The sequence below is a fragment of the Staurois parvus genome, unplaced genomic scaffold, assembly GCF_062004578.1.
Source record: "Staurois parvus isolate SC_StPar_1 unplaced genomic scaffold, SC_StPar_1.0 ptg000730l, whole genome shotgun sequence".
In the NCBI taxonomy this organism is placed as follows: domain Eukaryota; kingdom Metazoa; phylum Chordata; class Amphibia; order Anura; family Ranidae; genus Staurois; species Staurois parvus.
This window is the reverse complement of record NW_028318526.1, coordinates 764,485-836,075: the sequence shown is the minus strand read 5'-3', so window position 1 is coordinate 836,075 and position 71,591 is coordinate 764,485. Positions and strand designations below refer to the sequence as shown.

The window sequence follows — 71,591 nt, the reverse complement described above, 5'->3', positions numbered from 1 at the left end:
TTTAGGCTTTGTTATGTAGTCAATATCACTTGCTTTATATTTGTGGAAAGACATCTATCTATATAATTATTGTGCATTATGTAGTCATTACGTCTATAGTAGAAAACTTTCCGTTTACAGAAAAACTAGAGCCAATTGACAAATTTCATTGTTATATTTGAACTCAGAATGTAAAAATCATTAAGAAATGGATTCTTTTGTTTCCAAAACTGGCAAAAAATAAAAATTTGTTGAACAGTGAATCGGTAACAGTGATTAATTGAGGACAAATATCGGTACTCGTACTTGCCAATTGAAAAAAAAGGAGTAAATCGGTGCAACCCTACTTCAGGGATGTATGCCCAGAGCACATGTACCCTGCTTTCTCGGCTTACGTCCTTGAACGTGAACACAGCTGTACTTAGTACAATGTTCAGCTCCGTACAGCTGCAGTGTATTTTAGCCTGCCATAGACTTTGACAGTTTGGAGGGCTGATGTTGCATCTATACCACCCAGGTTCAATAAAATCCTGGTTTGGACCCACATGGGCTAAATGCCTGCACTGCAAGGAGCCTTAGTTGTATGAGAGCAAATTCACACCTCAAGGCTGACTGGCAGGGTTATGTCAATCTCAGGAAATAAAAGAAATATCATTTGGCATAAAATACAACTGTCATATATGCAGGGATGTTCATCGCCCTATGCCCAGGACATGTAGGGCCGGGTATGTACTTTCTTTTAACCTTTAGTCCTGCTGCCACACAGCCCCCTACAATTCCAGTGTCCCGACGACCCCCCCTTTGTCCACAAACCGCCGTCCTGCCCGCTATGTCTCCTGGGCTCCACTTGCCCATCTGCGGCCCCAAGACCTGTTCAGGGAGTGCCAGTGGGTAGAGGGGAGGAGGACAGTGGACACTCGCTCCCCTCCCCTTCTTGTCATGACCTGAAGTGACATGACATCACTTCCGGGCCCCTGTTGAAAAATTTCCTGGCTATCAAGGCCGGGAAAGAATGTAATGCAGTGCAATGTGCACTGCATTAGATCCAGTGGAGTAAAGGGGAGACATCCAGGGTCTAAATGGCTGAGCAGTGCTCAGCCTGACTCTATTTTGCTGTATGCTGTATGTAGCTGAGGTTACACACAGTTCAGACAGCATGCCCAGCAAGCACACTTGCTAGTGCAGTAAATAGTTCATTTCGGCCAGCTTGTCCCAAGCCAACTATTTAAAGGGACATTAACCTCCCTAGCGGTAATCCCGAGTGTGACTCAGGGTTAATTTACAGTACCAAAAGTGGTAACCCCGAGCCACACTCAGGATTACACTGTAGTGCTTCTCCTGCAAACCCCCGATCCTTACCTTGTCCTGCAATCCTGCGATGTCCTCCCGCTGTGTCCTCCAGCCGATGCCGGCATCCGTCTTCCGGGTCCCGTTCCCTGCAAGCATCGTGACGCAGGGGGTTGCGGAACCGGAGGGAGATTAAAAAAAGTAAAAATATGACACATACACACAATACATTGTAATCTGTTAGGATTACATTACTCTATCAAACCATTTCACCTCAGTTTTGTCCCTAGTACTTTGTCCTGTGCCCTGCCTGCACTTTTACTGTTCTTTCTGCCTGGAAACATGAGAACGTCCATGACATCCAAAACCTGTCCCTTTAAGTCAAAAGCGGTTTTAGACCAGCTAGAAGGCAGTGATAGTGAATTAGAATCACTTGCAAAATTGAGCGATAGTGATTTGTGGGGAAATTCATCATCAGACACTGAAAACGATTCTGCGACTGAGCTCAGTGAACTTGGCGCTCGATTTTAAATAGTGAATTACAATCACTTGCAAAATTGAGCGATAGTGATTTGTGGGGAAATTCGTCATCAGACACTGAAAACGATTCTGCGACTGAGCTCAGTGAACTTGGCGCTCAATTTTAAATTTCATTGTTTTTGGTTTGATTACATTACTGAATTAAATTATCATTTATATTATTATTTTTTTATAATTATTTATTATATTATAATTTACGATTTCAGGTTTCAAACTTTATCATACCCGGGATGTTTACTAGACTCTTGTCTGGACAGAATTACCGTATTTTCCGGCGTATAAGACGACTGGTCGTATAAGACGACCCCCTACTTTTCCTGTTAAAATATAGGGTTTGAGCTATACTCGCCGTATAAGACTACCCCTCTTCCAACGCACACCAAATAAAAATGAAAAAACATCAGATTTGATTTCAATATGGTATGCTATTTCAGTATAGTATTCCAATGATGGGACACTACTCCTCCCACTGATACCAATGATGAGGCACTACTCCTCCCACTGACACCAATGATGGGGCACGATTCCTCCCACTGATACCAATGATGAGGCACTATTTCATCCACTGACACCAATGATGGGGCACTATTCCTCCCACTGACACCAATGATGGGGCACTATTCCTCCCACTGACTAATGATGGGGCACTATTCCTCCCACTGACTAATGATGGGGCACTATTCCTCCCACTGACTAATGATGGGGCACTATTCCTCCCACTGACTAATGATGGGGCACTATTCCTCCCACTGACTAATGATGGGGCACTATTCCTCCCACTGACTAATGATGGGGCACTATTCCTCCCACTGACTAATGATGGGGCACTATTCCTCCCACTGACTAATGATGGGGCACTATTCCTCCCACTGACTAATGATGGGGCACTATTCCTCCCACTGACTAATGATGGGGCACTATTCCTCCCACTGACTAATGATGGGGCACTATTCCTCCCACTGACTAATGATGGGGCACTATTCCTCCCACTGACTAATGATGGGGCACTATTCCTCCCACTGACTAATGATGGGGCACTATTCCTCCCACTGACTAATGATGGGGCACTATTCCTCCCACTGACTAATGATGGGGCACTATTCCTCCCACTGACTAATGATGGGGCACTATTCCTCCCACTGACTAATGATGGGGCACTATTCCTCCCACTGACACCAATGATGGTGCCCCATCATTAGTGTCAGTGTGTGAGGAATAGTGTCCCATCATTAGTGTCAGTGGGAGGAATAGTGCCCCATCATTAGTCAGTGGGAGGAATAGTGTCCCATCATTGGTGTCAGTGGGAGGAATAGCGCCCCATCGTTGGTGTCAGTGGGAGGAATAGCGCCCCATCGTTGGTGTCAGTGGGAGGAATAGCGCCCCATCGTTGGTGTCAGTGGGGAGGAGGAATAGCGCCCCATCGTTGGTGTCAGTGGGGAGGAGGAATAGCGCCCCATCGTTGGTGTCAGTGGGGAGGAGGAATAGCGCCCCATCGTTGGTGTCAGTGGGGAGGAGGAATAGCGCCCCATCGTTGGTGTCAGTGGGGAGGAGGAATAGCGCCCCATCGTTGGTGTCAGTGGGGAGGAGGAATAGCGCCCCATCGTTGGTGTCAGTGGGGAGGAGGAATAGCGCCCCATCGTTGGTGTCAGTGGGGAGGAGGAATAGCGCCCCATCGTTGGTGTCAGTGGGGAGGAGGAATAGCGCCCCATCGTTGGTGTCAGTGGGGAGGAGGAATAGCGCCCCATCGTTGGTGTCAGTGGGGAGGAGGAATAGCGCCCCATCGTTGGTGTCAGTGGGGAGGAGGAATAGCGCCCCATCGTTGGTGTCAGTGGGGAGGAGGAATAGCGCCCCATCGTTGGTGTCAGTGGGGAGGAGGAATAGCGCCCCATCGTTGGTGTCAGTGGGGAGGAGGAATAGCGCCCCATCGTTGGTGTCAGTGGGGAGGAGGAATAGCGCCCCATCGTTGGTGTCAGTGGGGAGGAGGAATAGCGCCCCATCGTTGGTGTCAGTGGGGAGGAGGAATAGCGCCCCATCGTTGGTGTCAGTGGGGAGGAGGAATAGCGCCCCATCGTTGGTGTCAGTGGGGAGGAGGAATAGCGCCCCATCGTTGGTGTCAGTGGGGAGGAGGAATAGCGCCCCATCGTTGGTGTCAGTGGGGAGGAGGAATAGCGCCCCATCGTTGGTGTCAGTGGGGAGGAGGAATAGCGCCCCATCGTTGGTGTCAGTGGGGAGGAGGAATAGCGCCCCATCGTTGGTGTCAGTGGGGAGGAGGAATAGCGCCCCATCGTTGGTGTCAGTGGGGAGGAGGAATAGCGCCCCATCGTTGGTGTCAGTGGGGAGGAGGAATAGCGCCCCATCGTTGGTGTCAGTGGGGAGGAGGAATAGCGCCCCATCGTTGGTGTCAGTGGGGAGGAGGAATAGCGCCCCATCGTTGGTGTCAGTGGGGAGGAGGAATAGCGCCCCATCGTTGGTGTCAGTGGGGAGGAGGAATAGCGCCCCATCGTTGGTGTCAGTGGGGAGGAGGAATAGCGCCCCATCGTTGGTGTCAGTGGGGAGGAGGAATAGCGCCCCATCGTTGGTGTCAGTGGGGAGGAGGAATAGCGCCCCATCGTTGGTGTCAGTGGAGGAGGAATAGCGCCCCATCGTTGGTGTCAGTGGGGAAGAGCAGTGGCTGCTCCTTTTTTCAGATTTTCGCGGGGCCGCTCGGCTCCGCCTCCTGGCCGGTGATTGGTCGCCTGTGTGCCTTTCCAGTGCTGGCACCCAATCACCGGTGAGGAGGCGGAGCCGAGCGGCCGCGCGACCATCGAGCGGCCGAACTGAAAGAAGGAGCAGCTGCGCTTCCTGGACCGGATCGTCGTGGGACCGGAGCCAGGTAAGGTACAGCAGCCCCTCTGCCCACCCCTGTACTTAGTGTCCATTGAAGGAGGAGGGGGGGGGGGTGCCGCGCCGCCCTGCCCCTCGAAAAAGTGCTGCCCTGACACCGCCTCGCCGTATACCGGCGTATAAGACGACCCCCGACTTTTCAGAAGTTTTTCTTGTGTTGAAAAGTCGTCTTATACGCCAGAAAATACGGTAAGTGAGTTATTCCTAAGAATTACAGGCCTACAATATAAAACAACAAATTTCCATGGAAAACAATGTACCGCTATGACATTCAAAAATATTTATCAGTTAGACCGCCAGGGAGGTTAAACTTGGATGTAGGCTTTAACCACTTTAAAACCAGGCCTTTTCTGACAATTTGTTTTTTTACATGTCATTCGGTATTTTTTGCTAAAAAATCTCTAAGAACCCCTCCCCCCAAACAATATATATATTTTTAAAGCAGGCGCCCTAAAGAATAAATTGGTGGGTATTGCAATGTTTTATGTCACACAGGATTTTTTACAGCGGTTTTTCAAATAACTTTTTTTTTTGGAAAAAATACACTTTTGAATTGTAATGCACAAAAACACAATATAATACCCAACTGTTTGGTAAAATTCAAAAGATCACTTTCATTATTATCACAGGGAATATACTGTAAAATATCCCCTGTGATAGCAATAGGCAATGACAGGTACTCTTTAAGGAAAGTTCTGGGGTCTATCAGACCCTAGATGTCTCCTCTGCCCTTAAAAGCATGTGATCACACCAAGGTATCATCCTGGTATAAATACTTGAAATATAGTGACATACCAGTACATCACTGGCCGTCAAGTGGTTAAACAAAAGGTGAGCAGGAAGCCTGTTTACGGTAGATGGGACATGGATGTCAATGTCTCTTCTGCCATTAAAAAAAAAAAAAAAGGCCCTTCCAGCAAGTTACATCATCTAATGCCTGCCTATCAAGACAGTCAAAGTCGTACATCCAGAGGAATCTGGGGAGAAGGTGGTAGTGAGGGACCTTGTCAGCATCAGACCATTGGAGCTGCGTGGATTGCAGATCCTTGTCCTGCTTTAATGTGGCAGCCAAAACTAGGAAGGTGAAGGAGATAACATGATATGACCCCGATAGTTTTTCCTCAAATCATTTATTTATTTTAATAATCCGAATGCTGTGGGAGCACCAAGCATATCTATGAATCCTACCGCTTTATGAATCGTCCCTACAGGAGGATTCCAACACCAGCACTACAGCAAAGAGCATCTCCTGGAGAGAACGTGTCAATGAGAGTACCTTTAGGGGGGATCCACCCAGATGGGGTCACTCCTGTGTGCTTTGGTGGGTCGGGCACTTGAATAGATGGGATGAGACGCTCTACGAAGCGATATTCATCATGTGACTCTACAATACCCGGGTACTGAGATGTCACAGCAGATCCGGACCCACTGCATGGGCGCTGAAAAGGAAGGAGGAGACATGGATTATAGAGGTGCTGGATTCCTCTAAAAGGAGTGTGTTCTGGATGGAGCTCACAAGGGTTATCCTCATCATTCTTCATCAACCAGCCACTGCCCAGCAACGTCTCCGACTACACGGTTCAAGGACAGTGACCAAACAAAGCCATTACCTTCAAAACAAGATGGCAGCTCCCACACATCTAAGGTCCCCTTAAAAGATAAAGCCCCCCTATAAACTAAAAAAACAATAATTAAATCTAACAGACACAGAATAACACGAAGAGCCACACACTTGTATCCTGAGAGCCGTCTTCACATCTAACACTGCCCTTCGCCACAAGGAGGCCGCCATCTTGGTTTAGCAAAAGAGGCCAGTTTCCTTTTCCACTTGGTGTACCAAAAGGGACACGGAGCTTCCGCTCCTCTAAGCGCATGCGCTTGTCTGCAGCGGTCAGGAACTTGAAGTGGGTGTAGCAATGTGGCGGAAAAAAAAAACTGGGCTGTACGTCATGTCGTAAACGCGCGCGTCCATGTGTTGGAATAAGATACGTGCGCGCTCCTGCTCCCTCCTCTTTCTTTCCTCCATTTTGAGAGACGCGGAGTGGCCGGTGAGGAGTTGTTGGGTGATAGTTTGTGGTTGGAGGGGTGCAGTGATGGAAGTCAGGCTGGTGGTAGTGGGGAAGTGTGTCAGGCAGCGGCTCCTGCGTGGTCACGTGGTGTTTGCGGGGCGCGCTGCCTCAGTCACGGGGCAGCCCTCCCATCATTCATGGCAGCACAGCTTCTCGTAATTCCCTCATGTCACACGTGATGCTGTTCACTGCCCTGGCCCGGAATTGCCCATTCCATGTCAGTGTGCAGACATGATCATGAGGCCATAGGAGTCTGAAGGGTCCATATGTACTCATCTGGATCAGGTGGGAGAAGAGCGCCTCCTATTCTGCTTCCTGCTGATAGTTTCATGGGATCTCCTGTCCGATTTCTTCTGTAAGGAACATTCAGCTGCCATTACAATCTAATGAATGAGAATCTCTGGAGTCTTCTTCAGGGGGCGCTTCTTGGGAGGAAGAAGAGATTCTCATTGGTCGGTATGGCCATGTGACCGATCAGAGATATGTGCTGATTTCATATCTGGTGCTAGCTGTGGTTGGAGGAGCCCTCGCACGCTGTCGGAAGGGGGGGCAGTTGGTTCGCCGCCTGGCACAATGTTATACCCAAAGGGCCCCGCTTGGTACAGCATTACCATCTAAGGGCCCATTCACACCACAGCAATGAGTGGCAGTTTTCCACACTGAGAATGCTGGTGAACCTCACCGTTTATTTCTATGTGCCCCATTCTCACTACAGCACAGTCCAGAGGTGAGATGTGATCATATTTAGACATGCTACATAATATTGCACCGGATGTCATTGCACTGCTGTGCGGTAACATGAACTTTGTACACTTCAAATAAAGTTCCTGAAAATATGGGAGCTGTGTGATAAAATGCACATCGCTGCAGCCCAAAAACAGATGACTATAAAATGTAGCGCTAGTCTGTGTCCTGGCAAATTCTAAAAGCCCAGAAACCTGTGGGAGCCAGGACAGTCCCGTAGGGTGGCGATCTTGTCCCTGGGATAGGAGCAGAGGAGGGATGGTGGTGCTCAGGGTTGGGATCAACCAGACGCAGCATGTGCAGCTGTCTTGGGAAACCAACCTCAGGAAAAATGAAACCAATAGCAAGGTGATGGCCGTAAAAACATTGCATTAAGAAAAAAAATAGCATCCACTTACAATGCAGAGAGTGAAAATCAGACTGGTAATGAAGCTGCATGTCAGCCAGTGATGAAAGGGTCAAGGATCCACACTTTGTCCATGCTGTGGAACCAGCAGGGATGGGAAGATGACATGTTGCCAACAATGCAAAGAGTAAGAACCAAAGCAGCTGCAGCAGGGAGGCAGCACTACGATGAAGGCAACCAGAAAACTCTTTGGGGGGGACACAAGGGAGGAAGACAGCCTGTTTGCAGGCAAATAAACCCTTTGTCAAATCCACACCATGGAAGATTTTCTAGAGCTGCCTGCTGTCTCCCTTCTGCAGTTGCTTTGGTTCTTGCTCTTTGCATTGCCGGCAACCTGTCATCTTCCTGACGCTGCTGGTTCCACAGCATTGGCAGTGTGTGGATCCTGGACCCTTCCTTCACTCCACTGATATACAGCGGTTTCTTCACTAGCTGACATGTTTCATTACCAGGCTGGTCTTTCAGTGATGTAAGTGGATGCTATATTTTTTTTTTTCTCAATACATTGGATGTTTTTTTTACTGAGCTCTGCTATTGGTTTCCAAATCAGACTACTGGCCACACACTAAACAGCTCTGTACAAGTGTGAATGGCCCCTTAAGAGAAGTATGGCCAAAGCTCTTTTGGTCCTACTTCTGTGGGTCACGAGATAGCCTCTGCTTAGGGTTTTAGTTTTGTTTTTTTTGTGTTTTTTTCATATGCCATATATTTATATCCCTTATGTGTGTAAATCTTGTAAAGGGCTGTGCTTCTCCATTTGGAATGAGCCCAGAAGTGTTCAGATCCTAGTCTGAACCTGCCTGAGCTATCCCAACAGGAAGCTATCATTGTGCACTGCCAATCAAAAGCTACTGAGGCATTCCCTGAAGCTGCCCATATCCCCCCCCCCCCCATATATGTGAAGCTGCGATGTGGAGAATTCCCTGGATGCTTATGGCTAGCGGTGTACAGTGAGTTTCCTGGCAGAATGGATTAGACAGCATGGGCCTGGGATCCAAACACTCATGAGTTCATCTGTATTCCCCCTGTTGAATCGATTTCATAACACTGTATGCAGTTTTGTCACTGTTCTAGATTAGCATATGTCACTGCAGAATAAATATGCACTACATCTCTGCCATACATGTACATTTCCCATGGTTTATCCCTTTAACCTATTTGCTGCCAGGTCCGTACATCATACAGACCTGACAGCAGGGGTTTTTATATACACTGCTCAAAAAAAAAGTAAAGGAACACTTTTTACTCCGAGTCTAGCATCAAGTCAATTAAACTCCTGGGATAGTGATCTGGTCAGTTAAGTAGCAGAGGGGGTTGTTAATCAGTTTCAGCTGCTTTGGTCTTAATGAAATTAACAGGTGCACTAGGTGGGCACAATGAGATTACCCCCAAAACAGGAATTGTTTTACAGGAGGAGGCCACTGATATTTTTTCCCTACTCTTTTCTGACTGTTTTTCACTAGTTTTGCAGTTGGCTAGGGTCAGCGTCACTACTGGTAGCATGAGGCAATACCTGGACCCTACAGAGGTAGCACAGGCAGTCCAACTCCTCCAGGATGGCACATCAATATGTGCCATTGCCAGAAGGTTTGCTATGTCTCCCAGCACAGTCTCGAGCATGGAGGAGATTCCAGGAGATAAGCCGTTACTCTAGGAGAGCTGGACAGGGCTGTAGAAGGTCTTTAACCCATCAGCAGGACTGGTATCTTCTCCTTTATGCAAGGAGAAACTGGATGAGCACTGCCAGAGCCCTACAAAATTACCTCCAGCAAGCCACTAGTGTGAATGTCAAAGCCCAATCAGAAACAGACTTCATGAGGGTGGCCTGAGGTATCAACGTCCTCTAGTGGGCCCTGGGCTTCCTTCCTTCACCGTAGAGCTTGATTGGCAGTTGCTGTTGAACACCTGAATTGGCAGTTCCGCCACTGGCACCCTGTGCTTTTCACAGATGAGAGCAGGTTCACCCTGAGCACATGCGACAGACATGAAAGGGTCTGGAGAAGCCATGGAGAATGATATGCTGCCTGTAACATCGTTCAGCATGACCGTTTTGGTGGTGGGTCAGTGATGGTTTGGGGAGGCATATCCATGGAGAGGCGCACAAACCTCTACAGGCTAGACAATGGCACCCTGACTGCCATTCGGTATCAAGATGAAATCCTTGGACCCATTGTCAGACCCTATGCTGGTGCAGTGGATTCTGGGTTCCTCCTGGTGCATGACAAAGGCCTCATGTGAGAGTATGTAGGCGGTTCCTGGAGGATGAAGGAATTGATACCATTGAATGGCCCCCACGCTCACCTGACCTAAATCCAATAGAACACATCTGGGATGTCATGTTTCGTTAAATCCGACACCGCCAGGTTGCACCTCAGACTGTCCAGGAGCTCAGTGATGTCCTGGTCCAGATCTGGAAGGAAATACCCCAGGACACAATTTGTCTCATTGGAAGCATGCTCCAGCATCAGGCATGTATACAAGCACGTGGTGGCTATACAAACTGAGTACCATTTTGAGTTGCTGCAATGAAATTGCAGCAAAATGGACTAGCCTGCTGCATCGTTTTTTCACTTTGATTTTCGGGGTGTTTTTGAATTCAGTCCTCTGTAGGTGGATAATTTTCATTTCCATCAAACGATGGGGCATTATAACGTTCCAAACACATTACCCAGTCCATATCAGTATAGATATCCAGCATGATATTTATCCCCATTGAGATCTGATGTATTTTCAAAGCATTCCTTTAATTTTTTTTGAGCAGTGTACATTTCTGGTGGTTGCAGCCACTGGTATTGTGTGTAAATCTGACAGGCAGACTCCTGCCTGCCAGGTGGAAGCATTCAGGTGGCTGTGCTGCTGCCCAAATGCTTCCACACACCCCCATAATAGTGCGTGCCCCCACCATGTATCACAAGATCTACGGGCCCAGGACTGACATAGCTGGTGCTGGCAGGTGGAGGAGACTGAGGAGAGCAGACACACATCTGCTCTCTTCCCATCCTTGTTACTGACCTGGAAAGAGATGTGTTTATCACTTCCTGGACTTCATGTCAGTTTCTCAAGCCAGTATGGCTGAGAGAATGTATTGCAGTCTGATCTGCATTGCATTCACTTAGTGAAGTACAAAGAAGACATCCAAAGTTTTTTTTTAGACCCTGAATGTCTCATTAAAGAGGACCTGTCACCAAAAAGTTATCATACAGGGGAATTTTTGTCCCCTATGTGATGGAGGGGGGGGGGGGTAGTTAAAAAGAAAAAAATGTAAATTTTAAAAAATTAATATTACACCCAAGCACATAAAATTCCCCACCCCTCGCATATAAGCACATACTAATGTAAACACATGGGTTGGGGGTACCTACGCACGGTTGCGATACACATGTTGCATATTGCTCTCACTCCGGCGTACATGGTGAGAATTCTAGCACCAGACCTTCTTAATGCTAAACTGATGATCTATAGGCGGCTTTTGAATCTTTGCCTATGGAATATATAGGGTACTAAAGCTTGTTGCCATTTCACGGGTGCACCCAAATTTAAGTTTTGATATGTTTGGTATCTATTTACTCAGTGCAACCTCATCTTTAATATTTTACCCCAAAATTGGGTAATTGCATTTGTGTACCTTAATATTAACTTTAGTGTGTATTTTACTGACATTTTGCATTTCCTAGACCTTTGTGGTAATACCGTGTTTCATAATAAAAACATTGGAACTATCACCATTTTATTCTCTAAGGTATCTGCTTTCATAAAAGTTATGTTTTGGGGGGTTTTATGCAATCTTCAGGCCTAAAATGATTTTTTTAAACGTGTGCATAAAATAACAAAATGAATCTGGCAGTGAAAAGGGTTTTCCCTCTCAAGAAAGGTGCATGCACCTTCTCAACAATGCATCCGCAGGTAAATAGCATGGTCTTTTTTTTCACCATGCGGTTCCCGTGACCGCGCTGTAGACTGAGATGTGCTATTCAGATGAATGGCAGCCCTGCGCATCTCACAAGGGCAGCAAAATTTGGCTGCAGGTGCGATTCCGGCACATACAACCAGTCTGCGGGTAAGTGTGTGTGGATTGTATACATGCACTTTAACATTATTGTAATATAAGATGTTTTGTTTTTTGCAGCAGCCATGCAGCTTTTCGTAAGAGCACAGAATCTACACACCCTTGAGGTGTCTGGCCTGGAAACTGTATCCGCTATCAAGGTAAGTGTAAATGATCAAACTGTTTAAGGCTAAGTTCACACCTATGCAGTTTGCGTTTGATCTGTTTTTGCAGTGCTTTTTGCACGTTTTTGACCTTTTTTTTCACACTTGTTGCTAGTCAAATTAAAACACTTCAGAAATGCACTACCTGCTTTTCTGTAGTGTCTCCATTGAAGTCTATAGAAACAATAATGCAATGTTTTGCATTTTAAAAAATCCCTGATCCTGTACAAAAAACCGCACCGGGTGAAAACACGGAGATGGGAACCTGTCCCATAGGAAATTATGCTAAATTGACTGTTCTGCATTTCTGCAAAATGCAACGGAAAAAAACACATAGGTGTGAATCTAGACTAAAGGATAACTGTATTAAAAAAAATGCAGGTTACAGTACGCCCTTCTGTGCTGCCAGAAGTAAATATACAGTCAGTACTATGTCTTGAATATTTGATCTTGGCTTTCTAAGTGTTTCGTGGTAGGCTCGGTATTCTCACTCTTTGGGATTGATTGCAGTACAAGTAACAGCAAGCAGAGTACATCAGAGGAAAATGGGTGCAGGGTTTGTCAGGTATTTGATTGCTGGGAATAATGACCAGTCAGGCACAGATCCTGCTTCCTTTGAGTATGTCATGCACCCCAAACACACATCAGTGTCGACATGGCACCATCATTTTTATTTATATAATTTAACTATGCTAGCAAAGCAACTCCTTCCAAGTGAATCTCTATTGATGCAACAATATTTTACACTGAATTTTGATCCAAATATATAAAGTAACCGGTTTCAATGGATCTCCAGTTTTAAATCTAGCATTCAGCTTTCTGCACCGTGTACTTCGAGTCTGATACTGATATAGAATGAATTTCAACTTGTGACCACTGTATATAATTTTGATCTTATTGGCACTTTTAAACCATAGCCATGCTTCATGTCACGTCTACAATTTGATCTTCTCTTTCAGGCTCAAATCTCCTCTCTAGAGGGAATTGCCTGTGAAGACCAAGTTATTCTTCTTGCTGGTTCCCCCTTGTCTGATGAAGACACCCTCATCCAGAGTGGAGTATGTGATCTCAGCACCTTGGATGTTGCTGCTCGTCTGTTGGGAGGTCAGTATTTCAGGGTGCAATGTAGAACTTCAGGCGTTTGAGCCTATCGCTAATTCTTTCCCTTGGGCCTAGTCCCACGTGTGTTTGGGTAACGAAGAATACATAGGTTTTTATTTCATTGGAATCCTTTTCCTACTTTGAACCAATAACCACACTTCTCTAGACAATCATTTTATGATCCCAATTATATGTTGTAAAAATCCACCTTGCTCTAATAGATTCAATTATCCATGAGCACAATTCGGCAGCCTTCAAACCCAATGAAACAGTTAATTATCTCACCTTATGTGTTAGTGTAGAGAAAATGACTAAGGTTTTTCTTTGTAGTGCCTTCATCTTTGCTAGCCTGATGAAACTGTTAAAGTAGTTAAACCCTTTAGTGCAGGATCAACATTTACCATATGCTTTTTAAGATGTGCATTTTTGGCTTGAACACTGCCTAAAACTGCATTAGACCAGTGGAATAAAGTATTAAAATATGGAAGTTGCAAGATGCCCACGATTGTACACAGGTGACAACCATATATGATGAAGCATGAAGGCTACCATTGTGACCTGGCTGTTGTGATAATGCTTTTTTTTTTCACTTTATTGAATGGTACCTCAATGCACTACTACAGAACAGGCAATGTAGCACACCACAAAACATGCCAACCCCCCACCACCATCCCTGCACAGACAGACATAGCCACATAGTGTGCTGCCAGCTTTCTCAGCATGAATGGGCTTCCTTACTAAAACATGTCTTAATGCATAGTGGCATTGGCCCCTAATGTGGCCACCCCTCTGTTCAGTGTTAGGCAGTTGATGATTTATTTGATCTGGCCATTTGTCTCCAGAAATGGATAAGGATGTTGTGTCTATGGAAGGTACATATCCTTGTTGGTTAATCATTTTTCTGGAAGAGTTGTTTATTTGCTGCATGGGGGGGGGGGGAACATCCTGGTTGCTGGTGTCCTCCAGCATCTTCCTTCATCGTTCATATCCTCCCCTCCCCTACTGTCTACTACATTGCTTAACTCAGTGTTTCCCAACCTTTTTTCAGTCAAGGCACCCTTTTAAAGATTATGGGTAGTCCCGAGGCATCCTTTAAAATTATGGACAGTCTTGAGGCATCCCATTCTAAAATAGGGTGCCTCAAGACTGTCCAAAATTTTAAAAGGGCACCCCATGCTAAAATATGAGAAACTATTCTAATAGTTTTTTATAATGCAACAATATCCACATTTGTAGGACACCCAACATTAGAAGCGATTTATTAACTAAAAGGCCTGTCCACCCACTGGCTTGTATACAAGTTTTGGGCAATTTTTAGACCTTTTGCCAAGGCACCCCAGGGTGTCTGGGCACCCTGGTTGAGAGAGGTTGGTTTAGCTGAACCAAAATAGACCCTCAGTCTATGGTGAAACATAAGATGGCAATGTTGTGCAAAGTGTTCGTCCTCTAAATTGCACCCCTTCCTCAGAGTAAAATTACATATATTTTTTTAATAATAACTGTATTAAAGGGTGTGTAAGGTCTACTTCATTAAAATGTGCATTCTGCAGAATGGTGGTCTGGTAAGCTTTTTATCTGCGAATTGAGTAATCCATTTTCAGTTTGTCATTCCATGTAAGGTTGTCACTGAACTATTCATTGTTACAAAATCCTTTCTACAAGATTATATGTGCATTTTGTAATTGTATGAAGTTTACCTGTAAATGTTCAAAAGTCTTGAGTCTGTTTAGCATCATGATCTTGGATGAGATTTGAACAGCCCTAGCAGACTGTCTGCCGCTTTGTTTCTTCTCCAGCAGCTGCATAAAAGGATTTGTGGAGGAGCTAGGCCAGCACAGCATAATTAAAGACTTCCAGGAGAAAGCTGTGATGTGCCAGCAGGGTGTTGCTAGGGAATGGATTGTTACTAAAGTCAATCTTTCAATGAAGTTCAAAGGCATTGCAAATGAATACAACATTTATGGAGAGGAAAAACACTGCAAAAAAGCATTTAAAACACTTTTTTTGCTTTACCTGCAAGTTTTAAGTTGGTGGTGTGGACTCTTTAATATTGGCTGCTCCTATTCTCATTTTGTCTTGTTTTGGTGGTTAGGTGAAACTGAGCTTGGAATTCTGGTGAGAATATCTTGCCACAGAAATCCCTGAGAGATTGGATAGATTTTCTTTTTAATGACATGGTTTTATGATATCCTTCTATAATTGTAATGCCTAATATGTAAAATGCTTTCTTTTGAACAGGTAAAGTCCATGGTTCTCTAGCTCGTGCCGGAAAAGTACGGGGCCAGACTCCAAAAGTAAGCATATTATTTCTGGCTTCAAGATAAACCAACTTAATAGTCGGGTATTTTCTCCCAATAGTAGCTGTGTGGTGCAAGACTAGAAAGCACTGTTGGTTCCTGGTTAATTGAGAGAGATTTCTACATTCTATGTTTACATGTAAACCACTCACTAGTAATGTCATTAGTCTTGTATTTTCTATATTCATTCTGCTTACTATATATTTACTGTGTTTTGCAGGTGGCCAAGCAAGAGAAGAAGAAAAAGAAGACTGGCCGGGCAAAGAGGCGCATGCAATACAACAGGCGCTTTGTCAATGTTGTGCCCACTTTTGGCAAGAAGAAGGGACCCAATGCTAACTCTTAAAATGTCACAATGGGTTAATAAACACATGTAGTACTTCAACCTGTTGTTGTGGTGTTTTTAGTTGAGGAAATGTTATAGTGTAGTGACCTTATTTATACCACCTCTTTCTATAATGTGTGCTTGTCTCAGTTCAGAGCAGTAAATGTAATTTCTGTCTGCTACCTTGTTCCTCTGTTATAAGCAAGAGTCACTTCTGACAGGATTTCCTGACACAGGTAAAAAGCTTCCCTTCTTTCTGGAAGCTCAGACAAGCTGTATAAATTCTGTACTGTGAATGGCTGTAGAGCAGAGATGGCTACAGATAAACGGGTACAATTTATGCAGGATTATTTAATCTGTATCAGTTGAGGTCACTCGCTTCACTGGGTATATTTAAGGATTTATAACTATCTTAAGCTCCAGTCTAAGACGAGTGAAATTACAGAGGGAAAAAAAACCTTCAGGCAGTAAATCATAGTAATAAGGGCGCTTAGATATACAGTATTTGTGTTTTATAGGCAAAGTTCACAGTTGTGTAATTCCCTGTAGCTAGAGAATACCTCATGGGGTCATTGGGGGGAGTGTATTTTCTGATATATGTATTGTGTAATCTGCTTCCTGTATTACCAGTTACATCTGACATTCAACATGTGTTTTTGAATCTGTTGGCTGTGAGAAATGACTTTGCACTGATACTGAGTTTCTCCTGTATTGGAGAGAGCAGCGGAGTAGTACAGGAATGATTATCCTGCATTAGAAGCAGGGTTTGACAGATCCCATTCCTACCAATAAATAGGAATAAGTTGGCCTTGTACGCTGATGTACGGAGTTGGCAGGTTGTACATTTTTAATGTATTTGGATCGCCTGAAGCACCTGGAATTCTAGATGCTTGTTACACAAGTTTGCAGAAAAGTCATACATAAATTTGGGATTTTGCTCATTTTTAATTATGGATTGTGTTAAGAATTTTTCTTTGATCGCTGGTCTACAAACTAGCATAATGGCTATAATATGCAGGTAAATGCATACAAAATGAAGTATCTATTGCCTAATGTGAGTTCTGAGAATCACAACCTTTCTGAATAAGCAAATACTAACTTTTCTTCAAGGTTTCAAGCACAGCTTTATATTCTGTATAGCTGCTTTTTGTTTGTGTGAGTGCTGGCATTGCTACACTGGCAGATTGGAAAAGATCCTGTGCACCATAAGGCCTCTGCCACCAAGGGATTAACATCAATCTGGTGACACATATACCAGGGTTTAGGTGAAGAGTTGCCTGTACTGCAAGTTTTTATGACCTAATGTGCTAGCATGCACTAATAATGTGTTCAAAAGTGTAATTGGGCTCTGCAGAAAAATCTGATCTAATGAACAGCTGATTATGATACCCTGCCCCCAAACTTGTAATCTAAGATTGTTATTGGTGCCCACCAACAGCTTATATCTTCCACTACCTAGTGCATGTGCCACCCACTCCCCTGCCTAAATTGGTAGTATCCAGGGCTCCATTTGTACAAATTCTGCCCCTTGTCATGTGACTAAATAAAAACATTTGCTTGACTGCAGTGTGTGTGGGGGGGGGGGGGGTGTATGGCTCTTTTTTTTTTTTTTTTTTTGTAGGTTCACCTTTTTGTTACACCTTTTAAGCAGACCCCCTAGCCCCCCCCTTCCTTGTGAGAGTGGATGGTGGTTGCTCACCCTTGCAGCCACTGTCACGGTTTAAAATTGTGGTGCTCCCCCACCCCAGCTGCATCAATACTTTGCAGGAATCTGTAAATGAAGAACCAAGTCCCATCTGCCTCTGCAGCAGATGGCTTGTAACTTCCAATGGACTGTGAGGGCACTGATGAGTCTGCATGAGCCTAATATTGCACCTGTGAGCCACTGTCTGGATGTGCAATGCTCTACAGACTCCTGTAAAAAAAATAATAAATGCACTTTTTTTTTTCCTTATTCAAAAATTTGTGTTTTTTTGTTTTTTTTTTTTTTGTTTCAGGAAGGGAACTTGGCTTTTAAATGCCATCGTATTAAGAGTTTTGTTTCAATCATTGGGACTCCTCTCTGCGTCCCTTCCACCACTCTCTTCCTGCAGTTGATGAATTTGGAAGGAGGGGGAAAGGGGTTATTTCTGTGTATGTGCTGAGGCTGGGGTACCCCCTCCAACTCTGCTGTTTTGGGTCCTCACCTCCAAGGTCATTATGATAAGCTCTGATAGTATACTGTGTGTGCAGGGGACAGGACAACTGCACCGCATCAAAGGAAAAATGGACGGGGCAATGTACCGTCAAATTGGGTGAGAACCTTCTTCCCTCAGCCAGGGCATTGAAAATGGGTCGTGGATGGGTGTTCCAGCATGACAATGACCCAAAACACACGGCCAAGGCAACAAAGGAGTGGCTCAAGAAAAAGCACATTAAGGTCCTGGAGTGGCTTAGCCAGTCTCCAGACCTTAATCCGATTGAGAATCTGTGGAGGGAGCTGAAAGTTCGAGTTGCCAAACGTCGGCCACCAAACCTTAATGACTTGGAGAGGGTCTGCCAAGAGAAATGGGCCAAAATCCCTCCTGAGATGTGTGCAATCCTGGTGGCTAATTACAGGAAACGTCTAACCTCTGTAATTGCCAACAACGGATTTGCCACCAAATACTAAGTCATGTTTTATGAAGGGGATCAAATACTTATTTCCCTCATGAACATGCAAATCACTGCATCATTTGTTAGACATGCATTTATTTTGCATTTTTTTGTTGCTATTCTGTCTCTATGTTACAACACACCTACCGTTCGATTTTTAGACTGATCATTTCTTTGTGAGTGGGCAAACATTCAAAATCAAGGTGAAAAAAAATGATGCAGCAGGGTAGTCCATTTTGCTGAAATTTCATTGCAGCAACTCAAAATGGTACTCTGGTTTGTATAGCCCCCACGTGCTTATTTGCATGACTGACAGCGTCGGGGCATGTTCTTAATGAGTGTCCTGGGGTATTTCCTTCCACATCTAGACCAGGGCCTCACTGAGCTCCTGGACAGGGACATGCAAGCTGATTGCATCGGATGGACCGAAACATGATATCCTAGAGGTTTTTCTATTGGATTTAGGTCAGGCAAGCGTGGGGGCCATTCAATGGTATCAATCCCTTCATCCTCCAGGGACTGCCTGCATACTCTCCACATGAGACTGGCATTGTCATGCACCAAGAGGAACCCAGGTCCCACTGCACCAGCGTAGGGTCTGACAATGGGTCCAAAGATTTCATCCCCGATACCTAATGGCAGTCGGTGCCATTGCCTAGCCTGTAGAGGTCTGTGCGTCCCTCCATGGATATTTCTGCCCAGACTATCACTGACCCACCACCAAGACGGTCATGCTGAACAATGTTACAGGCAGCATAACGTTCTCTACGGTTTCTCCAGACCCTTTCACGTCTGTCACATGTGCTCAGGGTGAACCTGCTCTCATCTGTGAAAAGCACATTGTGCCATTGGTGGACCTGTCAATCCTGGTGTTCAATGGCAAATGCCAATCAAGCTCTATGGTGCTGGGCAGTGAATTACAGGGCCCACTAGAGGACGTCGGGCCCTTAGGCCCCCCTCATGAAGTCTGTTTCTGATTGGTTGGAGACATTCACACCAGTGCCCTGCTGGATATCATTTTGTAGGGCTCTGGCAGTGCTCATCCTCTTCCTCCTTGCACAAAGGAGCAGATCCCAGTCTTGCTGATGAGTTAAGGACCTTCTACGGCCCTGTCCAGCTCTCCTAGAGTAACTGCCTGTCTCCTGGAATCTCCTCCATGCTCTTGAGACTGTGCTGGGAGACACAGCAAACCTTCTGGCAATGGTACGTATTGATGAGTCATCCTGGAGGAGTTGGACTGCCCGTGCAACCTCTGTAGGGTCCAGGTATCCCCTCATGCTACCAGTAGTGACACTGACCCTCGCCAAATGCATAACTTGTGAAAAACAAAAGATGAGTAGGGAAAAAAATGTCAGTGGCTTCCACCTGTAAAACCATTCCCGTTTTGGGGGTTGTCTCATTGTTGCCTGTCTAGTGCACCTGTTGTTAATTTCATTAACACCAAAGCAGCTGCAACTGATTAACAACCCCCTCTGCTACTTAACTGACCAGATCCATATCCCAGGAGTTTAATTGACTTGATGATATACTCTGATTAAAGTGTTTCTTTCATTTTTTGAGCAGTGTGTGTACAATGTATGGTCACTATGTAGCACTGATAGAACTGTGTATCATAAAGTACATATTTAGAGTGAGCCATCTGCTGCCATCATTTTAAACCTGAAGATAGCAGCTTTCAGCGGTCCTCCTGGGTAACGCCTGTTAAACATATAAGAGTCCTCCATCTGCGGTCACAGAATGTGCCAAAAGGCCAAACTATTAGAAGCTCTTGAATGGGAATCCAACTGAAAACACGTGCAGAGAAACTTCCCGTTCTGCGCGTCCCCGAGCGCCCACTACACATACACAACGTGCAGCGTAGAGCTACAAGCCGGCAGCCGGGTCAGATGACAGACATCTTTCGCACATGCGCAGTAGGAAATGCAGCCAGAACGAGCACGTAAGTAGAAGATTCTTGCGTGCCTACGGTGAAGCAACACCGTGTTTCGTCTCGCAGCATCGGATAACCTCATTGGTTGAGAATTATTGAAGCAGGTACGTCATCTGGGGGAGACGTACAACGTAATGGGCCAATGCTGCCTTGTGATTGGTCCGCGGCCTTACAGCACCCCGTCTCAGGTAACCACGACAACATAATGGAAGCTCCGGAGGCTGAGATTATTTTACCTAACCGCGGCAGCTCCCCCACCCCATTGATAACACCAGCACGGGAGGATGGCGGGGCAAGCCCCGGGGTGTGTTCGCTGTGCCTCTCCGGGCTCGGGAAGTACACGTGTCCGCGCTGTAATGCCCCTTACTGCAGCCTGGCCTGTTACAAGGGACCCCGACACACGGCCTGCTCCGAGCTCTTCTACAGGGAGTGTGTGCTGCAGGCTCTGGGGGAGGACGAGGCCGGGGGGCGGGGGAGGCGGGAGATGGAACAGGTGCTGCTGAGACTGAGAGAGGAGGAGGCGGCGGCTGGAGGGGTGATGGATGGAGAGGAGTCTGGATTGTGGAAGAGCCTCAGTGCCCAGGAGAAGGCTGAGTTCAGCAGACTCCTACAGAGCGGGGACATCGGAGCCATAGTCCCTCAGTGGAAGCCCTGGTGGCATCAGGAGGGGATCAGACACAAGAGGATCCTGGAGCTCCCAGAGGGGGGCGATGGCAGTGACAAGTCCAGGGATGAAATGTCCAATGAAGACACAGATGCTGGGTCGCTCCCTACAAATACAAAGGATCCGGAGGGCTTGGGGGGCCATGAGCAGACCTCCAATGTGCCCCCAGTACTGAGCTCCATCCCACCCCTGAGCTCTCTCAGCCGTAACCCCTCCCCACTAGTGAAATACACCACGGTCAACGTCATTTACGGTTATGCCTTTTCCCTTCTCCGGCATAATGGCGACCTGAGTGACCCGGACATCCTATTACATTTCACAGAGACCCTGTTTTCCGTTTCTTCTGCCCTCAGTACCAATGCCATCTACAACTCCACGGTTCATGCCTTGAAGAGTGCGGTCCGTGCCGCCTCTGACCCACTGCTAGGAGGGGGTAGAAGTCTAGCCTGTTCTGCCATGGAGGCCACATCTCAGATTCTGCATGGCGATGAAACCAAAACGTACTCCCTGGCTGCCCTCTCCCACTTGATCCGCTTGCTGGGAAGAGTACGTAAACAGACATCTGGTGATAAAGACATTCAGAAGAGATCCTTCAATGCCAAGAAAAAATGCCTGTTCCTGGCTGCATGGGTGAAGGAGAATGAGAACTGTTTGGTGGTGTTGTCTAAGGAGATCAGGGTGGAGTACAGACAGTATCTGGATGAACTCAGTGGGGTGGAAGAGATCTCTAGAGGTCTGCAGAAAGTCTGGGGTGGGAAAAGGCCACAGAAGAAGAAGAAACTCATACAAGAAGTTGATCCACCAACAGATTAACTCTGAGGTTTCACAAATGAAACCTGAATGATGACTTGTAAGGATAGAACTGCCATTGATGAATCCTTTACAGAGGTGGAAGCTGTGGAGCCATCTTCTTTGCCTCACTACTTTGTGGCACGACATTGATCTTGAACAACCATTACACTCTGGAATTCTGACAGCATAGGAGTTTGCACTTTAAAGGAAACCATTCAAGAGATGTGTTTTATGTCCTGAAAATGCTATTTCCCTGGTTTACGTTCTTTTTGAGTCACTCACCTGGAACATGCATACAGATCAGTATACAGATTTCACTTTGATTTCAACCTTCTGCATTCTTGTACCATCCAATTGACTGAGTGCTGAAGCTAGAGAAATTCATGCTGTCTGAGACTAGTAATGACATGTCCTGGATTTATCTCATATTAAAGAGGAGCTCCAGTCATATCTGAAGGCAACCGCTATAAAAACTGTTGCTGCTGACTTTTAATAAACAGACACTTACCTGTCCAGGGATCTAGCGATGTGCTTACCTGAGCCGTTTGTTCCATCTGGCCCCAGCACCGGCTTCCCAACTCTGGGCATCTGGCTGTGACAGCTTGAGGCTTCACAGCCAGGTTTCCACTGGGCATGTGTGAGCAGCACTGCACATTTGAAATAGTCCTGCATTCTTCTGGATCCTATGATGTGTCCCATATACTGTGGGGAGGGAGGGAAGAGAACTCCCGCTCGGATCCCCTAGGAGATCTAAGTGGGAGCGGGTACCTGTCAAAACCAGGTATCCCTTCCCCCTTGGAAAAAAGTTCCATTTCCTGAGGGGGGGGGGGGGGGGGGCCTTAAAGTGGAATGTTCTCTTTTGGGCAGAGCTCTGCTTTAAGTTTGATTTTAAATTTGAACTCTGAGAAAAGTTAAAAAGCTCCCTTGCAGTGGAGCTGTGCCCACACTACAAGGGTTAAAAGCTTCATGTCTAGGGGACAGAAAAACACAGTTACTTACCTGATCCTTCACTCCGGCAGTCTCCTTTGCAATGCTAGACCAGCCCCAGCAGCCTTTTCTCCCCTATGCTGCAGCAGTCAAATGCCCTCTGATGTCGTCAAATGCCCTCTGATGTCATCAAAACCAAGGGCCTATAGCTCTGCATTGGATATGAGGATGCTGGGGAACAGTCCACTGCTGAAGCATGGAGCAGTGCCGTCTGCGTGGTAAGCAGAGGATCAGGTTAGTAAAAGTACTTTTTGGTCCCATAATCCAGCATTTAACTATTGCAGGACTGTGAGAGAAGGTTTTTACTGATAGGCCCCTTTCACACAGGCGTTCTGTTTTTTTAATCAGTTCAGTCACGTTTTCTCCAAGAAAAAACGGATCAATTCACATCCGCTTTTCATCAGTTTTTGTCCGTTTACATCCCTTTTTTGGATTTTCTATATTTAAAAAAAAAAACAGATGTTAACGGATGTGGACATTGACAGATGTAAACAGATGATCATCCTTTTCACATCCGCTAGTGCATAAAAATACAGGGGTTGTCCATTTTTTATTTGTAAACGGACAGATGAAAAACAGACATACGGAACACCCGTGTAAAAGGAGCCTTATTGGAGTGTGGATATAAAAATAGCAATAACTGCTTATTATTACTATACAGGATTTATATAGCGCCAACAGTTTGTGTAGCGCTTTACAAAAGGAAGGTAGACATTACAATTACAATACAATTTGGTACAAGAGGAAACAGAGGGCCCTGCTCGTTAGAGCTTACAATCTAGGAACACATTTTCTATGACTGGTTTAAATAGTGTGGTCATCCTACCTTACATTTAAAGAACAATGGCTCCTATGGATAGCCTCCCTTTTTTCTCTAGCAGTAATATTGTCTGTCTCTTTTCAAGTTAACACTGAAATGAAAGTGCTGGCAGGACTTCAACTGTAAGACAAACTCTTAAGTGAAGAATTTCAACGATTTCTTGCAATTTGCAGTGCGATTTTCTTTATGTTCTATGTATGTGAAATCACAACAAAACTGCAAAAAAAGTAATGCAAGAACTACTTTAGAAATCGCATTGCAGCAAATCGCAAATGTTAAGACCCTGACATTCACATTCATTAGATGCGATTTTCAATTCAAAAATCGCACCTGAAATCGTGGTATGACCGAGCACCTACATGACTATTTGAATTCCAAATGTTTTCAAAATATATTTTTATACATAAAATAAATATGTACATGATTAAGTAATTAAAAGGTGTAGGCCTTGTCTATGAAAGTATCTTACGATAAAAGTTCTTGTTGCCAGTCAGATTTTCCATTTAATTCTGTCATATTTTATCGGATAAAATGAAAATGTTGAGCGGTTGCTTTCTGCAACAAGAAATGTTTGCATTCATGAGCTCCAGTAGGACATGTGTACAACTCTGCAAACAGATTGACACAAATACATTTATTTGCATCAAGTAGCCTACTTTTGAGTTTGGTCCTAATGCTCTTGGTGAGGCTGTAGAACTTTCAGTATTCCTTCTATGCAGGCAACCAGCTTCTTCCTTTTCTTTTCCTAAGACTCAAAAGTATCTGTGGCCCTGTGAAGAGCATGAGTAAGTAATGTAGCTGAAAAATTCCTGCTCTCTCTCTCTTTTCTCTCTCTCGTTGGCCGATTTATTGTTTCAATTTGTTTTAATTATCTATTTTAAATGTTTGCATTGCAGAAACACAACCATATATCATTTTACATCTAAAATACAAATAATTCTCCTAAATTTCTCGTCCCCTCCCTCCACACAACCCATCCCAGTCCATATCCCTCCAACAATCCCCATTCCGTTCTAATTTTTTTTAATTTTACCTCCATCTATATGGTATAACTCCTCCATCTTGTTTATATGGTCGACCTTCTGTAACCAGTTCCTCATAGTTGGAGGCTCCTGTACCTGCTAAAATTTGGGGATAAGCCCTTTAGCCACGCTAATTAGATGGTACAATACACTATTTTTATACTGCTTCACCGGTACATCTGACCTATAAAATGAATACGCCCACGGATCCTTCTGTATGGTTATTGCCATTATCTCTTGTATAAATTGGATTATATTTTGCCAAAACCCCTGTATTTTTGGACAATCACACCATATATGAGCCATTGTTCCCTTAGCTCCGCATCCCCTCAAACAGAGCGGTGAGACTTTTGCTCATCTATGTGCAACATTCGGTGTCAAATACCATCTCACTAAACATTTGTAATTCATTTCAACTGTGTTCATATTCGTCACCCCATGTGTTCATTTTAACATTTTATTCTTCTGTGCTTCGTTTTTGTTCCCAGTTCCCTTTCCCAATCCTCTAACAATGGAGGAGGACCCGCCCCTCTAAATTCTGTGAGAATCTTATAAATCTAAGAAGTGACATGTTTTGGAGCCATCCTCAGGTTGGGGCAACTTCGAAACAAAATGTCTTAATTGATAATATCTCAATTCATCTAATACTACAAATCTTTTTTTTTTTTCTTTTTTTTTTTTATACTCTTTAAATCTTGAAAAGTGCACAACTCCCCCTTAACTACTATATCCCCCAACCATGCATCTATATCCTTAAACCATTTCCCTGAGATTTTATCCTTCCCCAGCGGGAAATAATCTGTACCAACCAGGAGAATCAACAGTGAATTATACTTCCAATCCATTTGTTTATGTAATCCATCCCATACTCTTAAAACCTCCTGTGTCAGTGTACTACTAGTCTCATCCATATTACGAAACTTCCGTGGTATCCAAATAATCCTCTCTAATTGTGTGTTACTTAAAGTGCCTTCTATTTTAACCCAACTCTTCCCCTGTGAATTATGTGTCCAATCTACAATTTGTGACAGTATCACTGCAATGTAATAATTCTTAATATCGGGCAAATTTAATCCTCCTTTTTCTTTCTTATTACACAGAAGTTCATACCTAATTCTCGGCTTCTTATTAGCCCATATATATTTAGATATTAATTTTTTTTTTTATTATCACAAAGAAGGATTTTGGAATATGGACTGGGAGCGTATGAAATTTATATAGGATTTTTGGAACTATCACCATCTTAACCAAAGTTATACACCCAATCCAAGAGATCCTTCCACTTGAAAGTCTTCTCAACTCCTCCTTTATTTCATTTATAAATGGGATATAGTTTACTCAGTATATATTTTTTTTATAGAAGGGGTCAATTTTACTCCTAGATAGCCCAATTCCTTTATCCTCCATGAAAATGGGAAGTCCTTTTGTAGAGTCTGCATCTCCTTCTGGAAATATTAATATTCAAGATCTCTGATTTTATGGAGTTTACTTTGAAATTTGAAAGCTCTTTTAATAATCTCATTAGGTTAGGTAACGTTAACAATATAAAACAATATATCATCAGCATACGTCGCTACCTTATGCTCTATCTCGCCTGTCTTAATTCCTTTAATATCTGCACTATTTCTTACCGTCACCAACAAAGGTTCCAAGGATATAACAAATAATAACAGGGATAAGGGGCATCCCTGTCCTGTATTGTACATCCTAAAAGACTCCAAGGGAGAACCATTTACCTTAACCGCCGCTGTCGGACTGTTATAGAGCTCTTTTATCCAACCTATCACCTTAGTACCTATTCCCCAGACCTCTATGGTGCCTATCATAAACCCCCAGTCCACCCAATCAAAAGCTTTTTCAGCGTAGATCGACAATATAATTGTTGGTAATTTTTCTCTTTTTGCCTTCTGTAAGAGAAGCAATGTTCTTAGACAATTATTCCTCCCTTCCCTTCCTGGGACAAAGCCCACTTGATCTAAGTGTATACATTCAGGCATCAGCTCTTTTAACCTCATAGCAAACACCTTCGCAAACAGTTTTGTATCTGTGTTTAGAAGTGATATGGGTCTATAACTAGCACATTGTGAACTATCCTTTCCTTCTTTTAAAATAATTGTTATATACGCTTGCAACTATTCTGCTCCTATTCCCATTCCCTCTCCTAAGGTGTATGTGTATATGTGTGTGTGTGTGTGTGTATATTTATTTATATATAAATCTTTTGGGGACCAATAGTTCTCTAAATTTCTTATAATACCCAACCGTATACCCATCGGGTCCTGGGCTTCCCCCCCCCCCCCCTGCTGTATTCTTCATGGCCCTATTAATTTCCTCCAGAGTGATAGCTTGTTCTAAAGACATTAATTTTTCTTTGCTATTTTTGGAAGGTCCGCTGCCTTTAAATATTCCAGTTGTTTCCCCCTCTTTTCTCCCTCTGCAACTTTCAGGTTCTTATATGCCTCCCAAATAGGCATAAAAAAATTGCTTTATTTTCTTCCTTCCCTTAGTCTCATCTCTATTTCAGGGTCCTATATAAGCGTCTCATTTAGTCTCCACATTGCCCTTTTGTTCCATTCTCTTCCTACCTTTAATCTCGCCAAACCAGGAGCATGATCCGAGATAGACAGACATAATTTCAATATTAGATTTAACCAATGAATCCAATTGTCTATGAACGATCATTATATAATCCAACCTTGAGTACGATCTATGCACCAAAGAGAAGAAGGTATAATCTCTTTCTCTGGGGTATTTTGCCCTCCATGTATCCATTAACTGACTTTGTTGTAAACTCTTTTTTTTAACATTCTTAGTTTTTTACCTCCTCCTCTCTGCGCATTCAATGACATATCCATTTTCCCCAACATTCCATACAAAAACACCTCTGGATTTTGATTCGAGCCATATATATTACAAAGGAATATGTTTGTCCCCCTATCTTCCCTCTTAAACATAGGAACTGGCTCTCTGGGTCCACCAATCTCTCCTCCACAACAAAACCCACATTTTTTTTTTTTTTTTTTTTTTGAGAACCCAATCGCTATTCCTTTTAGCTCTCTTTATTGGTGAGTCTGCATAATACCATATTGGATAGTACCTCGAGTGTAGTTTAATATTAGTCATGTATTCAATGTTTCTCTTGTAAGAACACATCTGCGGAGAGTTGATGAACTTCTCTTAGCAGTTTGTCTTTTTAGTAGGAGAGTTTAACCCTTTCACGTTATGTCATAAAATTAATCAGACTCATAGCCATCTAGTATTTCTATTCTCTTTCTTGTTTGGAGGGAAATGGTATAGACTATCCATCTCATGGACCTTCCTCCCTTCCCTCCCCCACTCCCTTTCCATCCCTCGACACCCCCCCCCCCCCCCCAACCTTTACCTAAATTACTAAGAACCCCATGGCCTATACATTGCTGTGGAATCTGACGTGGTATTCCCCCACAAATGATTCCTAATTTGGGGTAACACTCTGAACATGGACGCCAACTCCTGCCCCCAGCTCTCAACATGGGGTTTAAGTATTTAATATCCCATTTGGCCTCCCGACGCCCTGCCATCTCTACCTATCTTCCTTGAAGACCTACTGGGGAACACGAGGGGGGGTGAGAAGGTGAAAGAAGAGACCATAGTTCATCCTCCAGAGCCCCCTGTCGTTCTATCCTTCTCGCACGGACACCCAACCCTCCCCCCAATTCTATCTATCTTCTCTTTTTTACTTACTGACTGCCACTTATTTTTTCTTTTTTTCACCTTACACTTTCATTTGACCCCTCCAAGCACCCCACAATTCCCATATTCTGCAGTTCTAATTTTTCACAAAAGTCACTATGTTCTTCTGGGAATCTTAGCTTTGCTGATTTTCGATCTTTCCACCTGATCAGACATACCGGGAATCCCCAATTATAACGAATTCCTTTTCCCTCATCTGGTCCAACAAGGGTCTCATTCTTCTGGCTATAGTCTCCATGGCAATATCTGCAAAGACTTGTAATTTCGTTTGTCTGAATTCTATTTCTGGAGTCTCACGCAGTTTTTTTTTAATATTCTTTCTCTGTACTCATAATGATGGAATCAAACAATTATGTCTCTAGGGGTGTCGGATGTTACTCCTGGCGGGCGTCTTATTCTGTACATTCTCTCAATCTTCAGAGGGTCTGTGGCTGATCTACCTGTCAATGGGTTAAACACCTATTTTTCACTGTAGATCCTCCTCATGTGAATCCTCTGGGAGGCCCCTAATCCTTAAGTTATTCCTTCTCTCTCTATTTTCTCGGTCCTCCAATTTATGACCATTTCCTCTGTTCCCTTCGCATCTCCTCCAACTGCATTTCCAGATTATATATCTGCTGACCTTGTCTCCATTCTGTCCTCCACTTCTATCCTTGTTAACACTCATCCAAGATCTTTATGAATCACTGCCATTTAATTTTTCATAGAAAGTTCCAGCTTTGCAAACATTTCTACCATCTCTATTTTTGTAGGGATTTGTGATATTACTCCCTGTTGTTCAGAGACATTTTGATCATCCACACTATTATTGTTTACCAATTCATTACTCTGATTCTCTTCCCGTTTTCCAAACGACAGTCTGGACTGCTCTCCATCAAACTTTAATTATTTCCTGATGTTTCCCCGGACTTTGTCTCTCTGGGCATTTTTCCCGTGATGGCAAGTATTTCTTTATTGTGCTAGCAGTTAAATTAGACTGCAGGATTCCCCCCCCACCCCCCCTTTAGTGGATCTGTTCTTCATATTCGCTACACTTAGCTGCAGATTTTTCACTCAATGTTCAAAATACAATGTTCCCACACCCCGTGAGGACCTGACCTCCTTGTTCTTCTGAAATGACTTTACAGTCCCAAGTAGCGTTTAAAGCACACACGTTATTATCCTGAGAAACCCTGGCTCCTTTGTCTTCTAACCATCCAGCCCTACAGCTCAGGTATACAATTACAACAGAAGAAATAACGACTTAAATCTCCTGCCGTTGCCCACGGAAACTCACCCTCTGATGCTGGGCTTCTGGCTCCATCTGTCTTTATACGTTCCTCTATCCCAGTCTAGGTCTTGTGCTCCAATTTTCAGGAGCACTTGAGTGGGGGTCTGGGCGGGAGCCCAGGAAGTTCTGTATCCTGGAGACCTGACCTGGGGTTGCTCCTGGCCTCTGGGTCTCTTGTGGTGTGTCCCTCTTCTTCTTTGGCTGCTGGAGTGTCCAGCCAGCTTAATGCTTCCACTCATGGACTGTCCCTCCTGGGGACCTTCCTTGTTCAGGCACCTCCTCTGCCTTCCTCTCTCAATGCCGCCCGCATCCAGGAAGCACCTCCACCGGCTGGTGGCGATTCCTTCGGAGCTCTGGGATCCCAGCCTCAGACTGCTGGTCCCTTGACTAGAGCCCACCGCCCTCCTTGCAAACTACACCGCAACACTGACCGGCACCATACACAGGATCAGGTAGGATACAGGGTGAAATGAAGGCAGATCAGGCCCCAGGTTATCTCCTCATGGCAGACATCGGGAGTTCCTGTGTTTTAGCAGTCTCTCAGTGCCATGTTCAGGCCACTCCCCCTAATGTTTCAGTTCTGCGTGTTGAGGCCTCTTTCCCGATTATTGTTTAGATTAATCGAATAAAAACCTCAAGAAAGACTGGCGTATAATTTAGTTAACCACTTTGACTGCCGACTAGTTTTACTGCAGCAGGGTGGCCCCACTGTGACTTGACATTTCCAGGTAAGGGTGTGGATGCTCGCCACCTGACCTGTGCTGTCATTCGCTACAGCACAAGTCGCTCAGCAGGTCCCGACCAATGATTTATGGCTGGGACCTGCTAATTGGCTTGGCAAATTACAGTACAGAGCCCTGCGTTGACAAACACAACGCTCTGTACAGACAGCAGTTGTGGCTGTTTTTTTTTTTTTTTCTTCCTGCAAAGCAGGGAGATAAAACAGTCAGGTGGCTTAGCAAAAGCAGCATATAATCACATACATTACACATTGTTAGGCACACATTTAACCATTTGTTTGCCACTAGATGTTAACACCTTCCCAGGCAGAGTCATTATGTACAGTGACAGTATCAGTACTGGGCACTGTATTAGTGTCACTGGTGATGTGTCAGCGTCAGATTGTCTTCCGCGCTATCACAGTTCCACTATGTCACTGATCACTGCCATTACTAGTATTAAAAAAATAAATCAATAAAAATTCCAGTATATATACTATTTGTAGACACTATATCTTTTACACAAACCAATCAATATACACTTATTGGGATTTTTTTTTTTACCAAAGATATGTAGCAGAATCCATTTTCTTTTCATTCTTTACTGGGTATGTTTTATAACAAAGTAGAAAATACTGGGGGTTTTTTTTCTAAAATGTTTTTTTTTGTTTATATAATAAAATATGGAAAAAACTGTGGTTATCAAATGACATAAAAAAAAAAAATCTCTATTTGTGTGTGGGGGAAACTTAATTTGCGTACAGCGTTGTATAATTGCACAATTGTCAGTTAAAATTGCACAGTGCCGAATAGCAGCAAATGGCCTGGTCATGAAGGTGGTGAACCCTTTTGGAGCTTAAGTGGTTAAAGTGATTAAAAATAAAAAAAAATCCAATGTTAAACTTGTCATACTTACCTGCTCCGTGTATTGAACAGAGCGGACCCGATTCTCCTCTTCTGGGGTCCCTCACTGGCTTTTGCCTTCAGAGTGCCCCCATACCAGCTGCAAAGTATAGTATGGAGTGCTCCTATAGCTAGTAACAAAAAAAAAACTTCTGCCTTTGGAATAACTCATTTCCTTCTCCTGCCCAGGACTACATGTCCCATGAGGCGTTTCTCCTCACATATTCACAAGTTCTCAGGCAATTACTGACATGTATGGACGGTGTACTAAGCTGTATGTGTGCTGCACTGTATTTTCTGATATGTAAACAAATAATGCATTCTGGATGCAGGCCAACAAATTGGCTGCCCAAGTAATTTTCATAATCGATTCTGTTGATTAGCTGTTTCAGCCCTATCTCCAAGACCGCATCCAGCTATCACTAGCATCGCTCATCTTAACCATAAATTCCCGAAGAGGTGGTATGGGTATTATATGCACAGTAAAAAAAAGAAAAAAATATGAGTGTCAAATTCCATACTTTTTAAAAATAAAAGCCCAAGCAGTTAGAGGACAGTTAGCACACCTCTTACTCTGTCCTGAGCAATAACAGTGCACACAGTGGGTCTTGTGACTCCCAGCCACAGTATAGCAGCCAGAAGCCACAAGTGTTCATCCCAGATGTGCAGTTTAAAGTTCCTGCACCAACAGTGATGTGAACTCTCAACTACAGTTGTCCATAAGTGTGTACTGCCATAACCTTTCTACACCTCCCCTGTACATAGTGACTGCTGTCCTATTTGCCACGCCACTGTCCTGCACATACTGTCTCCATATCATTCTGTCACATTTCTTTCCTGCATGCTGTCTTGTCCTACCCAATGCATTGCTCTTCTTTCCATACTGCCTGCCTTTAACACTTGTTGCATTTCCCTCCTGCACATATTGCCCATTGTCATATCATTCCCCCATTACTGCACATACTACACCACCCTACCTGCTGCAATCCTCTCCAGTGCTCACTGCCATACCCTTGACACTCCTCTCTTGCATGTTGGCTGCTGTTATACGCTCTGCACCCCTGTCCTCTACATACATCATAACTCCCAGTGCTTAACCATTTGAGTCACTGTATCGAAAAGACCCCACATTGGTTACTTATAGTGAATACAAGGTCCTGGGTTAAGTAACACTTTATCTGGTCTCCCACAGTACACAGAACTGAAATTGTTTTTAGTAAATATAAACTGCTAAATACCTTTTCTCATCAGCCTTATGACTCCTATTAGTGTCCAGCAGAGCACTGGTTACAGCTTGTAGGAGTTTTCATTCTGCTATAGGAGGATGCAGGACCCCTGACCCTATGTCTGGACCGTGCCGATTGGCCCTGTGCTGATCACATGCACTCTCCCAAGAAGAAAAAAAAACCTCTAGCAATATACACCAAACTGAGCATGTGCAGAGTGACTCAAAACCTATGTTCTAGCAGGAGATATTTAGGGGAAAATGGAAGGAGAGGATCAGAGAAGGCAAGATCTAACAGCCTTTTTACACAATGCAGAGAATTAACCCCTTAGGTTCCACAGTGAGTATAACAAGCATGCTTTACTGCATATACAGACTGATTTTATTGTTGTGGGTTTAGTAACACTTTAAACTAAAATTCAAGGATGTGCTGCAACAGAGTTAAAAGCATATAGGTAGAGAACCTGTAGGAACAATGAAATACCATGGCTTTCTGATTGTGCTCCCAAATTCTAGGCTTCTTATTGGCCACCTGTAGTGTTTGGAGGCTAATCAGAGGCTATGAATAGGTAACCCAGATGTATGTTAGGAAACTGTCCTTCAATCCCAGAACACACAGACACAAACCATTATCACACAGTGTAGAACATCTAATGCTAGTATTCCTTTTGAAGGTCCCTACTATAAGGATCAGGAACTGCTTCAAGTGTTCCAACATCACACATAACACAGTTTGCTTAAAAAAAGATTTATTTCAGTGTATATATACTGGTTTTTATACAAATCATGTGTCAGTAAAATGTTCAAATAAAAATTACGATTCTGGGGTATCCATAAAACCACATACATTAATGCAAGCTTATGCACTGCCTGTTTTAGGTGTTGCTGACTAGGTTATAAAAACATAACTCTACCAGTCATCGACACTATGTAAAGATGATGTAAAAGCGGTTTCATATTCAGTGACATTTTAGCAGCACACAGAGTTCCAGATCTATGGTGACATCTATGAGAGGCAGCAAATTCCCAATAAAGTCCATAGTGGGGTAGAGAGGTGGATCTATTCTGCAATTTACATCTGAAATGTCATTATTTTAGGAGATCAAAGCTTTAAAAAGGTCAAAACTCAAGCCCTTGTCTGTATAAATTGCAATCCTCCATACAATGTGTCAGACACTGATCTGTTCACATTTAATGAGCACTAAAATGTAAAATGGATAGAACACTTCTGGGAAAAAACACCTGTTTGCTTTTAGTTACACACCAAAATATACAGCTTATATTACACTAGGAGATCAAAGCACTTTTTCAGACCTTCTCTTCAGACAATTGTTGATGAGCTTCTCTAGCAATAATTTATAATTTGTTTTTCCCCCTAAAAAAAATTATCATACATTGGCTTATTACAGCTTCCTACTGGAAGTCAGTTTATTTTTGGAATACTTTAAGGTTGACTCCAAATTAATATATATATGGAAATATCCTGTAGGGGACCCTTTTGCAATATTCTTGCCAGGCCAGTCCATATTTCTTCACGCACTGGTGTTCGTCCCTTGCCTCACGGTGAATTAAAAGGCCAGTGAAATAAATTACGTAGAAGTACGGTAGGATGTGAGAGACACCTGAGACAGCAATTTTTACAATGTTAAATAATTACAAACATAAATGAACAATTATAAATAAAAAACCTGCGCCAAAAAAAAAATAATTATACCCTTATTCAATGCTGCTGCTCTTTGTTGATAAACCATCAAACAATAATTGTGAAATATAAAACACAGCGCAAAAAATATAGACAATATAAACAAATAAGAAAAATTAAAAAAAATAGAAAAATTTTATAAAAAAAAGTCCAAATGAATATATGTGCCAAAATGAAAAGTAAAGTCCCAATCCAAAGAATGAAGAGCTGTTCAAATCCAATGTGCTCCAAACACAACAGAACGTTGCTGTATACAGAAATTTCAGTGTGCTAACACCATCCGTGACATTCAACATATACTTCACTCACCAGATATATTGAACTCTCTAAAATTAGGAGTCAAACAAGCTTTGTGGATATTACATATTCTCCATAATAGGGATTCTCAGTGCTTCAGAACAAACTCCAACAGAGGGATCTCCCACACAGATCAATAGGTGTAAAAAAAGAAAAGACATACTGTAATACTGCCAAAAATTTGAATTAATAAAATCAAATGCATCATATGCACTCACATGGTTAACATGAAAAAACACCTTTATGTCACTTCCCAAGACACAGAAATTGCTATCCACCATTGAAGAGCTCCTATAGCGTGTACACTGGCAGCAATTCACATCAGACCCAGCAAAAATGGCTCTGGATGGCAGCATCCAGCATGTGCTCCACTCACTGGATGTGACATCACGGCATAGCAAAGGGAACCGGAAGTTACGCTGACATGTTTTGCCCCTCCTCCAGGGCGTTATCTAAAACCTTATGCCCTGAAGAAGGGCAGTCAAATTTTTGGCAGTATTACAGTATGTCTTTTCTTTTTTTAAACCTATTGATCTGTGTGGGAGATCCCTCTGTTGGGAGTTTGTTCTGAAGCAGTGAGAATCCCTATTATGGAGAATATGTAATATCCACAAAGCTTGTTTGACTCCTAATTTTAGAAAGTTCAATATATCTAGTGAAAGCAGTATATGTTGAATGACACAGATGGTGTTAACACACTGAAATTTCTGAATACAGCACCGTTCTATTGAGTTTGGAGCACATTGGATTTGAACATCTCTTCATTCTTTGGATTGGGACTTTTTACTTTTCATTTTGGCACATATTTATTTTTACACTTTTTATATAATTTTTTCTAATATTTTTATTATTTGTTTATATTGTCAATATTTTTTTTGAGCTGTGTTTTGTATTTCATAAATGAACAATGTTTTCATAAAAATGTGGCATTTTCAGTACTGGGTCTTGTCTTTGGAGAATATAATTTTCATATATCTGGACTTAAAGCTCTAAAAAAAGCATGCTACATGCCCCCTAAGCAGATCAAGACTAAGCCCACCCATTTTGTAATTCACAAAATAAAAAATCCTAGACTCAGTCACAAGTAGGTAGATGGCATTCTAGATGTGGATATGAGAACTATAACAGTTAGTCAACACCTCCCAAGTGTACATAATAAATGGAAAAATATCACTAGCCTCCAGTCTTCCACAATTGCAGACTGGAGTAGGGGGGTCTATAAAGTGTCAATTGCAACCAAAACGTAAAACTCAAAGCAACCTTACAATAACGTTTTTCCCCTCCCTTTCCTCTGGTGGCTTTCCTTCCTGTAATGGAATATAATAAATGTAATGTTATATTAGGTTATTTTGTCTTATGTAACTTTTTAATTTTAGATATTGTATTATGTACCATCTCCATATAAACCAAGAGCATGTGAATCCTGATGAAGCACTAGGTATACAGCGAGGAACAGAAGTATTTGAACACCCTGCGATTTTACAAGTTCTCCCACTTAGAAATCATGGAGGCGTCTGAAATTCACATTGTAGGTGCATTCCCACTCTGGGATACAGAATTTGAAAAAACAAATTTAGGAAATCACATTGTATGATTTTTAAAGCATTTATTTGTCTTGCACTGCTGAACATAAGTATTTGAACACCTAAGAAACTGCAAGATTTCTGGGACTCAAAGACCTGTTACTGTGCCTTTAAAAAGTCCACCTCTACTCCACTCATTAATCTAACTTAGTAGCACCTGTCTGAGCTCTTTAAAGACACCTGTCCACCCCACAGTCAGCCAGACTACTACCATGGGCAAGACCAAAGAGGCTGTCAAAAGACACCAGAGACAAAATTGTGGACCTCCACAAGGCTGAAAAGGGCTACTGGGCAATTGCCAAGCAACTTGGTGAAAATAGATCAACTGTTGGAGCAATTGTTAGAAAATGGAAGAGGCTAAAGACGACTGTCAGTCTCCCTCGGACTGGGGCTCCATGCAAGATCGCACCTCGTGGGGTATCACTGATGATAGGAAAGGTGAGGAATCAGCCCAGAACTACAAGGGAGGAGCTGGTCAAAGACATGAAGAGAGCTGGGACCACAGTTTCAAAGGTCACTGTCGGTAGAACACTACGCCGTCATGGTTTCAAATCATGCATTGCATGGAAGGTTCCCCTGCTCAAGTCATCACATGTTCAGGCCCGTCTGAAGTTTGCCAATGACCATCTGGATGATCCAAAGGAGGCATGGGAGAAAGTCATGTGGTCAGATGAGACCAAAGTAGAACTTTTTGATCTAAACTTCACTCGTCGTGTTTGAAGGAAAAAGAATGAGTTGCATCCCAAAAACAAGGTGGCAACATCATGCTTTGGGGGTGCTTTTCTGCGAAGGGGAGAGTACGACGGCACTGTATTAAGGAGAGGATGAATGGGACCATTTATTGTGAGATTTTGAGCAACAACCTCCTTCCCTCAGTCAGAGCATTGAAGATGGGTCGTGGCTGGGTCTTCCAACATGACAACGACCCAAAGCACACAGCCAGGATAACCAAGGAGTGGCTCCGTAAGAAGCATATCAAGGTTCTGGAGTGGCCTAGCCAGTCTCTAGACCTAAATCCAATAGAACATCTTTGGAGGGAGCTGAAACTCCGTGTCAGCCCCGAAAGCTGACAGATCTAGAGATCTGTGTGGAGGAGTGGGCCAAAATCCCTGTTGCAGTGTGTGCAAACCTGGTCAAGAACTACAGGAAATGTTTGACCTCTGTAATTGCAAACAAAGGCTTCTGTACCAAATGTTAACACTGATTTTCTCAGGTGTTCAAATAATTATGTTCAGCAGTGCAAGACAAATAAATTCTTTAAAAATCATACAATGTGATTACCTTAATTTTTTTTTTTTTAATTCGGTCTCTCAGAGTGGGAATGCACCTACAATGTGAATTTCAGACCCCTCCATGATTTCTAAGTGGGAGAACTTGCAAAATCACAGGGTGTTCAAATACTTCTGTTCCTCACTGTATGTGAAATGAGTTCATTCACTAAGCTCTACAGCTTTATTGAATGTTTGGGATATGGATTACTTTTTAACAAAATTATGTGTTTTATTGTAACTAATAAAGTTGCTTTGAGTTTTACATTTTGGTTGTGACTGACACTTTACATCTCCCTACTCCACTCTCCAGTTGTGGAAGACTGGAGGCTAGTGATACTTTTCCAAAAGTAGATAGATGCTTCCTTTAAATACACATCATTACAGATACTCACCACAAGGCAAGGACCAGGCTAGAGCCATAATTAGGTCTCCTAAGTAATTGGGATGGCGAACAAGACCCCACCAACCAGAAACCAGCAGCCGTTTTCCAGTCGCTGTTGGGATGGTTTCAAGCCCTAAAGTAAGGAAATATACCAGTAGATGTAAAACAGGCATAGTGACATCAATTAGTGTATTGCGTGCCAATCCTTTTCTTCATTGCTGGGGTCTAAACATTCTCCCACTCAATCCAAAAACTAATGATAGGAGAATCCTATATATCAGTGGTCTCCAAACTGAGGCCTGAGGCTTTTATCCGGCCCTTCGAGCACCATTTCTTCCAATGATAAAAAACAATGGGTCATAATTCCCTCCTACTGACAGCAATGAAGAAGCATTGTTTTTTTTCTCACTGGCATGTGAACCTTTTCTATTTCCAATGGTCACAGTATGGCCCCCCTAAAATCTGAAGGACAGTAAACTGGCTCTTTGTTTTTAAAGTTTGGATACCCCTGCTATATACTGTAGGATTTTCATAGCCAAAGAGGAAAGAATAGTGTAATGATTGTATTACATCTGAGTAGATTGCAGTAAACCAGGGTTAGGCAAGCTTGGTACTCCAGCTGTTGTGGAACTAAAAGTCCCATGAGGCATTGCAAAACTGACAGCCACAGGCATACCTCCTAAAGACAGAGGCTTGATAGGATTTATTTAATCACAGCTGGAGTGCGGAGGTTACCTACTCCTACACTAAACCATCAAAATATTTAGCAGCCTGTCAAATGTGGAGCATATCTGCATGGTGATCTGTCTTTTGACAGATGGTTTCTCTCACAGGGTGAACAGAACCTTCATTCCTCAGAGTGATCAGGAGTGGTTGTTAGGATGAGATATGCTAAAATGTCCTGAGATACACGTTTTAGAAGCCTCCAGTATAGATGGATTTTGCATACCAAACAGACAATAAGTGCTCTTGTATACATGGAAACTTTTTTTTTTTTTACATTCTGTGCTCTCAGATCTCAAATTGTTTACGCCTTCTGCCGTTCAGATTAAAATATTCCAGGTAAAATAATACAAATGTTGATCCCATTTACGGTCATTTCCATTGTCGGTTATACAGTATATAACACCAAGTTAAAGTGGACCAAAATGAAAAGTCATCAAATCAAAAATGCTATTAAGCCCAAAGGCAAACATTTATTATGGCTGCATTAGTTTTCCTTTTTAGGCTTCTTTCTTCTACTTTTATCTGGTGATCCAGCCCGCAAGTTTGTTGTTTTTCAAAAGAACAAGCTATCCAGCAGAATGTATCAGTTACAGAGGGGAGACAAACCATTTACCACTAGCAGGCATGCTTACAATGATCAGCTTTTATTTATGTAAACCTTTTGTCCCAAAAGGAAAGAAAAACTGCTGTAACTGCCTATAAAGTATTAGCCAGGGTTTGGCTTCAATTTGTTAGTGTATTTAAATCTTTTAGTACTTCTAACATTCCCCTCCCCACAGACTGACAATGCTGCTGACAAAGCTGCCCCCTGTGCTCATTCATCCAGAGTGGAGGAACTCCAATACAGGAGGTGTGTTACTGGCCAGATCACTAAGTGAAAACAAAGGGGGAAAGAAAAAGCCAAAAAAAAAAAAAACGACACAGCCACCACATCTAAGGATTAGTAAACTGCAATATATTACATTTTTGGTTTTGGGTTTGAACCATTTTAAAGAGGAACTTCACTTGGCCATGGCAAAGTTTCTGTATAATACTGTACTTGCTATTTTTTAATAAACATATTTCCTATCCCTCGAAGTCTACTGATGTTTTCCCCACAGCCAATTCTTATCTGGCGCCATCATCTTGGATTTGGGAGCTGGTTATGACTTCCTGAAGAATCACAGCCAGCTACCCACTGCGCAAGATTGAGCAATGCAGTTAAAATGGTCCTGCAGCTCCTGGGATGTGTGACATTATCCCAAGTGAGGAATGAGCAGATGGGAAAACAAAGTACTTGTTCCTCCCGAAAAAAATCTTCAATTGACATAGAAGCAAAAACAATATAAACAGCAGTTTTTTGCTAAAATATAATGGGTGAGGCTGTGTCAAATAGATACCAAATATGTCAAGCCTCAAAATTGCATGCACTTCTAACCCTAAATCTTTCTATTATCGGCGCTTTAAAAGCTTTTACAGGCCGTCCATTTAGAGTAATATAGTTGTAGAAGTTTTCAGGTAGCTCTACAGCCCCCCCATATTACTTCTATAAATATCTGACAACTAAATGTAGCAATGTAAAAAAACTTACGACTGTTGCGAGTTGAATTACATGCTAGTACTACCGCTGCCATAATGGTTAAGGTGGCAGCGAAAGTCTTAAAACTGTTCAGTACCAGTTTGGGAATGTCAACCCCTTTCTGCCACCACCTCCTGATCCTTCAACAGTTTCTAAATACCAGGAGGCGGAGGTGGGCATTCAGATCATATGACCTCTGTGCATCAGGAGCTTTCTGTTACCTACTCATTACTGCACAGGGAGTACAGCCAACCCTCTTTTGGCTGTACTTCTGTGAATCAAAGGAGTGCAGTTTGTTCTGCACTCCTATGACCCATTTTAAGCTGACAGGGCTGAAGCCTGCTGTCGGCTGACATCATTCTGCCGATCCAGGCTGGGGAAAGATCCTGACTTTAAAGTCGGGATCCACCCCAGAATCTGAAGCGGCACCTGGCTCAGCCTCTCAGTGATCCGCTTAGAGCCAGCTGCTCCCTCCCCCTTCACAGCCCAGTGTTCCAGTGACTGCGGGGGGGGGGGGGGGGGGCAGAGCAGACAGTGGTGACTGACAGTCACCGCTCTCTGCTCAGAGTGGCAGCGATCAGTGGTCATGTGATTGCTGAGTAATCACTCTTAGAGCCAGCGAGGGAAAGATGTAGAATCCGACTGATGCTGCATCCACCTAGGCAAGTATGATTTAAAAAAAAAAAAAAAAAGATCCCATACTTCTCTTTTAACTGAATTCCCAATTGACATAAGTGATCTAATGCAGGGCTTGAAAAAGCTGCTCGTCCGCTCGCCAAATGCGAGGAGAAATTCCTCTGTGGCGAGCAGCTGCGAACGGTGAGCACAGATGAAGCTTGGAGCGACTGTACCTGCGCTCCAAGCCTCATTGTGAAGCCGATTTCCGGTTTACAACTTCTGGTTTCCGGCTTCTGCTGCACCGTCGCTGAGGGGACAAGTGCAGGAGAGGTCCGCTCTCCTCCGCTGAGAGGAGACACCCTCTCCACCGCTGCGGGGGACTCGGGGGGACAGTAAGTACTGTATACAACATGTCATATCACTATAATGGAGTACAGGGGAGCTGGGATATACATACTGTATACATGTCATATCACTATAATGGAGTACAGGGGAGCTGGGATATACATACTGTATACATGTCATCACTATAATGGAGTTCAGGGGAGCTGGGATATACATTACTGTATACATGTCATCACTATAATGGAGTTCAGGGGAGCTGGGATATACATTACTGTATACATGTCATATCACTATAATGGAGTACAGGGGAGCTGGGATATACATTACTATGATTACTGTATACATGTCATATCACTATAATGGAGTACAGGGGAGCTGGGATATACATACTGTATACATGTCATCACTATAATGGAGTTCAGGGGAGCTGGGATATACATTACTGTATACATGTCATCACTATAATGGAGTTCAGGGGAGCTGGGATATACATTACTGTATACATGTCATATCACTATAATGGAGTACAGGGGAGCTGGGATATACATTACTATGATTACTGTATACATGTCATATCACTATAATGGAGTACAGGGGAGCTGGGATATACATACTGTATACATGTCATCACTATAATGGAGTTCAGGGGAGCTGGGATATACATTACTGTATACATGTCATATCACTATAATGGAGTACAGGGGAGCTGGGATATATATACTGTATACATGTCATCACTATAATGGAGTTCAGGGGAGCTGGGATATACATTACTGTGTACAGTTTTATATTTCAGACTATTTATTCTAAAGAAAATGTAATTTCATAAGCTTTAAGGGGGCGTGGTTGGGGGTGGGGTGGAACCTGGGCAAGGTTGGGTGGGGCAACTGGTGGTGAGTAAGTTTTTTGTGACTGGCTAGCTAGTAGGTCTGGACTTAAAATTTTAACCCCTGATCTAATGCATTGCCTTCACTGCTTCAAACCACATGACAATTACTCTTTAATGGATCTGGCAGACCTCTATTTCTTACCAGATACACTTGGGTCTGAGGGATTTCTTCGGAAAGCATTTTTCTGTGAATTTGAGCCTCTGAAAATAATGTATCCTACAGCTGGTAGAAAAGAAATAAAAAATAAATCTTAGAAATGTTATGTATATGTTCAATAGTTCAATTATATATCATATAAGCAAAAAAGTAGCCTACATATTTGAGAATCCTGCAACTACTACAGTGGGCGGTAACAGTAGTAGCAGCATTTCACAGAGGTGATTCTAAACAGTAAATCAGTAAATTAAATATTCTTTTATTTTCTAATATCTAATTTGTATAATTTGCCCTAATAGACTTCGGCCAGCACATAATGGGCCTGATAAAATATTGTTTTTCTGACATTTTTTTGGCTCAAGTGTGATGCATACTTGACACGCACTTGCTAAACCACGACACACCTATAAGATAAAAGGAAATGAGAAGCCGCACCCCGATGAAGTCACTCTGCTAGGTCAATCTTCATTCATCCATTAATGCAATACAAAGTGGATAATGTCAGAGGGAAAACTATGTAACAAACTGCGCTCACCCCAGAAATGTCACCTGTAGTTGAAATAGCTGTGATGAGCCCAATACGGCTCTCCACTAGCTGAGTGATTGTCAGAGACTAATTAGGATTTTGTGAGTGTGGAAAAACCAACACGATGAAATCCTACCAATGAGGCTGAGAATAAATCAATCAATCCAAGAGTACAACATACATCTAATAAAAGATAAAATTATGCACACAGTGAAAAATCAATATGGATACGATAATATCTAAAAGCGGGTAGCCCAGATGAAGAAAAAAAACAGTCCTTAAGCTGCCATAGCTAAGAGGGTGCAGCTGCTGAGCTGCGTGGGCTAAAACTGCAAACCTGTATAAAACAAGAAAAGGAGAGAAGAGCGTACACCCCATAGTGTAGCATGCATAAGGAAGTTTAATAGACAAAATAAAATCTAAAGTTGGACTCACAAACAACTACAGGGTGTAGAGGCTTGTCAGGTGGCTTGGAGGATAAGTCCAGAGTCAGTGTATGAGTTATCCCAGACGCCTGCTTTGGCCACTGGCTGGAGAAAGCATGGGCTGAAGTTGAAATGACACTGCTCACAGAGATGGATGGAGCTGCTGCAAGGTTCGGAGTCTAAGAGCTGAAAGCCTCCTGTTTTCACCGCCGTGTACCCCAAAATTCATGGACGTGTTTCGAAGCAATCCTGCTTCTTTATCAACCACTTGGTTTGATAAAGAGGACTTATACTCCAAGCCACCTGACAAGCTTCCTGTAAGTGCAACCATTGATTTTATTTTGTCCATTAACCTTCCTTATTCATGCTACATTGTGAGGTGTGCGCTCCTCTCTCTCCTATCTTATTAAAGCAACAGACCTTATACCCACCAGGTGCCCACCCCCATCTAACATTGTGCACTCAGCACACATCTTTTGGTTCTGTCCACAGATTACGATTATGGGACTATGTTTACAATGGTCTTGGAGCAAGTACTCAATGTTAACCTTCCCCTAGACCAGTGTTTCTCAACTCCAGTCCTCATGGACCCCCAACAGGTCATGTTTTCAGGATTTCCATTATTTTGCACAGGTGATTTGATCAGTTTCACTGCCTTAGTAATTACCACAGCTGTTTCATCTGAGGGAAATCCTGAAAACATGACCTGTTGGGGGTCCATGAGGACTGGAGTTGAGAAACACTGCCCTAGACCCACTATATTATCTTTTGGGGCTACCCTTTAGGGGTATTTCTAAGCAATCCAAGAGGTTGGGAATACATATTCTGACGGCTGCTAGACGGGTGATACCACGACTCTGGAAATCAGTCAATGCCCCCACACTAACCCATCTTTTAAGAGCAATCTCTGAAATCAGAGAAATTGAATATTTTACAGCCCTACTGGGTGACTATTCAGGTCATTTTCAATCTATTTGAGAACCATGGGATCACTCTCTCTTTGGTAGAACTCCTTCCTCTCCCCCCCTTATATAGCTCAGATACCTCTTTACTTATCAAACCTCTGACAATTATTGCAACCAAACAATGTGCAGGCTTATGTTGTCTTGTGTTTTTGTAATGTACAGTTTACCATGCTGTCTAAATAAGTTCATATTTCTTTTGTTTCTGTTCTCTTTTATATTGTTTGTGGATTTCTTTCACTGCAACGTTCACACCTAAAGTGTTGTTGTAACCTGTTCTGAAAAAATGGGCTTTGGCCTTCAATAAAAATTTACAATAACATGGTGCACTCTTAAACTGGCTATACACGTATAGATTTTCGTACGGGAATTTTAATTTCAAGAATATTCATTTGATTTTCTAACCATTAATGGAATCAAATCAATATTTGTTTTAGACCGCAGTGACAAGGAAAATTCAAAGGGGCAGGAAGGAAAACTTTTCTCGATCAAACAAATTTTTGGCCAGTATATGTGTTATCATTCAGAAATTACATTTATTTCAAACTTGAATGTTAAAAGCAAAAGACAATTTTCGAACGACATTCATCCCTTCACAGAATGTTCAAAGAATTTTCATACGACTTTTCATATGAATATTCTTGTCCAAAAATCTACACGTGTATAGCCAGCTTTACAGACTTAATCATGAATTCCATATCATAGCCAAAAACTCACCAGAAGGAGCAGGCAGCTCTGTCTTGCTCAGCTGTTTGCACTTCTCTCTCCCCTCAGCGAGGAAGGAGGAAGCGATAGCGAGCTGCATTGCTTCCTGCAAAGTGAGACAGTGATGGGTGTGTACTGTCACTGTGCAAAACGATCCTAATAAACAGAGGTCCCTGAAGAACCTCTGTTTATTACAGACACTGTTTGCACATTTATGTGCACAGATATACATAGTGCAGGGCATGTATAGTTTACCTGGCCAAATTAATCATAGCACGTGAAGGTCTTAATGCTTACAGTGCTTTTTTAATTCACTTTATCTACAGTAAACACAAGTCCAGAAACTGAGTGTTTTGAAAGAGAAATTATGATGATAGAAATATGAGAGATGTCATTTCTGAATTATTTTAAAAGTTACAGGATCCAAGACCTTCATGGTGTTCTTTTATTGGAAATGTCACTGGCGGCATAATTGTTCCTGATCAGTGACTTGTTGAGCAGTGAAGCCAAGATCAGCATTGACAACCCAGCAAGTGCAATTCCAAGATTTCCTTTATCACGTCTATTTCAGTCTTAAAATATGTAGCCTATACATTAACAAAGCTGACAAGGTTGATTAGGTAATCTACCATTTATGAGGATTATAACTGCTGCGGCTGCAGTGCTCAGCTCCTGTGGGTGACTGACAAGGAAATACGCCTGCAGAGAATAGGTGAATGGAACCCAGCACAAATCACCAAAAGCCAACATGAAACCAAATCCATCATGCACAATATCCATTGTAGTAAGGATCGCTTCCTGCAGAGGAAAAATGAAAGTGTGTTAGGGTACCCAGTAAAAAAACTGTTGCAAATGATGACCCAAAGACTAGGTAGCAATCTCTAAAGGAACTGTAGGTTATTGAAGTTAAAAATGAACAAAGAGCTGAAAAAGGAAGTTGGGCTATATTAGAATTTTTGGCCCAGAAAGAATGGCCATATAAAGAGGTTAAAATAACTGCTGCACTCCAACATCTGATAAACAATATTTGGATGTCTAATGGTTGGGATGTGCAGTCCAGAGACAATGATACATGTGGTCGTCACATACTGTAAGTAGTTACTGAACTATTTCTGTTTTCCTGTGTAAGAAGAGTATTTGTCCAAATCTTATAAAGATCAGGTGGACCTAAGACATGGTCCACTGGTTCTGGTATGCTTAAGGAGAGAATACCAAATTTTGCTGGGCACTGGTGCATCATTTTTCTTGAATTCTCCATTACAAACACTGAATGGATCAGCTTCACTTGTATATAAAAATGTCTGAAAGGAGTCAGTGTTGCCCTGACCTATCAGTTTTTTTTTCAGATGCTTTTTTACATGTGTACACTTTTTTTTCCCATAGTCAGAAATTACTTTACACACATGTTAAATCAGAACTCCAACTAAAATAAACAGTTAAAAGATTAAATAAAAAAGGCAATACCCACCTGCAATACAGGGCTGTCCCCTGTATTAATTCTTTTCTTTCACTAGATGTTCTCAGTATTCCAGACAATGACAGTCAATATCATTCGACTCATGTCTTCTGAGCTAAGAGTGTCATGGACCAGCTCTCTGGGACATTATTATTACCCAGCCTGGGCTCAGAATGCTGATGTACTGAATGGCGCTCAAAATGTAAAATAACATGAGCACTGTTCTATGTAAAAGCAAGAGCAACTCCCCACTCGAGGAGAAAGTTGTCAGAGCAGACAGGAGTATGTAAGTATGGTTTTTAATATTAAGTGTATGGGGGGGGGGGGGGGCTTTAAAAACAAATACGATGTGATTAAAATAGTTGGATAACCCAAGATAGCACAGACAAAAAGAAATTGTTGCTCTAACAATCATATTTAGAAAACCAGACCACACTAGGCATAAGAGCACAACATGGTCAGTTCTCTAGCTATGGTGGGAGCTCAGCCTGTTCTCCTCCAATGACCAGGCCTGTGCTAACATGCCCTCCTGCATAGCCATTCGCAGCAAAGATCAATGTGTTGCTGCTTCTTCTCCCCCAGCTCCTTATGCAGCTGAGAACAGAGGGTATGTCATTCCTTTAAAAAAGTGAAAAAAAGGCATTTATAATGTTTTCTGTGCGTATGCACAAATGTTCCATCTTTAATTTCTATTTTAACCCCTTTGTGCTGACCGCCGCCTGGCCCTTTAAGAGTTCTGGAAGCAGGGAGGCAGGCATTTGGGTCATTTGATCACTGTGATTGGCTGGCACAGTGGTCACGATTGAAAAGCTCCGATCACATGTATGCGTCGGTAGCTTACTGATCCCCGCCTGCTACTGTGCTGGGAGTGTGCAGGGAGCACGCTCTCAGTACAGTAAGTTGTTTTAACAGGGCCGCATATATGTGGCCTCTCGGTGTTAAGGCCCACCCACCGAGCAGCCACAAATTTGTGTACGGCCAGCGTCGAGGTTAAACTGAATGGCTTGTTTTACAAGGTGAGGGTTTACATATACTTTAAAAAAGGGAATACAGAATACAGACTAACCTCATGCCAAAGGGCATCCGTGACATAAAGTGCTTGAAATCCACACACCAAGATCATAGAAAGGGAAGGGGAGCCTCGGAGCTCAATCTCTTTCATCAGGAAGCACAGGTTGATCAAACACTGGAGAGTAATATTTCATATGTCAGAAAGTGTGCACAGAGAATAGAAGCAAAGCTTTTCACAGTCATTAGCTCCAGCCTTGAATCAATCATGTTCAGTGCGTTATTCTATTTTAATCTTTGAGAACAAAATTTAGGCTTGGATACAGAAAAAATTAAATCTGTAATGCTCACCCAACCAATGAGTCCTGGACGAAGTTCACAGAAATACTTCAGATCAAAGGAGCCAATACGAGGGTTCAACTCATGTCCAATGAAAAAGTCATACACAGGATTACCTTAATCAAAAGGACAAAAAAAATGGGCATATAGAAAAACAAGTGAAAATGTACAGTGGCTAAATGGTGAGCACTTCCACCTGGCTGTACTATGGTCGTTGGTTCAAATCCCAACCACGGCACCACCTGCCTGGAGTCTGCATGTTCTCCCTGCGCCTGTGTGGGTTTCATCTGGGTACTCTGGTTTCCTCCCACACTCCAGAGACATGCTGGTAGGTTCATTGGCTCATGTCTAAATTGGCCCTGATATGTGTATGTATGAATGTGAGTTAGGGACCTTAGATTGTATGCCCCTTGAGGGTCAGGGACTGATGTGAATGTACAATACTGTATATATGTAATGTGCTGCGTAAAATTGACGGCACTATATAAGTACCTCTAATAAATAAATAAAATGCTAGATAGTTAGTTGGTAGTTAGTTCATCTTTTTTTCTTAATTTGCTCTAGAAATTGACAGCTGGATGTTAGAAGCAGATGCTAGAAGAACACAATCTATACATGCATCCTGACAAGTATACTACTGCCATATACTACTGACAAAAATATACTCTGATTGACAGACATGGTATCACCATACTTTCCATGGCTAGAGAATAGAATGAATAGTATTCATAAAACAACTAAGATTCAGCCATTTGATCTCTGTGCAAAGGGCAGGAAAGCTGTGTTGTACCTGAGTTTCCACCTGGTGCCAGTGCAGATTCTGGTGCAGTCAATGATTTAATGTAGAGGAAAATGCTTAGAGCCAGAGACAAGAGTGCCGAGGCGACTGCAAACTGACGGAAGTGATCATACACATAAGAGAGGGGAAGACGGAGCACCACTGCTGCTCCTGCTATGATGGCAGTCACCAAGAAGGCTTGAAATGCTGTAGACAGAAAAGTAACAGCAAAGGATCATTAAAAAATCAAAACGGATACACACTATACTGACTGAAGGAACTCCAGAGGGCACTAATTGCATCTAAACAATTAGGAACCATGTTACCACTTTTTCTCAGAATATTTGTAAGAAGTACAGTCAGGTCCATAAATATTGGGACATCGACACAATTCTAACATTTTTGGCTCTATACACCACCACAATGGATTTGAAATGAAACAAACAAGATGTGCTTTAACTGCAGACTGTCAGCTTTAATTTGAGGGCATTTACATCCAAATCAGGTGAACGGTGTAGGAATTACAACAGTTTGCATATGTGCCTCCCACTTGTTAAGGGACCAAAAGTAATGGGACAGAATAATAATCATAAATCAAACTTTCACTTTTTAATACTTGGTTGCAAATCCTTTGCAGTCAATTACAGCCTGAAGTCTGGAACGCATAGACATCACCAGACGCTGGGTTTCATCCCTGGTGATGCTCTGCCAGGCCTCTACTGCAACTGTCTTCAGTTCCTGCTTGTTCTTGGGGCATTTTCCCTTCAGTTTTGTCTTCAGCAAGTGAAATGCATGCTCAATCGGATTCAGGTCAGGTGATTGACTTGGCAATTGCATAACACTCCACTTCTTTCCCTTAAAAAACTCTTTGGTTGCTTTTACAGTATGCTTTGGGTCATTGTCCATCTGCACTGTGAAGTGGCGTCCAATGAGTTCTGAAGCATTTGGCTGAATATGAGCAGATAATATTGCCTGAAACACTTCAGAATTCATCCTGCTGCTTTTGTCAGCAGTCACATCATCAATAAATACAAGAGAACCAGTTCCATTGGCAGCCATACATGCCCACGCCATGACACTACCACCACCATGCTTCACTGATGAGGTGGTATGCTTAGGATCATGAACAGTTTCTTTCCTTCTCCATACTCTTCTCTTCCCATCACTCTGGTACAAGTTGATCTTGGTCTCATCTGTCCATAGGATGTTGTTCCAGAACTGTGAAGGCTTTTTTAGATGTCGTTTGGCAAACTCTAATCTGGCCTTCCTGTTTTTGAGGCTCACCAATGGTTTACATCTTGTGGTGAACCCTCTGTATTCACTCTGGTGAAGTCTTCTCTTGATTGTTGACTTTGACACACATACACCTACCTCCTGGAGAGTGTTCTTGATCTGGCCAACTGTTGTGAAGGGTGTTTTCTTCACCAGGGAAAGAATTCTTCGGTCATCCACCACAGTTGTTTTCCGTGGTCTTCCGGGTCTTTTGGTGTTGCTGAGCTCACCGATGCGTTCCTTCTTTTTAAGAATGTTCCAAACAGTTGTTTTGGCCACGCCTAATGTTTTTGCTATTTCTCTGATGGGTTTGTTTTGTTTTTTCAGCCTAATGATGGCTTGCTTCACTGATAGTGACAGCTCTTTGTTGCTGTCAACTCTCAAGATGAGATCCAGATTCCAAATGCAAATAGCACACTTGAAATTAACTCTGGACCTTTTATCTGCTCATTGTAACTGGGGTAATGAGGGAATAACACACACCTGGCCATGGAACAGCTGAGAAGCCAATTGTCCCATTACTTTTGGTCCCTTAACAAGTGGGAGGCACATATGCAAACTGTTGTAATTCCTACACAGTTCACCTGATTTGGATGTAAATACCCTCAAATTAAATTTCATTTCAAATCCATTGTAGTGATGTATAGAGCCAAAAATGTTAGAATTGTGTCGATGTCCCAATATTTATGGACCTGACTGTATGTCTGAACCAACAAATCCCACACAGAAGATATAAAATATAACCCTGTTACAGGACACAATTTTGGTGTCACTTTTTTGCAGAGTACTCCTACAGCATTAGAAGTGCTTAAGCAGGTGTCAGCACTGGCATGCCCCATGGATGGAAGTTATTCTGGTAAGAGACCCATTGCCTACGTCCTTACCGTCTATAATTATTAAAAAATTAGAGGTTTCCTTTCAGTCACAAACACGTTTCAATTAGGCTTAAGGCCCACGATACCAATTTTTCTACAAATCCCCTTTGTTTAAAAGAAAGGTATGGAATTTTTTCTTTTTTAAAAATCATACTTACCTAGGGAGGATACAGCATCAATCCGATGCTGCACCTGTCCCCTGCTGCCTCTAACGCTGAGAAATGAGCGATCAGACACCGCTGATCGCCCAATTCTCCCCAGTGCTCTGAGCAGAGAGTAGTGACTGTCAAGTTTCCGGCTCTCCACTTTGCCCCCACCAGCGCTCACTGGAGCACTGGGCTGTGGACTCAGGCTCTCAGCAAGCCGAGAGGCTGGGCCAGGTGCCAGTCCAGGCTCCTGGATGGATTTGGTCATGATCTTTGCCCATCCTTGACCGGCTCTGTGATGCTTTAGCCCACTTTCAGCTGAGAACGGGTCACTGGAGTGCATAACAAACTGCACTCCTGTGATCTACAGAAGTACAGCCATGCAAGCTTTGGCTGTGCTTCTCCTTTCAGTAGAACTCCAGCCATATCCTTTTTTTTAACAGTGAAGAGTTTGAGACTCTCCATCAGGTTTTTATTGTGTTCTGTCACACTGTTGGAAAGATCAGCCCTCACTATTTGTCAGAAAGTGAGAGGAAGTCTACAATTTTACAGCTGTAACCAGACCACCAAAGAAAAAAAGTCAGCAATTCAAACCCATTGAAGAAATGGCCGGCACACCAAAAATGAACCTTAAAATTGAAAAGGCTTATTGAGGTACACATACATAAAGTGCTCTTAGATAAAGTGCAAAAAGAAGCATATTCATTGACATTTCAGGGCCATGATGGACCCTTTTCTTAATGGGACAGAAATGGCATTAATGTTGGTTACCTTAAAAAAAAGGAGTCCAGTGTAGCCCTTAAACATTGCTTTATTTTTGCACTTTATCCATTATTGTTGGTATATTGGCCATTTTTTGAATGAGCTATAATACAGTATCATAGTTTGCCGTACACTTCTTTTGAAAGCGGAGGAGAGCCTGGTGCTGAATGGATTGGACTGCAGCAATTAAAACCAGACAGAAGTTCTAACTCTTTCCGAGGGTAAATGAAGTAGAGTTTTCATATTAAATACATTATAGGCAACCTTTAGGTTTATTATGATTACCTTACCATTTATTTTGTATTTTAGGCGAGTGTTGTCCCTCAAAGTAATTCCCTCAGCAATCTGTTTACAAAGCAATAAATGAACACATTTTCAATATAAGGCAATGTACACACAACATTACAAAAAGAACATCTTCTTAACAGACAAAAATGATAACAATAAACTTTATGTAGGAAGTATGATCATGGGTTGCATACATAGGGGTCTCTTGCCCATAGCATCCATTACATAGTTACATAGTTAGTCTGGCTGAAAAAAGACAAAAGTCCATCCAGTTCACTCATAGAAAAAAAAAAGTTATAATCCTATACCAACAGTTGATCCAGAGGAAGGCAAAAAAAACCCAGCAAAGCATGATCCATTTTGCTCCTGCTGGGAAAAAAATTCCTTCTTGAACCCCATGCGGCTTCTAACAATACAAACAGAGGGAAGATGAAGGATTGACTAAGACATACAGAGTTTTCTTCTTTTTTTTTGCAGCACAATCCTTGTACACTGTCAAAGCTACTGTTTACCATTGGAAATAGAGAAAGTAGCAGTCAGCTCCATATATTCACTGTAGAAGTGAATTTTGTTGCTGTGCAATTCAGTGCTATGTCTTCAACACCAGTATTTCCCAACCTCATTCCTCACAACCCCCCAAAAGGCAATGTTTTAGGAATTTCCCTTAGATAAAGTAGCTTCCAAGTCATTGACATTGATTTAAAGCATCCGTGGAAGGTGAAGGAAATCCTGAAAACATGACCTGTGGTACTTGAGGACTGAGGTTGGGAACCCCTGTTCTAGAGACATAAGAGATCTTTAACTGCCCTATTTTTGGATATCTCATGAATTCATGTACCTTTGAGAGTTGTAAATGGTATCTGTGCAAATGTCTTCTGCTTTATGGAATATATATGTTTTAATAAAATGACTGTTATTTAATTTAATACATTTTGTTAGTGGTGAGAATGGTGATAAATAGTTGAAGTACCTTTCCCATAGGCAGCATGTATAGTAGGGCTTGTAAAGCCACCCAGCCCAGTAAAACCATCAGAGCAAATGGATTCCATAACGATTCCAGCGAAGGCAGAGGGCCGGGCAAACGCAACACACTGGCATCATCGGTGTTACACGTCAATAGAAGGTACAGCACAGTTCCAGGCAACAGAATAATAAGTGCTAGGGCACCTAGACATAGAAAGAACTCAACTGTAAGAATGCAAACTGTAAAATCTTCCTAATACCTCTTTGTAGCCATAAAGCCACATCTTACCCAGAAACCCTCCAAATTCCAGTTCTTTCGTCCTTGGAGTTTTAATCTTGTCTGCCATGTTTATCTATGTCACGATGTTTCCAATGATAGAGACAATCTAGAATTTAGAAAAACACACATATATATTACTAACAATTGCTATACAATCAGCCCCCAAGTTATATAAGGGTTATGCTATTTAAAGTGGTTGTAGACCCTTACATATAGCCAGTGAAGTGGCTGACCTCAGGTGATACACAGAGATGAAACAAATCCTCCTATACAAGGTGTACCTGTTTATCTGTAGTATTCTTTTCTCTGCATCCATGCAAAGTCCTGAATTTATAAAACTTGTCTTAGCTTTCAGGAAACAGGGGGCGGGAAGCTGCAGTTTAACTTTGGAGGGAAGGGACGGACACACACACACACACCTGAGGCTGTCAATCTTCCGGAGGTTCCTCCCCTGTCACCATGTTTCTCTTTCTGTCAGGAAAACTTGCCAGAAATGATTCCAGCAGATAACAAAGGAATGAAGCAGCAGACAGAAATGACACTTGAAGGGATATGCTTTCTTCATACTTCATATGTGAGGTTTACAACCACTTTAACTATTTGATATTGTATATGTTATAGTTAACTGTTTAAAAAAAAAAAAAAAAAACCTCCACAACAAATAACTCAATTGAATGGGTTATTCTGTTATTGCCCACTAACTGTAACATTTGGAGACTGTGGTGGGAAATTTTCTAACAAGGAACCTGGCTTGGCAGTAGCCTCACATCTGACCCATAGTCAGGACCTGACTACAGATCTAGGGAAGGGTACAGAAAAATTTCTGCAGCATTGAAGGTCCCAATGAGCACAGTGGCCTCCATCATCCATGAATGGAAGAAGTTTGGAACCACCAGGAATCTTCCTAGAGCGGGCCGCCTAGCCAAAATGATCGATCGAGGGACAAGGGCCTTAGCCAGGGAGGTAACCAAGCACCCGATGGTCACTCTGAAAGAGCTCCAGTGTTTCTCTGTGGAGAGAGAAGAACCTTCCAGAAGAACAACCATCTCTGCACCACTCCACCAATCTGGCCTGTATGGTAGCGTGGCCAGACGGAAGCCACTTCTCAGTAAAAGGCAAATGGAGGTCCACCTGGACTTTGCCAAAAGGCACCTGAGGAACTCTCAGACCATGAGAAACAAAACTCTCTGATAAAACAAAGATTGAACTCTTTGGCCTGAATGCCAAGCATCATGTCTGGAGGAAACTAGGCACCGCTCACCTCCTGGCCAATACCATCCCTACAGTGAAGCATGGCGGTGGCACCATCAAGCTGTGGGGATGTTTTTCAGTGGCAAGAACTGGGAGACTAGTCAGGATTGAAGGAAAGATAAATGCAGCAATGTACAGAGACATCCTTGATGAAAACCTGTTCCAGAGCGTTCTGGACCTTAGACTGGGGGCGATGGTTCATCTTTCAACAGGACAACGACCCTAAGCATACAGCCCACATAGCAAAGGAGTGGCTACGGGCCAACTCTGAATGTCCTGGAGTGGCCCAGCCGGAGCTCATACTTGAACCCAATTGAACATCTCTGGAGAGATCTGAAAATGGCTGTGCACTGACGCTCCCCATCCAACCTGATGGAGCTTGAGAGGTGCTGCAAAAAAGAAAGGGAGAAATTGCCCAAAAATAGGGGCGCCAAGCTTGTAGCATCATACTCCAAACGACTTGAGGCTGTAATTGGTGCTAAAGGTGCTTCACCAAAGTACTGAGCAAAGGCTGTGAATACTTGTGTACATGTGTTTTTTTTGTTTTTTGTTTAATAAATTGCAAAGATTTCAAAATGAATTTCTTTCATACTGTCATTGTGGGGTATTGTTTGTAGAATGTTGAGGAAAAAAAATTAATTTATTTCATTTTGGAATAAGGCTGTAACATAACAAAATGTGAGCTGCGAATACTTTCTGGATGCACTGTATAGACAGAGAAAGGGTAGAAAGTTACCAGCTTTGTGGAACATGGGCGTACTTGCTGTGAGGCAAAAAAGGAGTTTGCCTAAGGTGTCATTTTTCAGGGGGGCGGCGCCGCCCCCAGGCAAAAGTGACACAGTGGCAGTGGGTGACTGAGGAGCAGTGCAGGCAGAGGAACAGCAGGAGCTGGGATCTACGAGAGGCAGCTGGATGGTGTCAGACTCTCCTTCCTGGTCCTCATGACTTTGGCAGTGCCCGGCAGATGTCATTCTGCAAGCTGTGCCAGTGAGGAGGACGGTGTAGAACAGAGGAGTCATCCGTGACAGTCTGAAGGCTTCTGGAGGGTTGCCGATTGTCCAGGGGGGGGGGGGGGGATGCTGGAGTTTGGGTGGGCGGCCTAGGGCTGCACAAAAACTAAATACACCACTGGTCCCAGGAGGTCTCTCTGAGTCCCTACTAGGTGGGATATTAGAACAGTAGCATTTCATGGCTAAATGGTTAGCAGTCAAATCCCAACCATGGCACCACCTGCCTGGAGTTTGCCTCTGTATTTGTTCTGTTTACCATTATCACTGAATGTAAAAGAAAATCCCAAATTTTACATTGTCCCCAGAAAAGTAATAGCAGGGGAAATCTTCCAATGGGGACACTGGTTCTGGTGACCTGGGTGTCCCTAAGGCATTCCCTTAATTTGCAGAGATTTCCTTTCATTTTGTTTGGCTATGGGACAGGAAGTGATGGGAAATATCTGCAATGGGACACAGATGGCAAGAAAAATCTGATGGGTTATAACCGTACCTTGCTCTATCCAAAGTTTAACAAAAAATTACTTTTAACTGAAAAACAAGTACAGTTTTTTTTTTTTTAAATGGGCAAACCTATTCCCCTTCTTTCCTGTGTGGCTACCAATACAGGAAGTGAATGTCCCTGGAACAAACACATGACAGGGACAAGAAGAAGAGAGGAGGGTTTTCCTTAATCCCTGTGCCCAATTTTAGGAGATATTTGCTCTTCTTTTCTTAATTACCAACACGTACATTTGAAACTTTATTGGCTTGGGACCTAGGCTGCAGTGAACAGATAACAAGAAGTCCACTTTCAGTTCCACTGATGGGCCCCCAGACCAGCGGGGTCAGAGCAGCTACTCTGTCTTTATTGGTAATGGTACTATGAAGCTATTATTTCAGCATAACCCATCAACTCCAGTTCCCAGAAGAGGTCAGCAATGGAAGCCTACATATTTTCCCAGTACATGGTTCTTTTCATTAAATGCGGCACAAATTCCCCACGTCACCATTAGATACCTACGCAGACTGCTCTGTGTAATAATACTGTATATTCTGTGTATATTACTATCAGTAGAACACTTTGCCCTACACCGTGTGTCTACTAGAGGTACAAAGTACACTTAACCTTTGGCTTGTATGTTTACTGAGTAGACTGAAGTTCAGAGTTATGGCTACTAAAGACGACTAAAGGCAAACTTTTTGAGAGAGTGGAGAGGGATTAGAACACAGTCAGGATTTTATTGCTGTTTGTGTCCCCATTAGGGAGATTCACGGTCTCTGTTTTTCCTGTTTTCACTTAAAGTGAAAGAAAATCCCACATTTTTGGTTGTCACCAGAGCAGGAATCAATAAATCTTCCAATGTGGACACTAGTTCTGGTGACCATAGTGACAACCAGGCATTCCCTCATTTTTCACTCACTTCCTGTTTTCCACAATGGTACATAAAAAAAAAAAAAACTCCCTTACACTAGTCAAAAGAAAAAAGAAAGTTTTGCCTTTAGCTGTACTTTGAGCAGTCATGCTTCCTCATGGCCAACCACACACAATGCATCCAGCACAACCTCCAAGACTTGACCACAAAATACTGTGGAAAAGCATAGTAAAGATCATTATGAAGACACCTCTGTGTAGGCATAAGGACTACATCATGGAGACATTCACTGTATCTGCTGATAAAACCAATCTGTTACGATAACACTGGCTTTCAGGGTTTTAGGCCCAAAGGTCCAATGAAAAACGTGGTTGCGCCCGGGCCGTCATGGACACATCTCCTGAGGTTGCACCCAGGTCGTCATAGACACATTCCCTGAGGTGACACCCAGGCTGTCATGGACACACATTCTGAGGGTGAGCCTAGGCCGTCATGGACATACCTTCAAAGGTTGAGCCTAGGCCAACATGGACACATTTCAGCACCCAGGCTGTTATGGACACACCTCCTGAGGTTTCTCCCAGGCCGTCGTGGACACAGCTCCTGAGGTTGCGCCCAGGCCGTCGTGGGCACAGCTCCTGAGGTTGCGCCCAGGCCGTCGTGGGCACAGCTCCTGAGGTTGCGCCCAGGCCGTCGTGGGCACAGCTCCTGAGGGTGCGCCCAGGCCGTCGTGGGCACAGCTCCTGAGGGTGCGCCCAGGCCGTCGTGGGCACAGGCCCTGAGGGTGCGCCCAGGCCGTCGTGGGCACAGGCCCTGAGGGTGCGCCCAGGCCGTCGTGGGCACAGGCCCTGAGGGTGCGCCCAGGCCGTCGTGGGCACAGGCCCTGAGGGTGCGCCCAGGCCGTCGTGGACACAGGCCCTGAGGGTGCGCCCAGGCCGTCGTGGACACAGGCCCTGAGGGTGCGCCCAGGCCGTCGTGGACACAGGCCCTGAGGGTGCGCCCAGGCCGTCGTGGACACAGGCCCTGAGGGTGCGCCCAGGCCGTCGTGGACACAGGCCCTGAGGGTGCGCCCAGGCCGTCGTGGACACAGCCCCTGAGGGTGCGCCCAGGCCGCCGTGGACACAGCCCCTGAGGGTGCGCCCAGGCCGTCACGGACATAGCTCAAGAGGTTGCACCAGAGCCATCATGGACACAGCTTCTTAGATTGTTCCCAGGCCGCCATGGGCACAGCTCATGAGGTTGTGCCCAGGCTGCCATGGGCACAGCTCCTGAGGTTGTGCCCAGGCCGCCATGGGCACACCTTCACAGGTTCAGCCCAGGCCATTATTAACGCATCTCCCATGGTTGCATCATACGGTAACATACCAAATGACTGCAGGATTTAGAGTAGAACTAAAGTACTGAAAGCATGTGTCATGGACACACCTCCTGAGGTTATTCCCAGGCCGTCATGGACACTGCTCCTGAGGGTGCGCCCAGGCCGCCATGGACACAGCTCCTGAGGTTGCGCCCAGGCCGCCATGGACACAGCTCCTGAGGTTGCGCCCAGGCCGCCATGGACACAGCTCCTGAGGTTGCGCCCAGGCCGCCATGGACACAGCTCCTGAGGTTGCGCCCAGGCCGCCATGGACACAGCTCCTGAGGTTGCGCCCAGGCCGCCATGGACACAGCTGCTGAGGTTGCGCCCAGGCCGCCATGGACACAGCTCCTGTGGTTGCGCCCAGGCCGCCATGGACACAGCTCCTGAGGTTGCGCCCAGGCCGCCATGGACACAGTTCCTGAGGTTGCGCCCAGGCCGCCATGGACACAGCTCCTGAGGTTGCGCCCAGGCCGCCAATGGACACAGCTCCTGAGGTTGCGCCCAGGCCGCCATGGACACAGCTCCTGAGGTTGCGCCCAGGCCCCAATGGACACAGCTCCTGTGGTTGCGCCCAGGCCGCCATGGACACAGCTCCTGAGGTTGCGCCCAGGCCGCCATGGACACAGCTCCTGAGGTTGCGCCCAGGCCGCCATGGACACAGCTCCTGAGGTTGCGCCCAGGCCGCCATGGACACAGCTCCTGTGGTTGCGCCCAGGCCGCCATGGACACAGCTCCTGAGGTTGCGCCCAGGCCGCCATGGACACAGCTCCTGAGGTTGCGCCCAGGCCGCCATGGACACAGCTCCTGAGGTTGCGCCAAGGCCGCCATGGACACAGCTCCTGAGGTTGCGCCCAGGCCGCCATGGACACAGCTCCTGAGGTTGCGCCCAGGCCGCCATGGACACAGCTCCTGAGGTTGCGCCCAGGCCGCCATGGACACAGCTCCTGAGGTTGCGCCCAGGTCGCCATGGACACAGCTCCTGAGGTTGCGCCCAGGCCGCCATGGACACAGCTCCTGAGGTTGCGCCCAGGCCGCCATGGACACAGCTCCCATGGTTGCATCATCCAGTGACACACCAAATGACTGCAGGATCTAAAGTAGAACTAAAGTATTGAAAGCATGTGCCTTTTTATATTTTGGATAGAATGAGGGAGGGTTATAATCCCTGTCAGTTTTTTCTGGCCATTTGTGTCTCATTGGGAAGATTTTCCTTCACTGCCTGTCCCATTGCCAAAACAGGAAGTGAGAGGAAATCCCTCCAAAGTGCAGGAATCCCTGGTTGTCACCAGAACTAGTGTCCCTTTTGGAAAATATTGGTAAATAGGACAAATAGAGAGGGTGACTCTCCTTAATGGGGCACAGGTAGCAGTAAAAATCTAACAGTTGTTTTAATCCCTCTCAACTCACCAATATTATAAAAAAAATTGCCTTTGGTTTTATATATATATATATATAGTATGTGTCTTATTTATTTATTAAAGTATGGTGTTGGGTGGGGGAGGACATTTTGTGTTCATTGTTGGAGCTCTGCTTTGAATTACACCTGTCATGAGAGAATTGTATAGGCTGCCATTGCTGACCTCTTCTTTTGAGAATATTATTTGCTTGGCTGCCATGCTGATGCTTTGCTTCAATATTTTCATTGACCCAAAACAAGAAAAGAGATTAGGAATTCCTGCACAGCATGCCTTCACCAGATCTGTAACAACATATTAAAGTTGAATTCCAGGCAGATGTAAAATACACACATAAATGCAGATCTGTGTTTATTCATACAACAGTGAGTTGTGATGAAGAGCATGCTGATTGGCGGAGAGAGCAGAGTATCAGAGAGAGGAGCTCACCAGTTTGCTGCTTTTACTGTCAGTTTTAAAGTGTTAGTTCACTTTTCAGAAAAAAACTGACACCATATACCCTCCCTACCCCCTGGTCCCCTTTGTACTTACTGAGGGAATGCTGAGCTGTCAGTGCCCATGCAGCCGGTCCAGTGGTCTGGGGTTTGAAATCCCAGCTCTTCTTCTCTGTGCAGCTCTTTCAAGACAGATCACAGCAATCCTGACCGGTCTGTGCCTGCACAGTGAATCGCTCTGGTCTGTTCCAGAAGAGCTGCACAGAGAAGAGGGAGAAGAACGAGGATTTCAAACATGATGTGCTGGAGGCATATCTTTTACTGCTTCCCCTAAGCTGCAGAGGCAGCCATACACAGGTATTCCCATAGCCATACACGGGTATTCGCCATACACGGGTAGTCGCATCGCCGTACACGGGTAGTCGCATCGCCGTACACGGGTAGTCGCATCGCCGTACACGGGTAGTCCCATCGCCGTACACGGGTAGTCGCATCGCCGTACACGGGTATTCACATGCCTCAACCTCGCAGTGCAGCACAAAGGATCCCTGTTGTCAGGTTTGGCAGAATATACTGCAACAGCAGGGATCATTTTTTTTAGGTAAATGGGGCTGTGCGCCATGCAGCATGGTGTTGTGGGCTTTTAGGAGGAAAAAAGGAAGTGAAGAGGCAACATAATGTCTCTTTGCCACCTGTCAAATGACCTCTGAAAAGCCAGCTATAGCAGATCACTCTTCAGAGGGCGATATTAGCATAAAATAGCCCTTAAAGTCAATGAGCCTCTTTCAGAAGGAGGCTGGCAGTACAGCCGTGACAGGGTCACTTATCCTTCCACATTTCAGTGTCATCGTAAGCAACATCACCCAGCTCTGCTAGATTCGGAGGACACTGCTCTCCTGCACCTTGTATAGCATAATATATGAAGTCTTCTGCACTCAGTGCATATAGTACATGGGGGTCACCAGTGATACATGGAGCCACCAGGACAATACTCAGCCTTCCCTCCTACAAAGCCCTGTAATCTGCAGTCCCAGCCTGCTCCCTCTACACATACCTGCATGGGGGGCTCTGAACTGTCACTTCGCTGTCTCTTTAAATCTAGATCGGCTCATATCAGCTCTTCCCATAGTGTTATAACCTATGTAGCCAATAAGGGGACAGATTGTAAGGCCACGCCTCCAGTCAGCCAATAGGAAGCTGGTGACTCTCGGGCCATGCGTGGGCACACAGGAGGATTGGCTGTAGTAGTAGCTATAGCAACTACAGCTTCCGCCCATTGGATTCCGTCGTGTCGCCCATTGTACTGACAAGCAATAAGGAACACGTGCTGGGGGCGGTGCTGAGGGCGGAGCTGGGGGTGGTTCGGCTTCTAGTCAGCGAGTCAGGGATTTAGAATAACATACCACAAGGGTTATACTAGGGAAGAGCGCCCTCCTGTGGGATCTGCAAGGTAGAACTCCGCGAGTGATCTGTATCGCTAAGGCTCCATGTACACAGGACGTTTGGAAGCTCTTCTGAACGATAGAAACTGCTGGAAAAAAACATCAGTTTATCCACATTGACATACTGCATCTATGTGTGTTTATGTACGCTTGCATTTAGAAGCGTTTTTAAAGATAACCTCAGGAGATCTTCCCAAATGCCCAGAATGCACTGAAAAATAGTAAACAATTAACTATTTCAGACATTTTGAGAGGAATAGAGAAGCAGAAGCCGAGAGATCAGTATGTGTTGAGATGTCTTTTCTGGTTGTATTCACTATGGATCCCATCATGAGCATAATGCGGCACGTTCTATAATTTTTTCTTGGAACCTGGAACTGACTGCGCTGGTGTACCGGGTCCATTTGAATACAGGGAAAACGCTTTGCATGCATTTCTGATGATGAAAAAAGGCTCTGGACAGCATCTGGACACGGAACAGTTAAAAAACGCCTCTAAACACAAACGCTTATAAATGCGGTTAACCACGTTTACAAGTGATTGGTGTTTGAAACGCTGATAAAATCTCCTGAACGCCAGTTTGGTGCATTCAAAAGAACGACTGTAAACTCAACTGCCTGTAAATGACTGTGAACGACGATGCATACATGGACACATAGGATATCATTAGGGAGAGTTCAGGGGCTGCTGAAAAAAACACAGAACAGCTCCTGAATGTCAGTTTATCAGCTGCAGTGTACATGGAGCCTAAGGTTTGTTGGTCCAGCTTGGTACCATGTACAGTGCTAGTTCACTCGGTGTGTTCATTCTACTATAATAAAGCCTACCTGTATGTAAATGGAATATCTCCTAAATGTGCACCGTTTAGGAGATATTCTCTCTTCATTTAATCTGGCGCTTGTGTTCTGAAGGATCGGCATACCGGTGCCATTCCGTCAGAGCTGTGTGCCATGGCCCGGGACTCCGGTGTGCATGCGCTAGAGTGATGTCATCGTCTCCCAGCCTGTCAGATGGCTGGAGATCGCAAACCTGGAAGAAGTGATGATGGAAGCCTCTCCAGCGGTGACAGCATGCTGCTGGAGGGCTTCATTTTAACCGCTTTACCACCACCCTATAGCAGAAATACTGCTACAGGGCAGCACGGGTGCACAAAATCACCTTTATATACATGATTTTGCATTTCCAGGTAGGGGGCACTGACATTCGCGGCCTCAGCTGTCAATCACCGGGTCACAGCTGAAGATTACTCGCCATCACCCGAGGATCACCAATCACTGAGTAATACCAACGGGGGAGGGGGGGGAGAGAGAACTGTATGGAAACAACACAGATCTCTCCCCTCCAGGGGCGGACTGACCATTTGGAAACTCGGGCACTGCCCGAGGGCCCGGGGTCAGTAGGGGGCCCCATGAGATGCCCCTGGTACCTTTTTCATAGGCTTTTTTGAGTTTGGGCAAGGACACAGGGGCCCCATGATCCCCTATTGCCTGGGGGCCCCATGAGTTGTCAGTCCGCCCCTGCTCCCCTCTCAGCTCCTGCACACTGCTTTGCATATAAAGCAATGTGTTTACAGTGGAAAGCACACACACAGCCTCATAGTAAAACAGCACACAGTTAACACTTTGATTGCCCCCTGATATTAACCCCTTCCAATGTCATTAGTACAGTGTCAGTGTTTTTTATTACCACTGATCACTGTATTGGGGATGTCAGTGACACCAAGTCAGTTCCCCCCAGTGTCAGAATGTCAGCCGCAGTCCCACTATAAGTAGCTGGTCGCCGCCATTGCTAGAAAAGAGGAAAAAAAATATTCCAGTATCTATACTGCCATTTGTAGACACTATAACTTTCATGTAAACTAATTAATTTACACGTATTGAGATTTTCTTTAGCCAAGACATGTCGCAGAATACATTTTGCCCTAAATTTATGATGAAATTTGATTTTTAAAATTTTTTTATTGGATATGTTTTATAGCAAAAAGTTAAAAATATTGTTTTTTCCACAAGACTGTCATGTTTTTGTTTATATCGCAAAAAATAAAAAAACACACAGGCGATCAAATGACCCCATAAGAAAGCTCTATTTGTGGGAAAAAAAGGACATAAATTTAATTTGGGTGCAGCGTTGTATGACCGCTCAATTGTCAGTTAAAGTAACACAGCGCTGTATTGCAAAAAATGGCCTGGTCAGGAAGGGGGGGGGGGAAATACTCTGGAGGGCAAGTGGTAAGTTTACATAATGTGCTAGTACGTGATGCATACTAGCACATTATGACATCACCTTGCAGGGGACTGTTTTGCTGTTTTCTTTTTAATTTCTTGCGGTTTACTACCACTTCAAAAGGGAACTAAATCTAATTTTTTTTTTTTTTTTTTTTAGAAGAGTGCAAGCTCTTTATTGCAGGAGAGATTTTCATGAAAACAAGGCATTATCTCATTGGATGAGGAAGGGTGTTGATATCACAATCTCCATCTTGCCCAATCAGGTAGTTCTTTATATTTATTAAGAAAATATAGGAAATTCTGTGAATGGGTGTGGTGCCGAGCAAGCAACCCCCTGTGGTCAGTGTCAGCTTCTTAGCATAGGACAATCACAGCGATCACTATAGCACTACCGACTACCAAAGAGATTGTCAGCTTCCCAGGAATCCGTCAGGTATGAGATATGTATGCTTAAATTGGCCATACATTAAGCAATGCTCCATTCAGGGAATCCCTCCTGCAGAGCTTTTGTATTCTGATAGCAGTAGGTTCCCCAGCCATCAGAATACAATTGTCACTATAGCCAGCAGCAGTGATCAAATGAAAAAAACCTGACAGGCTGGTGATACTGAAGTCGATCGAGCAATAATCTTCATTACAATCAGCCTATGCAAACCTGAATCAAAATTCAGCTAGTTCCTGCTGAACCAGCCAAATTTCAATCCACGTACGGCCAAATTTACAAGCCAAGCTGGACCAATGAAATTACTCTATGCATATCATACCTGGAGTTCAGCTTTAACCACCTCCCGCCTGTCAAATTATAATAAAAAGGATGGTCGGGAGCATTGTTATCCTGGGTGGATGTCTTATGAAGTCCTCCAGGCTCACGCCTTATGTGCACCTTAGGGGCTGTGCAGCTGTGCAATCTGTTACCCCACTGTGTCCACTGGACACAGTGGAAGAGAGTTTGTTGTACCGGTATAACGCACCTGTACTATGGGATAGCTGTGGCCAATCACAGCTATCACATTTGTACACAATGAATGGATGCAATTCATAAAACGGATTGCTTAAAAGAGTGATCATCACTGTAAAAAACAATCACAGTGTACAAAGAAATTCCTGTTTACCTTTACAGAGCAGTATGTTAAAGAAAAAAAAAGTTAAAAAAAAGTCTTCAAAAATTTTATATATATATATATATATAATTATTTTTTTTTATGTATTTTTTTTACATACTGTCACCAGTCAGTGTCTCAGTGTCATTTGATGATGATGTATTGCTCTGGTGACAGTATGTAAAAAAATAAAAACATTTAATACCTTCATTTTCCAAAAAATTGTGACTAGAAATTACAACTTCAGTCAGTACAACAGGATTGATCAATTATACAGAGGTTAAAAAGAAAAATGAAAACACTACATGATTTGCAGGTGTAAAAGTGACAAAATCTTTCAAGTTGAAAGTGATGTAACACTCTTTTGCTTCCGCTGTGTGATGAGACACCTAGCTAACAGCTAGGAAGCCTCACTTTCGTCATTCTCTGCGTGCGCTGCTAGTAATACTGTCAAATCAGAGCTTACTGAGCTTCAAAGAGGGGAGATTGTTGGTGCCTGCTTAGCTGGCGCCTCTGTGACTGAAGTTGCCAATTTATTTTACGAGGTACAGTATCAAAGGTTATGACGGCATATACAGTTTCTGGGAAAACGTCGTCTGATAAGCACAGTCGGCATGGTCAACTGACAGAGACAAACGGACACTGAGCAGGATTGTGACCCTGAATAAGAAAACAACAGCTGCAAAAGTGACTGCAGAGCTCAATCTCAGTCCCCTGACAAGGGATAACATTTGGTCCTTGAGCTTCTTTATTGCAACAAACGTGCATAGGTGCGAAACGCAGAAACTTTTGTAAATCACACAAAAGAAACCATGAGCAGAAACACACATTCCCACTCTGTGAAATATGAATGGGGCCTTAATCCTTGCTTATGTTCTAGTTTGATCCAGTGCCATGATCTCGGCCCCAGGTTTCCTGTTTTAGGGTGGCTCCTTTCTCTTACAGCATCCTGTGGAGCCACTGAGGTGGGGCTAAGGCTAAACATACACGTTAGAATCTGACTGTGCAGTCTCTCTTAGAACAATCCGCTTTATGGTGGCCATACATGTTTTGATACATTATAGATTTATTTTCCGATCAATCTCTTCCAATAGGAATAATCAATCTATAATCAACATCCAAATCAATCTATATGTACGAGTAAGTACAGATATAACCATTTCCTCCATGTATTCTCATAATCACACTGAAATATGATTGTATTCATGAACAAAGTACTGTATCTCAATGCTGCCAACTGACGCCAAAAGATCGATAATATTCCACCCTAGCTGATCAACTCAATTTGATTAAATTCAATTAAAATTGAGTGTAAACTGATCAGAGGGAAGTTATGGCTATTAGATTGTTTGTGGATTCAATCATTTTGATCGTCACACACGAATCAGACAATAAAACAGAAGTATGTATGACCACTTTTAGATTTACTATGATCCTAGATTGTAAGCTCCCAGGATCAGGGCCCTCCTAACCCTCTTGTATTGAACTGTATTGTTGCTGTATTTTCTCCCGTTATATTGTAAAGCGCTGAGCAAACTGTTGGCACTATATAAATCCTGTATAATAATATAAGGCTGCAGTCTACCTAAAGAATGCATTCAATTTCTATATATTCAGGCCTTACACACGTTGATTAGATATATACATATAGCAAATACACTAATGAAGAGTTTTAAAAAAAGTAATATAATTGTGTCTTGGGTTGTGGAATGTAAATATTTTCCCCCAATCCCTATAATGATTCTATGTAACAAAGGTAAGAACAGAGACATTACTGGATGTTGGAGGGTTTTCTCAGTTAGATTCTGCCTCCTAGTGGATGCATTGCATTCTGCAATATATTTCACTCATATAACAAATATTTACTGTACAAGGATCAGACAATTTACGTAGGACTTTATTGTGCATTCACATCAATCCCTGCTTACTGCTGAATTCTTAACAAAAGATAGCTCCCCAAAGAAAGTTACCAACTCAAAGGACACCCAAGACTACCCACACAGGTAGCCATCATAGCCTTACCTCCAACCATCTCTCCAGGGCAGGCCACTCTTGAACCTGGGTAGCAGTGACCATAACATGATTTCATTTACTCTTAGCTGTACACATCAAGCACATACAGGAAAAATAAAAGCGCTCAACTTTAAAAGAGCTAATTTTCCAAGGCTGAGAGCTGCTTTCCAAGATTTAGATTTAGTTCTTAAAAAAAATGTATGTGAGCACACTGCAAAATATATTCCCATGGGCAAAAAGTTTAAAAGGCTAAAAATCAAACCTAAGCGGCTTACGGACAAAGTTAAAAAAAAGCTTAGATAATAAGAACAGAGCTTTTATTAAATCTAAAAATGAAGGAACGCTATCATCATTTACACATCACAAAGAATATAACAGAATCTGCAAAAAGGAAATCAAGGCAGCAAAAATTGAAAATGAGCAACATATTGCAAAAGATAGCTGGACAAACCCCCAAAAAATTCTTCTCATATATATTAATAGTAAAAAAGTACTGTCCAAAATAATCTAGAATGGGTGATTGGGGACAAAGAAGGCAAATTTATTAAATACCTTCTTCAGCTCTTTGTATACAAAGGAGCATGGGGGAGCTCTTCTCCATAATGGGCATGGTACTGACACAGCCCCAGATGATCCACATTGGCTCACAACTGATATGATCCAGAAATAGACAGAATAAAGGTGAATAAAGCACCTGGACTGGATGGCATACACCCACGGGTCCTTAAAGAATTGAGCTCTGTCATTTCAAAGCCATTGTTTCTAATTTTTAGGGACTCTTTAATGACTGGCATAGTACCACTGGATTGGCATAAGGCCAATGTGGTGCCTATATTTAAAAAGGGGTCAAATTTTTACCAAGTGATTATAGACCTGTTAGTTTAACTTCTATAGTTGGGAAGATACTGGAGAGTTTAATAAAAGACAACATAGATGAGTCCTTGCTGGAAAAAAATATTTTAAGCAACAGACAGCATGGATTCATGAAAGACAGACGTTGTCAAACAAATCTGATTTCTTTTTATGAGGAAGTGAGCAAAACCTGGGACAGAGGGGTGGCGGTGGACGTGGTGTACTTGGACAGAGGGGTGGCGGTGGACGTGGTGTACTTGGACAGAGGGGTGGCGGTGGATGTGGTGTACTTGGACAGAGGGGTGGCGGTGGACGTGGTGTACTTGGATTTTGCAAAAGTGTTTGACACAGTTCCCCACACACCGCTAATGTGTAAGGTAAAGTCTATGGGCTTGGAAAAATCTGCATGTAAATGGATATAAAACTGGCTAAAAGATCGTATTCAAAGACTAGTGGTTAATGATTCATACTCTGAATGGTCTAGGGTTGTCAGTGGTGTACCCCAAGGTTCAGTGTTGGGACCCTTACTATTTAATATATTTATAAACAATATAGGGTCTGGGATTAAAAATCCCATTTCAGTCTTTGCAGATGACACCAAGCTGTGCGGTGGAATAACGTCCTTAAAGGACATCTCCAAATTCCAAGCTGACCTCAATGCACTGTTTAATTGGGCAACTATGTGGCAAATGAGGTTTAACCTCTTCCATACAGGGCACTTTTACCCCCTTCCTGCCCAGGCCAATTTTCAGGTTTCAGCGCTCTCACATTTTGAATGACAATTGCGCGGTCATACAACACTGTACCCAAACTAAAATTTTATCATTTTCTTCACAGAACTAGAGCTTTCTTTTGGTGGTATTTAATCACCACTGGAGTTTTTATTTTTTGCTAAATTAACAAAAAAGACCGAAAATGTTGAAAAAAAACATGTTTTTCTTTGTTTCTGTTATAAAAGTTTGCAAATAAATAATTGTTTTTCAAAAATTTAGGCCGAGATGTATTCTGCTACATGTCTTTGGTGAAAATAACCCAAATTAGGATGTATTTTTTAGTTTGTAGGAAAGTTATAGAGTTCACAAACTATGGTATAGATCTGAATATTGATCAATCCTGAAGTACTGACAGCCAATCTAATTTCTTGAGGTCCAAGAATGTCAGAACAGTACAGATATCCCCCAAATGACCCCTTTTTGCAGAGTAGACAGTCCGACGTATTTCATACGAGGCATGGCGAATTTTTTGAAGTTGTATTTTTTTTGTCATAATTTTTTCGGACAATTAAAAAATGTAAAAAAATATTTTCACTATTTTTTTTTTACATACTGTCACCAGTGCAGTACAGCGTCATCATATAACTGGTATGGCAGTGATCAGGGACACTAACTGGTGACAGTATGAAAAAAAAAAATTATAATTTTTTTTCAATGTTTTTATTATTTTTAATTTTTTATTACATTTTTTTTAAGATTTTTTTTTTTTCATATTTCACTATGACCAAAGTAGTACAATGGGATGGATCCAGAGAAAAGCTTGATTCCTTTATGGAATATATTAATATGAACCGCTATGGATTGAGATTCACTGTTATGAGTGATTTTGAGCAAATTAATTTTTTGGATCTGGTCCTATACAAAGATAATGGCCAAATTTGTACCAAAACTTACTTCAAGGAAGTGGACAAAAACAGCTATATACCTATTTCTAGTGGACATCATCCAAATTGGTTATATAGCACTCCAAAAAGTCAGTTTACCAGATTAAAAAGAAATTGTAGCGCTAACAAAGATTTTTTCGACCAATCTGAGGTGTTAATTGAAAGATTTATAGAGAAAGGGTATGATAAGACCTTTTTGATTAAAGAGAGAAATTCGATTGGTATTAAAGATAGGGAGACGTTTCTTGGAAATAGAAAGGCTCATTTGGGATTTGAAAATAATGTACCCTTTATTACTAACTATAATATGCAATACAAAAATATTGAACGAATTTTTAAAAAATATTGGCCCATTTTGTTAAAAGATGATATACTAAATAAATTCTTATCTAAAACTCCTAAATTCATTTATAAGAAAAATAAGTCTCTTAGGATGAAACTGGCTCGCAATGTCATCGAACCCCCAAAAAAGTTCGATCTGTTTCCAAATTTAAATGGTTTTTTTCCTTGTAGGAAGTGTAAAGTTTGTAGGACTGTAAAAGTTGGTAATAATAAAAAAAGAAAGTCATTCTGCTCTTCATTTTCCAAAAAAGAATATGATATTAAATCCCTGATTACATGCAATTCTACACATGTGATTTATGTTTTAGAATGTCCATGTCATTTGAGATATATTGGGAGAACTGGGAGATGTTTAAAAACAAGAATAGGCGAACATATAAGAAACATAGTAAAAGGATTTGATAAACATAGTGTATCCAAACATTTCAAATTGGTACATAATTGTGATCCGAGCTTACTTACCTTTTATGGGATCGAGATGGTAAAACCCCATTGGAGGGGCTCGGATTTGGTTAATGAGATTTCCAAAAAAGAGACGTTTTGGATTTATGAACTAAATTCCTTGCAACCATTTGGGTTAAATGTCGATATAGATTTGAATTGTTTTCTCACAAATTTTTAATTTTTAATTTTTATGCTATTTTAAGTATATTTTTATATAGGTAACTGTTTAAAGATGATATATGGGAGATTGTATGTTTTTTGTACAATTTTTGCATTATTTTTGTATTATTACTAGAGTTCCTCTTTATTTGTGTTGAAAGTGTTACTGGCCCTTTAAGTTCCCTTTTTGTAACACAGTCTTAGAGGGTGCTGGCCCGTTAATGTATTTACTTATTTAATTTATTTATCATTAGTGTTTTATTCAAATTTCTTTTTATTCTATTTTTGTTCTCTTGTTTTAAAGTTTTTTTGCTTGTGATGGCAAATATATTGGATACATTGTATATCCTTTGTGGACTCCTGTCATCTGTGGGGCGGCTTGCTTTGCTTGATTCCCCATTGATGTCAGCTGTTCGTTTCCTGTGAGTGAATATTTAAGGAGGTTGAGACGTCTCACATCTATCCGCTCCGTGAGGACGTCGATGACGAAACGCGTAGGGCGGAGCTTGATTGATGTGACGTCATTACGTTTTTGGCTGCCAGCTACTGCGCATGTGCTGAGTAGCCAGGCTCGTTTATGTGATTGCTGTTATGCTGTTGATGCTGGTGTCGGCTGGGACACCTCTTGAGTAAGTGCAATGAGTACCTAATAAAGGAATTGGTTTTTATAATATTGCACCATGAAGTCTTTCTGTTTCTCTCGAGTGCTTGGCATTTCCCCCCATGGATACGTTTGAAGGTGGTCCTTTATCTATTGGAGAAGTGGATTTTCGATTAACTACAAAGTTTTTCATCCTGTTATTTCGATCGATGAGGATCGGTGTGTTGCAGAGTTTCTGTTTCTGAAGATATATTTATGGATGATCTGCCATTATATTATCAAGGTTTTTTGGTGAAAATTTTTCATATTTAGACACTTTTTTTGCACAAAAGTTTTTTGCACTTAAAAGTTTTTTTAATTTTTTTTGTGGTATTGGCATATATATATTTTTTTCTGGACTTATGATTTGATGATTTCTTTTTATACACATTTACTAGCGCAAATTATTTATTTATTGGTACACTTTATATATGGTGATTTTTTGCAGCTGGTACACTATTAGTAAGTTATATAATTTTGACCATAGGCGCTATTATTAATTTTTCTTATTTTTAGTAATTTCTCTTTTTAGAGGGATTTTATAATTGGCAGCCATGGATATTTTTGGATATATGGAAAAAAGAAAAGTTGATCTTAGTGAAGTTTTCAATCCCATGGGTATTTCAAATAGTATGAATTTAGAAGAAAATTTCAAAAGTTTAAAATATCTTTTGGAGAAGCAAATTAAAATATGGTGGGATGTGAATACTTTGGAACTCTATCTAAAAGAGAAAATTACTCCCAGGAGGTTGAGATGGGATATACCTGCCAATGATGGGATGGATGATAGAGAATTAGTAGATGAGTGGTTTCAGTTTTTTAACCATTGTGAAAGCAGTTTATTGGAATTAATTATAAAAAGGCGACAGGTTAAATTGAGGAAAGTAGACTTTAAAATTAAAGAGTTGAAGGATGTGATGTTACCTTTTGCAGATACCAATGATTATAAAGATCGATCAAAGAATTTACAGGATCATATTGTTAAAGTCGATAAGGATACAAAAAACAAAAAGGTTAAAAAATATAAAAGAGACACTGAAGATT

At 42.9% G+C, this 71,591-nt stretch overlaps 4 protein-coding genes across 6 annotated transcripts in view; 2 read left to right on the top strand and 2 right to left on the bottom strand.

Annotated features, from left to right (window-relative positions):
* The window catches only part of MRPL49 (mitochondrial ribosomal protein L49), a 13,820-nt gene extending 7,243 nt beyond the window's left edge, over positions 1 to 6,577 (bottom strand). The window contains exons 1-2 of the mRNA XM_089653967.1: positions 6,422 to 6,577; positions 5,966 to 6,128 (exon numbers count right to left, since the gene is read on the bottom strand). Coding sequence (XP_089510093.1) covers positions 5,966 to 6,128; positions 6,422 to 6,481 — 223 coding nt within the window. The 5' untranslated portion in view covers positions 6,482 to 6,577. The remainder of the gene's footprint in view (positions 1 to 5,965; positions 6,129 to 6,421) is intronic.
* Positions 6,578 to 6,660: 83 nt separating this feature from the next.
* Positions 6,661 to 15,900, top strand: FAU (FAU ubiquitin like and ribosomal protein S30 fusion). Of its 2 annotated transcripts, none has more exons than XM_089653968.1 (5): positions 6,661 to 6,737; positions 12,035 to 12,114; positions 13,077 to 13,221; positions 15,457 to 15,512; positions 15,736 to 15,900. In XM_089653968.1, exons 2-5 carry the CDS (start codon positions 12,040 to 12,042, stop codon positions 15,859 to 15,861), a joined length of 402 nt encoding a protein of 133 aa, XP_089510094.1. In that variant the 5' UTR covers positions 6,661 to 6,737; positions 12,035 to 12,039; the 3' UTR covers positions 15,862 to 15,900. The 2 variants fall into 2 exon arrangements, with proteins under 2 accessions (XP_089510094.1, XP_089510095.1); XM_089653969.1 differs by having other exon boundaries at positions 6,693 to 6,737; positions 12,038 to 12,114.
* A 4,637-nt stretch (positions 15,901 to 20,537) lies between these two features.
* ZNHIT2 (zinc finger HIT-type containing 2) lies at positions 20,538 to 24,105 on the top strand. The gene has a single exon (XM_089653966.1). The coding sequence runs from the start codon at positions 20,547 to 20,549 to the stop codon at positions 21,879 to 21,881; it is 1,335 nt and encodes a 444-aa protein (XP_089510092.1). The 5' UTR covers positions 20,538 to 20,546; the 3' UTR covers positions 21,882 to 24,105.
* Positions 24,106 to 33,270: 9,165 nt separating this feature from the next.
* On the bottom strand, positions 33,271 to 60,828 carry TM7SF2 (transmembrane 7 superfamily member 2). Of its 2 annotated transcripts, XM_089653965.1 has the most exons (12): positions 60,728 to 60,821; positions 59,771 to 59,930; positions 52,861 to 52,957; positions 52,579 to 52,775; positions 51,611 to 51,665; positions 48,278 to 48,472; positions 47,500 to 47,603; positions 47,207 to 47,326; positions 45,314 to 45,482; positions 42,052 to 42,132; positions 37,784 to 37,906; positions 33,271 to 34,160 (listed from the first exon to the last, which is right to left on the bottom strand). In XM_089653965.1, the coding sequence occupies exons 3-12, from the start codon at positions 52,916 to 52,918 to the stop codon at positions 34,000 to 34,002; spliced, it is 1,263 nt and encodes a 420-aa protein (XP_089510091.1). In that variant the 5' UTR covers positions 52,919 to 52,957; positions 59,771 to 59,930; positions 60,728 to 60,821; the 3' UTR covers positions 33,271 to 33,999. The 2 variants fall into 2 exon arrangements, with proteins under 2 accessions (XP_089510091.1, XP_089510090.1); XM_089653964.1 differs by lacking the exon at positions 59,771 to 59,930 and having other exon boundaries at positions 60,728 to 60,828.
* Positions 60,829 to 71,591: the final 10,763 nt, after the last annotated feature.

Coding starts and splice junctions, on each gene's coding strand:
- FAU (XM_089653968.1), top strand. CDS start 12,040: ATGCAGCTTTTCGTAAGAGCACAGAATCTACACACCCTTGAGGTGTCT. Junction 13,222..15,456: donor TGCTGCTCGTCTGTTGGGAG/GTCAGTATTTCA, acceptor TCTTTTGAACAG/GTAAAGTCCATGGTTCTCTA. Junction 15,513..15,735: donor TACGGGGCCAGACTCCAAAA/GTAAGCATATTA, acceptor TGTGTTTTGCAG/GTGGCCAAGCAAGAGAAGAA.
- ZNHIT2 (XM_089653966.1), top strand. CDS start 20,547: ATGCTGCCTTGTGATTGGTCCGCGGCCTTACAGCACCCCGTCTCAGGT.
- TM7SF2 (XM_089653964.1), bottom strand. CDS start 52,918: ATGGCAGACAAGATTAAAACTCCAAGGACGAAAGAACTGGAATTTGGA. Junction 51,666..52,578: donor ACATGCTGCCTATGGGAAAG/GTACTTCAACTA, acceptor CTTTGTAAACAG/ATTGCTGAGGGAATTACTTT. Junction 37,907..42,051: donor CTCAGACCCAAGTGTATCTG/GTAAGAAATAGA, acceptor TCCTTACTTTAG/GGCTTGAAACCATCCCAACA.